Source organism: Linepithema humile, chromosome 5 (assembly GCF_040581485.1).
Source record: "Linepithema humile isolate Giens D197 chromosome 5, Lhum_UNIL_v1.0, whole genome shotgun sequence".
NCBI lineage: Eukaryota > Metazoa > Arthropoda > Insecta > Hymenoptera > Formicidae > Linepithema > Linepithema humile.
In genome coordinates, this window is record NC_090132.1 from 11,410,013 (window position 1) to 11,482,101 (window position 72,089).

The window sequence follows — 72,089 nt, forward strand, 5'->3', positions numbered from 1 at the left end:
TGGTAGTGGTAGGCGCTGCGTAAAGATTCGGGATTCGCCGTGCTGGTCAAGGGAGCTTTGGCTCGGAGAGTTTAGAATAATTATGTACTTCTGAATAGATAGAATAACTTTCATTCGGTATCTTGTTATTACACTTGTCACCTCACTCACTCGGCGACTGTACTACTGCGGTTACGCGTGTACGCGACGTGTCGTGCTTCGTCCGGAACTTTGCTGATAAAAACCCGCGGCGCCTTGTGTGCTGCCTTTATTTATACGGATCAGTATTCAGAACACAATGAGACTTGAACAATACCGGTCCATTGTATTACCAAAATGCTGATCTGTTTAACCTACTTTAGACGCAAATGACACTCGGGCTTCTAAGAACGAGTGCTCGCGTCAGCGCAAGCTGTTAATTGTTTAATAATTAAATAACTTTTGTCACATGATTCTCGAAGTGGCCTCGATTAATGGCCTTCTAAATGTTTATTATTGTTATTGCCTAATTAACCTATACTTATAGCGTTGTGATCTTTCGACACACAACAAAGCGTTGCGCGACAAAACAAGTAATTCCGTAATGGGAGCTTTCCAGAGTGTGCTTTCGAGAAGTAACGGTCGTGCGCCCGTATACCTACAAACGGACAAGGGTAAAGAATTTGTCGGGCGACCGCTACAAAAGCTTTTGGAAAAAAATGACATTCGTTTTCGCGTAGCCCGCAATGCGGATGTCAAAGCCGCCATCGTCGAGCGCTTCAACAAAACGTTGAAAGAACGAATGTGGCGTTATTTTACGCATAAAAATACACGACGCTACATCAATGTTTTGCAGAATATCGTAAACGCCTATAATCACACTTGTCATTTGAGCACCAGAATGCAATCGTATGTCGTTACGAGAGAAAATGTACGTATTGCGCGTGAAAATATAACGCGTCAATGGCGGAGGAGCAACGACGACGAAGCAAACGAGAAACGTCGAAAGACTAAATATCACGTCGGTAATCTTGTTCGTATCAGTAGAGCAAAAGTCGTCTTCGAGAAAGGATACGAGGCACGGTGGAGCGAGGAGATATTTCGAATTCACCGCATACTCGATTGGCGAAAACCACGTGTGTACGAACTGAGTGATTTAACGGGAGAAATCATAGACGGCATTTTTTACGAACAAGAATTGGCTCGGGTTGAGAAAAACTTGCAGGAGGAGTTTATCGTCGATCGTGTAATAAGAAGTCGGCGTCGCGGTAATAATAAACAGATGCTAGTTAGCTGGTGTGTTTATCCCAGTAAATTTGATTCTTGGATTTCTGCTTCGAGTTTAACCCCACTTGTTCGAAATGAGGGCGGATCAATTTTTATTGATTCTTCCCAGCAATAGTAGTATGCATTATTTTCCGGACAATGCAACCACTTCCTTCACTACAGAATTATCTCATCCTATACACTTACACGGCGAATGAGAAGTCGCACTTAACGAGATTCAATTTCCCACTACTTTTTTACACGGTGAAAACCACGGTAAAAATGTCATTAGATTCGTCGATATCAAAAATGGTCACGAGACGAGAAAAGACGGAGCGACGTTAACGTCGACGCAAGGCATAATTCCGAATAGTATTTACAAAAATATCGAGAAACTTATCTCCGCTATTATTCGGCGTGCAAAAATGCGGATTTGCATATTAATTTGAAGCTAGAAGACGCTAGTGGTGGTAAAATTTTGTTCGAGATTACATGCGTTAAAAATAAATACAATTTGATTCATTATATAAACGTTTCCGATAATCTTCTACGAATACTCGATTGCGGTGGGACCATAACGACTAGCAAAATCGCATTCTATACCACGCTCACTGCAACTAATCCTAATTCCAAAGATATTTTTACAGCGCCTTTTATTAAACTCGAGTTTAAAAGGGAACAAGGTGGGCGCGTTGGAAATTTCTATATTGTCAAACCGCATGGATTGCTGCGCGGTATTCCCGATAAACTTTTTGTTTATTGTGATATTTGTGAACCTTATTATGAACCTTATTATTTGTATAACCGGCGATGTGCAAACTCCACTTCTTCAAATAGTACCGGTCGAGCTGCAACATTACGGTCATTATTACGCGTACGGAGCGAATCAAGTGAAACATTTCTCCGTCCCGCATTATATACCATTACGACAAACGTATTTCCGCAGGATTGAAATAGATATAAAAGATCAATTCGGAAAAAGAATACCATTCCAATCGGGAACGCTGATGATGACGTTACACTTTAGAAGTTTCCAGTAAGAAAAAATCTGTCGAAAAAGGTAAAAGCCGCACGCTATGACTAGACCGGAGGACCACGAATATTACAATGTACAAAACGGAGGTCGGAGTGAAGGAATCACACGAGTTTTCGTCGGAGCACCTTATCAACAAGGACACGGAATCGGTAGTATTCTCGAAGGGTTATTCAAGAGGGTGCTTTCTTATCTGAGTAAAGGTGTACGAGCGGTTGGTAAAGAAGCTTTACGCACCGGTATTAACGTGATAGAGGATGTCGAAAAGAATACACCGTTCAAGGAGGCGGTCAAATTTCGTCTCAAGGAATCGAGTGGAAATCTCAAAAGAAAAGCCAAAGAAAAAATAACTAGCTTGATGAAAGGAACAGGTTATAAAGTATCCGCGAAAACAGCTGCACTTCAGTTTCCTTTCTTCAGTCACGAAAGACGCATCGCGGTTCCTAAGCGTCGTCGTCCTCATTGTTAGACGAACAAGAAGAAATCGTCGAAAAATAGCAACGTGCGAAGGAAAATCACGAAAAAAAAAGACAACGAAGAAAAAGAAAATTTGCACAATGGGTAGAAAGACCAACAACAAAAAGTCATCCGGCACCACGAGGCGTCGTTGAGTCAAGAAACGCAGTGTAGCCGACATATTCTCTTAATCAGTGCGTGAATTAGGAATTTACGGAGCATGTCCTTTCTTCATACACATTCAAACGAGTGTTTAAAGAGTGAACTCGATCTCTTTTCTTTACCACTCACACAAACCAGCATCGAGAGTTCTCAATGGATTTATTACAAACCCGTAACGTCGCTCGCGGACGACGCACCTATAGAATTCGTCATACCCGGTCATGGGGAAGATTATCTAGATCTCACGCACATCATGCTCAGTCTTCGCGTACGCGTAGAATCTTCCCCCCTAGCAGGAGGAGGTACCGCCGCTGGCACCCCCGAGTTCAAAAACTCCCTGTAAATCATTTACTGCGTTTCATGTTCAACCAAATCGACATATATTTCAATCAAAAACTCGTGTCGCCCCCAAACAACGCTTACGCGTATCGGGCTTACATCGAGGCGTTATTAAATTATTCTTCACCCGCAAAAAACTCCCATCTGACCTGCTGTCTGTGGGGCACGGATACCCCAGGTTTAATGGACGCACTCCTAGACTCGCAAATCCTAAATCAGGCTCTTGTGAGACGCTCGCGTTACATTCAAGACGAACAGGCGGTAGATCTCATAGATCATCTTCACTGCGACGTTTTCAATCAGGATAAATTCTTAATCAACGGAGTGGAAGTTAGAATGAGGCTTGTTCGCTCGAAAGATTTGTTTTGCCTTATGGAATCTAATTCGCTGTCAAAAATACGCTTAGACGCTAGTCTGCTCGTTAGAAGAGCAACGATAAGCCCTGGTGTGTTACTCTCGCATGCGAGAATGTTGAGTAAAACCACCGCCAAATATCCTCTCACAAAAGTCGAGGTTAAAACATTTACGATTCACGCTGGACTCGTAGGGGAATCGATAGATTATGTAATACTCGGACAACTGCCAAAACGTGTAACAGTCGGTTTTGTCGATAACAGAGCGTTTAATGGTGATAGAAAAAAACTGAATCCGTTTAATTTCAAAAACTATGGTTATAAATTTCTTTTCTCTGTATGCCAATGGTATGCAAATTCCCAATAGACCGTTACAACCGAACTTCTCGAAAGACGAAGGGCTTTACATCGAAACCTACCACACGCTCTTCTCGGGAATCGGCATTCACTTCTTGAACGAGGGAAATTCTATAAGTAGAAAGGATTATGCCGAGGGCTACATTCTTTTCGCTTTTGATCTTACTCCCGACTTGTCCGCTCATTGCGCCGGACATTGGAATCTCGTGAAACATGGTAGTTTGCGATTAGAAGTGAAATTTAAAAAGGCATTTACTGCGACCGTTAATTGTATCGTTTACGCAGAGTTCGATTTACTCGATAAATCGAGACGAGAAAACAACTGGCTTTAGCAAAATTATCACGGAATCGAGTGGTTCGATGGTGAAACCGATCTTAAATGTTTCGTAATACAACTACAAGAAATAACACGTCGAGCGCGCTACATCTATAGCAGGGGGCAAGGAAAGGCACGCTATCTGCGGCGTCTACTTTCCAGAAACGTATATAATCCAGAAAAAATTTCTCCGGCATTTAAAAAGTTACCAGAAAGCAAAGAGAGCGGACATCGGTGTTCTTACCACGGCTTTCGATTTTGCTCTACAGATCATTTCTTTACGCGTTACGCAACGCTTGCAAATTGAAACGTTGGATAGTCGCTCAAAACTCTAGCAGCGAGTGTAGCATCGTTTCGAGCTGCGATGATCTTTCTCATGAGAATTGAAGCAAAAGCGAAAAAACCGACAGCGGTGTTTTTATGAAAAAAAATAAAAGTCTTGATATAATTTACAATATCGAAGCGTAGCGTAACGCTACGGAAGAAGAAGAGACGGAAGAAGAGAAGAATCAATCACGTTATTACATTGCAAAAGATATTCCGTGCGTAAAGAAAGAATATCCGATAGCAACGCTCAACAAACCATCTCCGTTAACGCACAATCATTCGAGAACGCCTACTCTACGTGAAAGGAGGTAAACCCCTGCGACTCTACTATACAAATAATTTCTCGCACGCGAGTACCGTCTTGTTACGCGACAAATGAATTCGCTGGAAATCTTACACGCGTTGCATCGTCTCAATGTCAGATATGCGGCAGTCTATCCTGCCGACAGACTACCGAGGGTGTGGACGAGGTCGACAGCCATTGTCGCTAATACAGACGAGCATAACCGCCCCGAAAGACACTGGGTCCCTTTTACATCGACGAGCATGGTACCGGCACATATTTCAATAGTTACAGAATCCCGCCACACTCGAATCAACGATTTTATCTGCGACTTCGATGAAATTCCACCACGTATCGATGGAACACCGAGCAGCTACAAGGATTTTTTTCGCAAACATGCGGTCAATATTGTTGCGTGTTTCTTTACTATTTGTCTCTTGGTTTCAACCTTGAGCAATTTTTTCGTCTTTTTACCGATGATTATAACCAAAACGAGGATTTCCGTTTCCGGTGCGTAAGGTGCGACACGTGTCATTTTAGTGTGAAGTAAAGATAAGAAAAAAGAGAGTTTTGGTGAGGGGGAGGGAAGCGGAGAGCGAGTGAGAGTGAGAGAGGAGGCTAAGTGAGTGAGAGAGAGTGAAGGGAAATGAAGGGCGTAGTGAGAAAGGGAAGAAAAAGGTCAAAGTAGAAGCAGGACGGTACGGGCAGAGAGTAAAGAATAGATAGAGTGGAATAAGTAAGCGGAGAGGGAAGGAAGGATGGCTAGTGGCGCGACGGAGCGGGATAGGAAAGAAATAGGATCGGGAAACAGAGTGAGTCAATTGGGAGGAAGAAGAGAGAGAGGTGGCAGTATAGGAAGTAAAGAGGAGTTAAGGAGAAAAAGGGAGAAGAGATATTCGTAAGGAGTAAAAAAACTCCGAGATCACCGGGGAAAGAGAAAGGGGGAGAGACGGGAGAAAAAGAAGGGAGGAAAAGAAAGAAGGAAAGATATGCAAAAAAGAAGATATAGAGGGAATAATAAAAGAAGTGATGAGGATGAGCATGAAGGAATGGTTGGGAGAAATAGGAAAAATAGGTGGAGATGAAGGAGGGGTTGGAGAGAATAGGCAAAGAAATGAGAGTGAGGGAAGAGAAGTGGGGAAGGGAAAGAGAGGAATTAAGGGGGAGTATTAAAGGGTTAGAAGGAAGAATAAAGCAATTGGAGGAAGGAGAAAGGGGAGAAGAGACAAGAGGGAAAGTAAAAGAGGAGGGAGAAAGAAAAAAGGAGATGGAAGGAAGGATAAGAGAACTGGAGAGAAGGATAGAGAGGAAAGAGAGGGAGGAAAGGAGAAAGAATTTAGTAATAAGGGAGGTAGAGGTGAAAGAAGGGAAGAGGAGAGAGGCAGTGGAAGAGATTATAAAGGATATAGGAGTGGAAGTAAGAATAAATAAGGTATGGAAAATAAGAGAGGAGAGAGAGAGAGGTGGGGAAATTGTAGGAATAAGAGTAGAGGAAAGGGAAAAGAGGGATGAAATATGGAAAAAGAAGGTGTTGAGAGGAAAGAAGGAAAGAATTTTAGAAGACTGGACATGGGTGCAGAGAAAGATGAAATGGAAATTAACAGAAATAGCAAGAAGGGAGGAGAGTAAAGGAAAGAGAGTAAGGATAGAGTATGGAAAAATAAGGATAGGAGAGCAATGGTGGATATGGGACGAGCAGGAGGGAAAATTAAGGGACGAAAATGGAGGTAGACGGAGGGAGGAACAGGGGGAAGACGCAGAGGAGAAGAAAAAGGAAAGGGGCTAAAAAGGGGCTAGAAAGGAGAGAGAGGAGAAGAAAGGGGTGAGGGAGAGCACATGGAGAATAGGGTTCTGGAATGTGGCAGGATTAAGAAATAAAGATGTGGATTTTTGGAAAAATTTAAGGGAGTGGGAAGTAATAATACTCATAGAAACATGGATGGAGGAAAAGGGATGGGAGGAAATAAAAAGAAGACTACCAAGAGGATACATCTGGGGAGCGCAATGGGCAGAGAAGGAAAACAGAAAGGGAAGGGCAATGGGTGGGATAATAATGGGGATAGGGAAGCATTTAATGGAAAAAGGTGAAAGAATAGTGACGGAGAAAGAAGGTATGATAATAGGAAGAGTAAGGGAAGGGAAAAAGAGTTGGAAAATAATAGGGATATATATAAAGAAAAGTATAGAAATTTCGTTGCAAGAATTAGAGAGTTGTGTAGAAGAGGGAGAATTACAGATAGATACAATTATAGGGGGGGACTTTAATGCAAGGACAGGTGAGGAATGGAAGAGGGTGATGAGAGAGAGAAAGGAAAGGAGGAGGGGTGGTATAGGGAAAGAGCTTCGAAGGATAAGAGGATAAACAGAGAGGAAAGGAAACTGATAGAATTTATTGAGGAAAGAAGGTGGGGAATTTTAAACGGGTGCACGAAGGGGGACGAAGAAGGGAAACTAACATTTACAGGGGGAAGAGGTGGCTCGGTGATAGATTATGTTATAGGGACTGAAGAGGTGAGAGAGAGATTAAGAGAAAGATTAAGAGTAGGAAAAAGAGTGGATTCGGACCACCAACCGGTGGAAATATGGATAAGAAGGGAAGGAATGAGGAAGAGTGGAGAAGAAGTAAAGTAGAAAAGAATTTAAAAAAAAATTGGGGAGGATAAGCTTTGGAGGAAGAGGGGTAAAAGAGGAAGGAAATGAAATGGAAAAAAGGATAAAAGAAGCGTTAAAAGAAGTGGAAAAGGAGGGGAAGAAAGAAGACAGGACTAGAAGAGGTTGGTGGGATAGAGAGTGCGAGGAAAAAAAGAGGGTGGTGAGGAAAGAATTAGGGAAATAGAAGAAAAAAGAGAGGGGAGGGGAGGAATATAGAAAAGAAAAAAAGGAATATAGGGAGCTATGCAAAAGAAAGAAAAAAAAGAAGGAGAAAAATGGGAAAAAAGAGCGAGAGAGGTGAAAAAGGAGAGTGAGGTGTGAGATTTAATAAATAGAGAGAGGAAGAAAAATAGGAGAATAGAAGAAGGGATAGAAATGAAGGAATGGAATGAATACTTTATGAGGATATTAGGAAGGGTAGAAGGAAAAGTGGTGATGGAAGAGAGAAGAAAGGGAGAGGAAGAAGAGGAAGAAGAATGAAAAGAGAAAATAGGAAGGGAGGAGTTAAAGGCGGCAATAGGGAAGTTGAAGGTAGGAAAGGCAGCGGGGGCGGATGAGATACCGGGAGAGGTATGGAAATTTGGAGGAGAAGAACTGGAAGAATGGATTTGGAAATTGTGTAGGGAAATATGGAAAGGGAGAGGATGGCCAGAAGGATGGAAGGAAGGTATAGTAATACCGATTAAGAAGAAAGGAGAGGGAAAGAGGGTGAAAGAATATAGAGGAGTGACTTTAATGGATACGTTGTACAAGGTGTATATGATGGTGTTGACAGAAAGGATAAGGAAAGAGGTAGAGGGAAAAGAAATAATACCACAAAACCAAACGGGGTTCAGGAAGGGGCTAGGAAATGGATAACATATATGTGTTGAACTGCCTAGCAAATAGAAATATAGGAAAAAGAAAGGATTTAGTGGCAGTATTCGTAGATTTGAGAGCGGCATTTGATTCGGTGAACAGAAAGGTACTATTAGATACAATGAGGGAAAAGGGAATAAGAAAGGGATTGATAAAAAGGACAGAGGAAGTGATGATAGAGACAAGAAGTAGGGTGAAAGCTGGAGGAGAGATAGGAGAAAAATTTTGGACGGGAAGGGGGTTAAGACAGGGATGTCCACTGAGCCCGATTTTATTTAATATATTGTTGGCAGACTTAGAGGAGGAATTGGGGAGGGTAAAATGGGGAGGGGTAGTACTGGGAGGAAGAAAGATATATAGCTTAGCGTACGCAGATGACATCGTGTTAATTGCGGATAAAGAAGAGGAGATGAGAAGCATGCTAGAACGGATGGAGGAATATTTGGAGAAGAAGAGTTTAGAGTTGAATGTGCAGAAAACAAAGGTGATGAGATTTAGGAAGGGAGGGGGGAGAGAAAAGAAAAGAGTGTAGAGATGGAAAGGGAAAGTGATGGAGGAGGTAAAAGAATTTAGGTATTTGGGGTACACATTTCAGAAAAATGGAGGACAAAAAGCACAGATTAGGGATAATGTAAAAAAGGCGGCAGCGGTAATGGGACAGGTATGGGGGATAGGAAAGAGGAGATTTGGAAGGGACTGGGGGAAAAGATTATGGCTATTTGACAAATTGGTTTGGACGGTGCTAAGCTATGGGGTGGAAATTTGGGGATGGAAGGAAAGAGGGAGAATAGAAAGTATGGAGGAGAGATACTTAAGGTGGGTATTAGGAGTGGAGACAAGAACACCGGGGTATATGGTAAGGGAGGAGATGCAGAGGATGAAACTGATAGTAAGGGCAAGTAGTAGAGCGAAGAACTATCGATGGTACTATCGATAGTTATCGATAGTCATCACTATCGAAAACAAGCAATAATTTTTTTTACTATCGATAGTTTTGATCAGGATAACCAACTAGCCAGTTTGTAAAACAATTTACTCTTATTGCACGTGTCACGTAAAAACTGCAGATGTACGGTATGTATATTACTAAAATTTGTATATGTCATTAAAATTTTAAATATCGAATATGTTGAATAAAATCTTATTATAATATTATATAATAGATATATTAAAAATAGACAATGAAATGTATTAAGAATTATATGATACTTTCAATTTTAGGTTATATTAAAGTTAAGAATTAGTAAAATCCTGAAACACGACGATGTCTTTGCAAAATTGCTTACCAAGAAAAAAAAAATAAAACAAATGGTATGATTATGGTAAATATAATTGACAGAAATAAGAAGAAATTTAATGCTATTGTTTTTTTTTATTTATATTTTAGAAGATTCGGAAAAAGATAAAACACCTTATAATAGTGGATCAGATGAAACAACAGCTAGTGTTAGTTCTAGTACTGATTTACCTCCACGAAAGCTTAAAAGAAAAAAAATATTTACAGTATGGAAATATTTTTCAAAATCAAGCGATTCAAGATATGCTAAGTGTATAACTTGCGGTAAAGAGTACAAAACTAGTGGTAACACTAGTAATTTAGCGGATCATATTAAAAGATTCCATCCTATATTTAATAACGTAGATTGTGATGATGCCTCTTTACCCAATACTAGTTCTAGTAGTAATACAAATTCACGACAAACAAGCTCTCGTTCAATTAGTCCTTTTTTCAAAAAATCTTTGCAATATAATAGCTCATCTCAAAGAAAAAAGGAATTAGACGAAGCTTTGGCTATAATGATAGCTACTGATTTTCAGCCATTTAATATTGTTAATAATGTTGGTTTTAGAAAATTTATTCACCTTCTCGATCCGAAATATGCCTTACCAATAAATTTACCATAAAGGAAAACATAATGAAGAATCTTTATTTTCAAGCAAAAAATAAATTTAAAAAAATATTACATGACGTAAATTATGTTGCAATTACAACGGATTGTTGGACTTCTCAAGCAACAGAATTCTATTTGACAGCAACTTGTCAATTCATAAATAACAATTTTGAATTAAAAACTGCGTTGTTATCAACAAAACAATTATTAAAAAATCATACAGCTCAAAATTTAGCAGATATATTGCAGGATATTTTTAATGAATGGAACATTGGTAACAAAGTAGCTTGTATCGTGACGGATAACGCACAAAATATGGTGAAAATGTGCGAAATTTTGAAAAAGAAATATCTACCGTGTTATGCACACACACTGAATTTAGCAGTGCAGGAAAATTTAAACTTAGATTGCATTGAAGACATTTAAAAAAAATGTAAAAATAGTGCGATTTTTTAAATATAGTACAAATGCAACAGGAATATTTAATGAAGAGCAGAAAAATAAATTACATAATAATACAACTTATCCATTAAAATTGGTGCAAGAAGTTACTACTCGTTGGAATAGTTTGTTGAACATGATCAGAAGAATAATAAAAACCAAAGATCCCCTTAATCGCGCACTTTTGAAAGTAAAAAAAGCACCTGCTCCGTTATCTGCAGAAGAGATAGTTATTTTGAGCGAAATTGAAAGTAGCTATACTATGGGGGTTCTAACCCATGGGGCAATGAGGGGGGTGCGGGTGAAGAGGGGAAGAGGGGTATCGGATAACAGTGGAGGGGGTAATAACGTCATCGTTTTTGGAGGAGAGGGGGTAAATGTGGAGTGGTAGGGGTATCAGATTACAATAATTTCCGGAAGATAAGGATTGTTAATACAAATCGCGAGATAAGGATTCCCGGAAAAGATAAGGATTGTTTATTGGAAAGAGAACTGTTTACATCCTATGGTTTTTTTCTACACATCAAAGTAGAGCGCCATGTTGTTGGAATCGCAATGTTTATAGTATGTAGGTTCGTGCAGGTTTACGGATTGCGTCATCGCTGTATTTTAGAACAAAAGCCCATAGCAACAGGCAGCCACGTCAACATTTTTCGGCGCCATGTTGTTAGATTTCAATTTTGTATGCAACAAAATAATTCCCGGAAGAGATAAGATGAGGATTGTTAATGCAAATCGATAGTTTTAATCAGTGTCGTGTGCAACAAGCGGGTATATAAAGCATGTGAAAAAGAATAGGGAACCATCAGTCGTTCGAAATCATTGTGAAAATCACTAGTTCGCTGTGACGTTTACTAGCAACGATGTTTTGCACCATGTCAACCGTGAATAATCAGATCAACGAACAGCAGAGTGCGAAGAAGCTGCAATTACCTAACGTGTAAGTTGACTCTCTTACTATTTGCACTTTTAAACTCACCGCCATTGTTACACTTTGAACTCACGCAAGCTTTTATCCACAGAAATAAAAGTAATTCACCAAGTAATTCACCAAGAAGCATGATCACGCCTCCCAGAATTTTAGCTAGAAGATACCCGTTGACAAAAACCGGCTATAAATATCTGGATATCGGAATCAATATTTCTACGCCGAGCCACATAGAAATCGCTCTCGGTGACAACCATGGCAGAGAGATACATTTTACATACAACATGTGGAAGATCCTCCTGGATCAACGACATGCCATCCACCATTTCTTTAACAATGATGAAGACAAAGCACATGCATCATCTCAAACCATCGAACATGTCACGCTACGGTTTGGAAAGATAAATAATCTAAAAGTGCTGCGTCTGGAAACATCAACGGTGTGTTTAGCAATGTCACACAACACCATATATAACATGATCGCTCTCGAGTATTGTGTGGATCGTATCGTTCAATCGTTGAACAACGTCACTAGTATGGTCGACATCAAGTTCACACACTTTCGAAAAATCGCGAGCGGTGCGAAGGATCCCATCGCGGTGATACGTGAGAGCGAATCGTTCGATAAGAATGATATAATCGATTGTGAGCTGTTAGCTCAGGTCTTTGGATCGCAATAATTCTAGCATATCACATACTTTATTGTTAAAATATTTTCACCATCATAATGTATTTATTAGATGCATCTGTTTAATAAATATTATTTCAATTAAATTATTTTTTATTATCTCGACTATATACCTTTCTCACCCTATCCGCTATACCGACTTATCCTACAACGCGCGCATCAAAGTAGAGTGTCTGTTTAAATCGCGTCATCGCTGTATTTTAGAACAAAGAGGTAGCATTTGAGCGCCGTTTCTTAGAGGGTGTGATAAGGATTGTTAATACAAATTGTAGGCATCGCCATGTTGCTAGATGCGTAATCACGTTTGGAGGAGAGGGGGTAAATGTGGAGTGGTAGGGGTATCAGATTACAATAATTTCCGGAAGATAAGAATTGTTAATACAAACATGAGCCATTGTTATGCTTATAGTTAGTGTCGTGTGCAACAAACGGGTATATAAAGCGAGTGAGAAAAATATGAATCTTCAAAATCATTCGCAATGGAGAAGGAGCGCGATCTTACCGTACGAGCAGCGAATATCAAAACGACGGGAGAGTTCCTTCCATGGGACTACGAGTGCAACGAGTACCTCGATTCTCTCAAGGAACAATGTCGCAAGAGACAACGCACCGGAGTAGTCAACTCTCTGGTGGCGCAAATTGCGCGTCTGGAGGGTGTGAGGGACGCCCTGCACGAGCGTTTCGTACCCATCGGTGCTGGATACGGTGGATACGAGAAGAAGGGCTACACGTGGAAGGAGATCGAGACGGCGTTTAGGAACCGTGTGCTGACGGGTGTGGTTGTCAATCGCGAATACATCGATCCTCGTGAATTTTTTGAAAATGTAAAAAATACGGTTATCGAGCGGATCCAGGGCGTCATGGCGGAACACAACAGCGTCAAGATTAACACCGCGTTCAACGGGGAATTCGTCGCGGGCGACAAGACTGCCGTGAAGACCATCGCCACCAAAAATTGCGAGTTGTTTCCCACATCCGATCTCAACGAGTGGTACACGCGGCACGTGGAGGATGATATTCTGGCGGCTTTGGAGGAGTTTCAGGAACGCGATAGCGGATGGGCGTTGTCGCGTATCCTGAATCTCACCGTCAATGTGAACAAGTTCAATCCTCTGCACGCGGGATGCCACATCGAGTTACCGTGGCAAATTATGCTAAAAAGGGCTGTGGTCAACGTGCAATCGACGGACAATGCATGTTTCGCGTGGGCGGTGGTAGCAGCTTTACATCCGGCGGAAAAGTACCCGGAAAGAGTATCGCAGTACCCGCACTATTCAACGGTGTTGAATCTGTGCGGCATCGAGTTCCCCGTGACGCTGTCACAAATATCAAAGTTCGAGAAACTAAACGCCATCTCCGTCAACGTCTTCACCACCGAAGACTCAAAAATCGTCCCTCTGCGGCTCGCCGATGACAAAAAGGAGAAGCACGTCAACCTGCTATACGTGCGTAAAAACAACGATGCACACTTTGCGTGCATAAAGAACCTGCCGCGGTTGGTGAGCTCACAACTGAGCATGCACAAATGTAAAAAGTACATTTGCGATCGGTAAGTAAAAACACATTTATAGAATAATTCGAAACTTTATTCACAGTATTAATCATACAAATTATTACAGGTGTCTACACTACTTTTATACACGGGAGAAATTATCGGCGCACAGCGTCGACTGCGGGAAAATGAACGACTGCGCCGTCGTTCTCCCCAGCGAGGACGACGAGTGGCTGACGTTCCGGAATTACAATCGGAAGGAGCGGCTCCCGTTCGTAGTGTACGCCGATCTCGAATGTACGCTCGAGAAAAAGGTGGATCAGGACGGTACTACTTACGCCTACCAACATCACAGAGCCTATAGCGTAGGATTTTATGTAAGTTGCACGTACGATAATTCTTTATCTAGTTTTAAGTCGTATCGCGGTGAGGATTGCGTGACGTGGTTCGTCAACGAACTTCACGATTTGGCGCGCCGTGTGAAAGCGATCCTCACCACCGTCGTCCCCATGGCGGATCTTACGCGGGAAGAATCGGAAAAATTCCGTAGCACCGCGACGTGCCACGTGTGCGAGAAACCGTTTACGCCGGACGACACGCGGGTGCGCGATCATTGTCATCTGACCGGGCGTTACCGCGGTGCCGCGCACTCGTCGTGCAATCTAAATTACAAAGACTCCAACGTTATCCCGGTGATATTTCACAATTTATCCGGTTACGACGCGCATTTCATTATTAAAGACGTTGCCAATGCCTTTGAAGGCAACGTCGAATTGTTACCGCTGACGAAAGAGCGATACATTTCTTTTACAAAAAATGTTAAAGATACCATGGATCAAAAATCAAAATTGTGTATAAAATTACGGTTTATTGATTCGTTTAAATTTCTCAGTACAAGTCTCGACAAATTGGCATTATATTTAACTGTGGATGAATTAAAGATTACACGATCGGAATTCAATCATTTATCCGCGGAACATTTCAATTTGCTTACTCGGAAAGGTGTGTTTCCCTACGAGTACGTCGACAGCGTCGACAAGCTCCGGGACACAAGCCTGCCATCGCGCGAATCGTTTTACAGCTCGCTCACCGGAGAAACGGTATCCGAGAGTGATTACGCGCACGCGACAAACGTCTGGCAAACTTTTTCGATCGAAGATCTAGGTCAATACAGCGATTTGTATCTAAAAACAGACGTTCTTTTGTTGGCGGATATTTTCGAAAATTTTCGAAACATGTCTATAAAGAGTTACGGTTTAGATCCCGCTCATTATTACACTCTACCGGGATACACGTGGGACGCTATGTTGAAGTACACGTGTGTAAAATTCGAGTTGCTCACGGACATCGATATGGTACTGTTTGTCGAGCGCGGTATACGCGGTGGTCTCAGCCAATGCTCCAACCGATACGCCGCCGCCAACAACAAATACATGCCATCCTACGACCCATCGGAACCGTCGTCGTACCTAATGTACTATGATGTAAACAACTTGTACGGCTGGGCGATGTGTCAACCGTTGCCCTACGCCAAATTTCGATGGGTCGATGATGTCGAAAACTTTAACGTAATGTCCGTTGCATCCGATTCGGCTACCGGTTATGTGCTGGAAGTCGATCTCGAGTACCCGGTGAATCTTCACGACGCGCACTCCGATCTGCCGTTCTGCCCGACGCGCGATAAGCCGCCCGGCAAGCGGGAGATCAAATTACTCGCCACGCTGTGCAATAAGCAGCGTTATGTCATCCACTACCGTAATCTGCAGCAATGCGTGCGACACGGTCTGCGAATTGCAAAGATTCACCGCGTACTGCAATTCGCGCAATCTCCGTGGCTCCGCGGATACATAGAACTAAATACACAGTTTCGGACACGGGCGACAAACGATTTCGAGAAAAATTTATACAAATTGATGAACAACGCCGTTTTCGGCAAAACCATGGAGAATGTGCGAAATCACACGGATGTACGACTCGTTACACAGTGGGAGGGACGGTACGGAGCGGAGGCTATGATCGCGAAACCGAATTTCCACAGCCGAAGCGTGTTCTCGGAGAATCTGATTGCCGTAGAGTTGCGAAAACTCGAAGTGAAATTCGACAAGCCGATCTACGTGGGTATGTGCATCCTCGACATATCCAAGACCTGCTTGTACGAGTTTCACTACGAGTACATGGCGCCTCTCTACCGCGACAATTGTAAAATTATGTACACCGATACCGACAGTCTGATATACTTTCTGCACTGCGAGGACGCGTATCGGGATATGAAACGTGATATATCCAAATTCGACACGAGCGACTACTCCGAGGACAACGTTTACGGTATGCCGCGCGCCAACAAGAAAGTACCCGGTCTGATGAAAGACGAGAACAACGGCGCGATCATGACGGAATTTGTCGGACTGAGAGCGAAGATGTACGCGTTGAGAGTCACCGGTCAAAAAGACACCAAAAAGGTTAAAGGTGTAAAAAAGAGTGTAGTCGCTAGAACGATAACGTTCGACAATTACACTCGGTGTCTCAACGCCGAAATCGAGCTGACGCGGCGTCAATCGTGCATCCGCTCAAAGTTGCACGAGGTGTACACCGTGTCGGAGTCGAAGCTCGCGCTCAGTCCGTACGACGATAAGCGGCACGTCGTATCCGGTTCCACCGACACTCTACCATGGGGACATCGCGAGATACATTTGTAAATAATGCGTAGTAATTTATATAGTTTAATATTTTATGTATTATTGTTATTAGTTTTTTAAATGTATATATATTGTAACATATTGTAGTAATAAAGAACACCATTGTATATATATGTATAATAGTTTATTATAATACAATGTAAAATATACACAGTTTATTACAATACATCGTCTTTATTTATCCAAGAGTTGTGCGAATTGTCGAATCCCAACCACTTTACAAACACCTCATTGCGTCCTTTCGGCGCAGCACCTTCTCCACGAGATAAACGTCGGGTTGAGCGGTCTTGAGCAATTCGTGCTCGTAAAAGCCTCCCGCGACCTGATCTCCGCGATAATCTTTAATCAGATACGTCACAGGATTGGTACGTTGCACCGTGGCGATCTTAAACACCTCCGTCGACCAATTCGGCGTGTATCCTTTCTCGAATACAGTTTTGAATTTGCTCACGCGCACCGAATCACCCACCCTGAATTTCGCCGGTGCGGCAATTTTTATGTTACTGTACACGGTGTTCAAGAGTCCCTTTGCGATCGCGGGAGTGACATCGATCGGACGCATACCGATCGTACGATGTTTACGACTGTTGTATTCCGAGACCAATCGCGGTAAATCGTCGATCCACTTGTACGATCCCGCGAGCGTAAAAAACTTCCACATTTCGTTCTTCAACGTGCGATTGAATCGTTCCACCACCGAAGCCTTCATGACCGAGTATGTCGAATAATGATTGATGCCGTGTTTCTTGACAAGATTTTGGAAATCTCTGTTGTAAAATTCTTTTCCATGGTCGGTCTGCAAGTTTTTCGGAATTCTCTCCCTAAATATCGCGGAAAATGCTTTGGACGTTTCGATTCCACCTTTGGTCTTTAAGGGCACGGCCCACGCGTACTTGCTCAGCACATCGATAACGGTTAGAATGTAGTTGCAGCCGCGGTTGGATCGCGAGTACGGTCTCATCTCGACAATGTCAGCCTGCCACAAATCGTCGTATCCTTTCACGACGACTGGCCGACGCGTAAAGTTTCTTCTCGCCGGTGCGTGGAGCTCGTCCACGAGCGATCTCCTCTCCAGGCTCACCGCTTCCTTCTTGCTCATTGTGATTCGTTTTGCTTCTTCTTCTTCATCGCATCATCGTAGTATTCGATGAAATTTTTGCAGCTTGTTACGACTGTGTACTAGAAGACTCCGAGGAGGAATTTTCGGTGTTTTTGAAAGAATTTATCCTACCGATATTGATGCAAAAGTTGTGCTCTTCCATCGAGTAGCGCCACACTCTCGTCGAGGAGACCTTTCAGATCGTGAATCTGTCGTTCCAACGCCACGTATCTGGTCTCGATGTAATCGTCGTGGTCTCTCTTCCAGGTCCGCTCGGTATTCTCCGAATCTTCGAGTCTCGAAAGTACTTCTCGCTTAAAATTTTCACAGAGCATACGATTTCGATTCTCACGATCGCTCATAAGCTTGAGGTGATGATCCAGATGCAGCTTGTTGACGGCGTCGGTGTCCGCTTCAGGGTCGGCGAGATGTCTGATCACGCGCGACTTGGCGTTGAAAACCTCACCATCCTTGCAGAGACAATTCTCGCGCACGTAATTCTTCGAGACTCCGCCGCTCTGTCTCGTCACCCTGGCGCTTCCTCCTCCTAGCTGTAGTCCGAATTTGTTGATAGACATTCCTGTAGCATCACACGAGCAATACTGGCGATAGTTGAAAAGCTGTGATCAATTTATAATCAGACCGGCTTCGCGCAGTTCCTCGATAATCGAGAGAAACTCGTTATCGTGCGCGTTGTTTCCCGCCTGACGGGAGGCGTCCAGCAATCGAAGGCGATCCACCAATTCGTTCGGATCATCCCAGTGCACGTAATCGACCGCGTTGTCGGTCACAGTGATGGTCTGTGGTACGTTACACTTGGGTAACGTGCGACCCACACCTCTCTTGTCGAGATGTGCAACACCTCCACCTTTCTTAGATATCAGAGGTGTGATGATATGTTTGTATTTGTATCCTTTGTTTCCCAAAACAGGTAAATGCGCGTTATGACCGCGTCTGTGAGCGTTAGTAGCGAGTAGTATGCTCTTGTACTTTTGTTTGTCAGCCTCCGTACACAGCGTATCGTCGGGAAGTCTTTTGAATATTAATTCAAACAGGCCGGGTGTGCCAGCGTATTTCACACCGTCCACGATCACATTGTCGTCTTTATCAATGTCGAAGGTCTTGTCCCCGAGAAACGTTCCCGCATCGTTGAAGTATACACCGTACACGTTGTCGATCCCTCTCTTCTTGTCACCGCTCAAGAGCTCCCCGATGTACTCTTGACCCAGCGGACCCATTTGGCCGTACAGAGCTTCCCGACCATCGGACGTTTGCATCGTCTGTCTCACGGATGTTACGAAAGACGGGTCCGTGGTTTCGAACACGTTTTCGGTCGGTAAATATGTCGGCGCTTCAAACACCAATTTTTGCGGCTGGAACGGAGTCGAGGCTTGTATCGGTGGCGTCAATGGGGTCTGTATCGGTGTCGTCAACGAGGTACGCTTGATTTTCTTCTTCTTCTCAGAGCTTGTCCGCTTTCGTTTGATGTCCGGTTCGTTTTTAATCTCGAGATCGTCAACCGAATCAACGTCACCCTTGATGTTCTCGACGATTCGTTTCAACGGTTCTACGATCGGTTTCAACCGTTTCTCCAATTGCACCTCTTGCTCCACTCTACCCGTCTTCAACGTCCGATGCTTCTTGCGAATCGACTCGCTCGTACGAGCGATTTCCTTCGCGATCTTCTCCCTCTCGTCGATATCTTTCGTGTCAAGCGTCATCGTCAACGTCTCGAGAACAACTAACCATTCCGCGGTACCGCAAACTCGTTAAAACCACGTCTGTAACGTCCATCGTTAATCGCACTATCCTTGTCTATCACTAAAAATCCGTACTTGTGCTGCCAACATGCGTGACACAATGTACCGAAATCTTCGTACGTCATGTCCGTATTCACATGATCGTTGTAGACGTGCTTAAGGTTTGTTCCATCCTGCTTGAATATTACGAGTAAATTCGCGTTGTCGCGCACGAGATGTTTCGGTATTTTTGCATACGTTTGGCATAGATAAAAACAATCGACCTTCGAATGTCGACCCATAGCAAAGTACTCACGTATCGCATTCTGCTTGTCGCACGCTATATCGTCGAAGACGAATACGGAATTCGGTAACGCCTCGCTGTGCGGTACAATTGTGTTGTTGTCCGAGAATGTAAAGTAGCCGATTTCATCGATCGATCCGAGCAATCTTTCGAGATATCGATACTTTGGTTGATTCAACGATTTCGAGTACACGTACACGTTTTCGAAACGTACACCGTTCGGACTTTCCAGCAGACTAATCATTACATTGGTTTTACCGCAATTCGAGGGACCGCAAATGATACCGCGTATCGTGTTTGGCAGCATTTTACCGTGTCTGCACGCCTTCTCACAAACCCCTTGCGTCTTATCATCCATGTTTTTCACACGGATCGTGTACGGTTGTTGTACAAATTTCATTTTTTCTTTACCAGACTCTTTCTCATCCTTGTTATTACGCGACGAGTGCGCAGCATCGGTTGTTGGAAAGAGCGGTACTGGTTAATGATCGATACGCGCCTCCTATTTATAGGTGAGCGCTGTCGAAACACACCTCAGTTGGAAATATGATTTACACGCGATACGTTAGAATTCGCGCTCTATGAAACGATACAAGGGTGCCGGTTTACTGAACAGTGTGATAAATCGACTACCGTTGGAGCTGCATATACCCGGCTACCAATTTTGCGGGCCGGGGACTCGTCTGCGGAAACGACTCGCGCGAGGGGATCGAGGTATCAATCCGTTGGACGCGGCGTGTCGCGATCACGACATCGCGTACTCGCAAAACCGCGAATCAGCGGACCGCCACGCAGCCGATCGCGTTCTCGCCGATAAAGCGCGGGTGCGGATCACCGCTGCGGACGCGACTCTCGGTAAGAGGGCTGCTGCTACCGCCGTATGGGCTGCTATGAAAGCAAAGACGAAATTGGGGATGGGTATGACAAAGAGAAAGAAGAAGAAGACCAAGAGGAGAACGCTTCCGACGGTGAAACGCGGTGGTATGTTACCGTTGTTACCGCTCTTGGGAGTCATCGGTTCGCTTGCCGGTGGAACGGCGGGTGTTGCAAAGGCGGTGAACGACTCTAAGGCCGCGCGACGACAACTCGAAGAGACGAAACGTCACAATAAAGCAATGGAAGGACGGAGGATTTATCTCGCTCCGTACAAGCGGGGCAAAGGATTGAAGAGAAAAAAAAACGTCGAAAAAACGATAGAGATGCCCACGGGTGCCACCACCAATCTACAGTTGTTACAAATAGCAAAGCGTATGCGAATACCGTATTTCCGAGGTGTCTACATGCGTAACGCTTTACCCGACAAGATACATAAAAATGAGAGCGGTATCGTGAATTTGGACGATGTCGACGGGCCGGGCACGCATTGGGTGGCGTACGCCAAGAGAGGCGATCGCGCCGTATACTTTGACAGCTTTGGCAATTTGCAACCGCCGAAGGAGCTTACACGCTACCTCGGAGACACCGATACAACGATAACGTACAATCGCACGGTCTACCAGACGTACGATCAAACGATCTGCGGACAATTGTGCCTCCTGTTCCTTCAGAAAATAAATATAAAAATCGATCCGCCATCAATCGACATCAGTCGTCGATGGAATCTCGACAATGTCGCTGACGCTCACTCTAAGCGGTGTTACGCCGTGCCCGTGACTCAAAGATCTCGTCGCGGGCCAACGCAGGATTCGGGATCCGTCGTGTAGGGCCAAGGGGGTTGATCCAAGGGAGATAATTATTGAACGATGTTCAATGAGAAATAAAATATCTTTATTCACTTAACACTCGCGTACACTTTATTTAACGACTTCCTCACAGTCGTTACGATCGCGTAAGATACAAACTCGGAGTTCGCGATACCGACGTGCAGCTCGTGCTTAGATCAAACTTAAAACCCGTGGTGACGATCGAGTCACCTTCTTTTATACAGATCAGTATCGAGGTTAGCAACGTCTGCTTTCCGTGAATGCTGATCTACTTCGCTTGTTTGTGAGGCAATCCGCCGATCGTTTCCTCATGCGGTTAACGCCTCAGCGTTTAATTATAATCGATTGTTACTTGTCTAAAGAATAGCATTGGCCAATATCTTTGTTAATTTTAAATACCTTATTCGTCTTTCTAAGAACGTGCGTCGAGTTGAAAGTTTTATTTGCTAATTCTTTAAACAATAGCGTTGCTAAATTAAAATATCTCGTTGTAGTCTTTCGACACACAACATCCTTCCCCCCGTTAGAAAAGAAAACGAAGGTTTTTAAACGGAGTTTTCGCATCTCTTATAAGTTTATATTTTTAATTTTTATTTCTTTTCTTAATTAACATTATAATTACGCCTATTGTTACGCTTATTATAATAATTATGACGGCTACTGAACTTGTGACCATAGGATATATAAACGTTGGTTTATTAAATTGTATCGTCTCACTGTCTTTTAGTTCGTTATAAATATCTTTTGTCTTTTCTCCTAATTCCATAAGTTCACTAGGATTTTGAATAATTTTCTTTAATTTTATCGGCCGTATTATTATTTCATTGTCTTTCTTTGTGGCCGTCTCTTTTATTAATGTTAAATTAAATTGCGGTAAAAAGGCTTGAATGCTTGTATCCCGCATTTTCGAAAAGGCTTTAATGGTCATGTCCGTCGTAATTATTTTACAATTTTTTGTTAATATTATTCTACCCGTGCGACTTATTACTACTTGTACATTTTCACGATTCTCGCATTGTATCGTTATTTCTTGTTCTTTATTCGCGGAGTATAGCCACGCGTTTTCTGTGTTTAGAGCAATCCAAATCGTTTGATTCGATCTTATGAATCTTATGTCGCACGTGTTTTTCTTAGCCAGCTTCGCATATAATTGCACTTCGCACAGTGCTCTCTGATTTATGTTATATACTGGACTATTTGACTTACAAATATACTGTTTTCCGATTGTTTTACATTTATCTACATTTTGTTCGGATAGAGTTACATAGGAAGCTAGTTCTAGATTGACAGCTATTATATGCTGGTTTACTTCGGTAAACGAAAATAGTGTTCCGTGATTAAAGATAGGTAGAGGAATTACCTTTATTAATTTGTATCTAGGATAGGATACCAATGGAAATTTTATTATACAATACACAGTATTATTTGCTACAAACGCAGTTACAGTAACAACTTGCTCCATTAGATGCCAACCGCTATTTTCTAAAACGAAGGGAAAGTGCGTTCCCTGAGGTAATTTTGGCGTAATCGCTCGCAGTTCGTTAAGAATTTGTTCTGTTGGGGTTACTCTAGGATTCAACATTCCGTGTTCTGCGTACGTTATAAAATCATAGGCGTCTTGTACGTCGCGTTGTTATTTCTTCGCTCTTAATAACTAACAATGTGTCATTCCAAATTCGTGCATCTAAGTTATATAATCTTTTATTATTCCCACCGGCAGGCCCGTTTCGGGTTGCGTCGCTGAAGTCAACGTTCCGCTTAACGCGAGGTACCTACGAGCGAAATTCTCTTTATTTTATTATCTTCTGCAGGCGCAGCATTTTTTATTCTACCTGTCGCGAAGCTACCGAAAGAAGGTTATTCATTATGTGTTTGACCATGCCTTCGTGCTCGTACGTAGTCTCGTTAGACGTAGCTTCGGGAACACGGCGTGTTTTGGCCGTGCGTTTCCCACCTATAACTCGCGTGTTCAGGCTGCGTGGTGCACAATTCGAGGGGGATTTGCCCCCTAGCTTTACGAGTAATCCCAAGCCTCCCAGCTCTGTGGAGAAGCCGGTCGCGACGGTAGTTCCTTGTATTGTTCGACGGGAATCTCCTCCGTTGGTGCTACTTGAGGAGGATGACTTTGTGCAGATGTGGGCGGATTGGGGTAGTTTATAAGTGAGTGTTTTTTATTATTATATGTTATTATTATCATGCATTGTTATAATAGTATTGTTTATTCTTCTATGAATAATTTTAATCTGTTAGCATGTACGACCAAGCTTTTTCTGGCTGCTTTTATTGTATAATTTACGTCCGAATTCTTTTTAATTATTAAGTACGGACCTCTCCATAACGCATCTAATTTTTTCGACCTGCCTCGTCGCAAAGCCTCGTCGTATAGCAGCACTTTGTCTCCTGCCCTAAAACTATTTTCTTTAGTCTTCTTATCGTATGTTTGTTTCGCTTTTATTTTTCCTTCCTGTGCATGAGCTTTTGCTACTTGGTGTGCCGCGCGCATTTTTTCTTTTAATTCTGCTATGTAATCATCGTACGTGTACGTGTTCTTTGCTGGCTGCATCAGAGCCGTAGGGAGTGTTGCGCGGTGCCCGTATACCAGCTCGAATGGAGTGTATCCCGTGGCTGTATGTGGCGTAGTATTATACGCGAACATGGCGAATGGTAACCAGGTATCCCAGTCGGTTTGATCTTCGTTTATATAATTGCGTAAATATTCTGCTAATGTTCTGTGTGATCTTTCCAGTGCACCATTGCTCTCTGGGTGATACGCGCTGGTTCTAATTTTTTCAATCTTCAACAACTTGCATGTATCCTATAAATACTTCGCTGAGAAAATTTGTTCCTTGGTCAGTCAGGATTTTTTCAGGGATTCCATATTCTAAAACGATTTTTGTCACGAATTCTCGCGCTATCGTGCTTGCCTCTTGATTATTTATAGGCATTGCCTTACTGAATTTCGTTAGATGATCTTGGAAAGTTAATATGTACTTGTTTCCGCTTTCCGTTTCTGTCATTGGCCCTACTATATCCAATGCGCATTTTTCAAACGGTTTATCCGGTGTATCTGTGAGAATCATGGGTGCTTTATTCCTTATCTTTAATTTATTTTTTTGACAATATTCGCATTTTGCGATGTATTTCTCGACGTCTTTCGTCAATCCTTTCCAATTATGCGTTAATCGTATGCGCTTGATAGTGCGCTGGATTCCTTGATGCCCGCCGATCGGTGCATCGTGATATTCATATAATATTTGTTGTTTCTCTCCCTCTGTATATATCTTTCTTTCTTCCTTCTTATCTTCCTCTTCCTCTTCTTCCTCTTCTTCGCTTTCTCTCTCTCCGTCGACCGTGTGTATGCCGTGCGCGACGTTGCGACTTAACGCGTCAGCATTTGTATTGCTCTTCCCGGCCTTATGTACGATTTCATAGTCGTATTCTTCCAATTTTAATCTCCATCGAATTAATCGTGAGCCTGGGTCGGTTACATTAAATAACCATACTAGTGGTTTATGGTCGGTTATGATCTTGAACTTTGTACCATATATATACGGACGAAAATGTTTGACCGCCCATACTATCGCCAGTAATTCTTTTTCGGTCGTATTATAATTTTGTTCCGCCTTTGAGAGAAGTCGGCTAGCGTACGCTATTGGACGATCTTGTCCTATTTTTCCTTGAGATAATATTGCGCCTATCGCAAAATCAGATGCGTCTGTCGTGACTATAAATTCATTATTAAAATCAGGGTAATTTAATACCGGTGCAGTAATTAACTTGCTTTTTAGATTTTCGAACGCGTTTTCTTGCTCTTGCGTCCATTCAAATTTTACTCCTTTTTTTGTCAATTTAGTGAGAGGTTTCACTATTTTAGAAAAATTTTCTATGAATTTTCGATAATATCCGGCTAATCCAATGAATGACTGTATATCTTTTACTTTTTTCGGTGTTGGAAAATTTTTTACCGCTTGGATCTTTCCAGGGTCAGGTTTAATGCCTCCCTCTGTTATTATGTGGCCTAAGTAAACTACTTCTTTTCGAAGAAATTCACATTTGTCCGGCTGTAATTTTAAATTATTTTCGCGAATTCTGTCGAATACTTCTGTTAAGCGGCGATTATGGTCTTCTAGACTAGTGCCGTAAATGACAATATCGTCTAAATATACTAGACATCGTAAACCTTGAATTCCGGCCAATATTGTATTCATTAATCTTTGAAATGTCGCTGGAGCATTTTTAAGTCCGAACGGCATTCTGTTGAACTCGTAGTGTCCATACGGCGTCGAAAATGCTGTTTTTTCTCTGTCTTTTTCCGCCATTGGAATTTGATGGTAACCAGATGCCAAATCTAACGTTGTAAAATATTTTGAATTTCCCAACTGATCTAATATGTCAGTAATGTTTGGTAACGGGAAGGAATCTCCGATCGTTAAGTCGTTCAGTTTTCTAAAATCTACGACAACTCGTAATTTGGCTTTTCCTGATGCATCTGGTTTTTTAGGCACTACTAAAAGTGGCGCGTTCCACTGACTCGAACTTGGCCTTATTATTTTGTTATTTAGCATTTCTGTCACTTGTCGGCTCACCTCTTCCTTATGTTTCTCCGGCAGCCGATAAGGTCTCGTATTCGCGGGCGCTGCTCCGGCTCGCGTGGCGATCTCATGTTTCATCGCCTGTGTGCTAGACAGTGGTTCTCCGTCGAGATGAAAAATATCGCAATAATTTTCGCTTATTTCCAGTATTGCTTTTTTCTCTTCTTCATTCAAATGGTCTATTCTTAAAAGATTTTTGACCTTGTTTTCACGTGACCTTGGAGTTGTTTCTTCCTTAACAGTTCCAATCGTGTGTACTTCCTCTTTTAGTTCCTCGAATTTTTCAATGTTCACGAAGGGCGTTTGAAAGTCTATTTCCTTGTCCGTGGTATTAATGACACTAACCGGGCAACAGTAGTCCTTTGCTTCCACTATGCAACTACCGATGATCACCCCTGGTTGTGTTTCCATTGTATGCACTATTCCCAGCGCATTTTTGCTTGTTGATGCTTTAATTATTGTCTCGCTTCTGGGAGCTAGTTTTATGTTGTTATGCTGAAATAGTTTGAATGTCGTTCCCTCGACCGTCAATTTCTTTACGGGATAGTCCCATTTCGTGACGTATTTGTTTAAAAAGTCCGCTCCTAGAATACCTTCGTATCCTATTGGAAAGTCGTTTTTTACTACATGCATTTTATGCATTATTGTTTTATCTTTTAATGTTATATGCGCTTTTATCACGCCTAACGTGTCAGCTTTCTGTCCCGTGGCACCGACTAACGTTACCGTTTCGTCATATACGGGTGTTTCTTCTAATAGACTTTTTATTTTAATCAGAGTTAGTGTAGCTCCAGTATCCACAAGCATTGTTGCGTGTTCGTTTTTCGCTTCCACTATTGGTAACGCGATTAAATCTAGATTTGCGTGTATTTTAGCTGTCTTATCTGTATGTGCTAACAACGCTTTTATGGGCCGTGTCTTTTTCTTGTTTGCTGCGTCATCTTCTTCGTCGCTGTCGGCCTTCTTTGCCTTATTCTCTTTAACTGTTCTATGTTGCGCGTTCTCTTTCGCATTCCCTTTTTCGGGTCGACCGTTTAATTGCCAGCACTCCTCCTGAAAGTGTCCGGGCTTTTTGCAATATTTGCAATATTTTTCTAATGCGTTTACTCTGTGTCCGTCAGCCTTCGGTAAACTGAATCGGTTCGCAAAACGACTTGTACGGCACTCACGCCCGATATGCCCCCATTTTCCGCACTTTGCACATTGCGGTGTCTTTTCCCGCGCTTTATTCGTGGTTTTATAATAGGCATTATATTTATTTAACGCTGGGCTTGGTCCTTGTATTTTTTCCTCAGCCGTTGCCACAGCAATAGCCTCTTGTAGCGTTCCGTAGTTCCTTGCGCGTACAATAGTTTTAATGTTATCTTGTAATCCTATCTGGAAATTTTGTAACGCCAAGTTTTGTACGGTGTTTTTAATAGTGTTTTTCTCCATAATCGTGTGAGTTTTTCCCTCTATCATTGATTCATAGAGTTTCATAGCGAGTTGGTCCACTCTCGAACCAAAGTTTTGAGCACTTTCACCTTGTTTTTGCTTCAGGGTATTAAACTCTAATTGTAGGTGCGTAACACTCTTATGTGTAGTATAACCCCTTTCTATTTCCTGTTTCAATTGGGCGAACGATTGGATATTTCTCGTTTGGAAATCAAGTAAGATTTTCCCTTTCAGTTTTGTGCACAGTATAGCCTTGAGTAATTGTAGCTCCTCTGTTGGATCTATGCTTTCCATCGCGTAGGTACTAGCACTTAAAAACTCCTGTATTCTATTTGATGTTGTTCCGTCGATTTCCGGTATTAGGCTTCGGGCTTCTTTCAACTGCATATAGTTGTTAGAATGGGTTGGCCTATTCCTTACGTCAGCGGGGCCTTGGCCGTACGATACGTTTATTTCTGGTGCGTTCATCGTTCCCCGTGACGCGTTATTTAATTCACGGTTACTAGTTGATCCCTGTTGCTGCCCTTGTATACCGTATATTTGTGCGTTAAATCGTTCGTGCAAGTTAAGTATCTGTTCATGTAAATGTTCTTGCAGCACTTGCGTTTGCGTTCGCATCTCGCTTATCGCGTCTGCTAGTACTCCGATCTGTGTCTCTATTAAATTCTCTTGTATGTCGTTTGTGGCATTGGTCACATCCCCGTCTATGTTGATCTGTCGCCGCGGAGGCTCTCCGTCCTCAATTCGTGCGGTTACGTCGTTTGACGGTTGTGCCATTGTTATTTCGTAGTTTAACTCTCGCGGATCAAAGATACTACTATCGTACGTAGTCGATGCAGTCTCAGTGCGCTCCGATATTCTACTCAATGGCCTCGTGGTTGTAGGCCTATCTTGGCGCGAATCCTCGCTTACTCCAAATATTAAGCTGTTATCTAATTCGCGAAAAGGATATTCTCGCGTTGTTTCAACGTTTTCGTCGACGTTCGCGACGCTTTCGTCCCTATCGTTTACTACGAATTCTCGCGGTGTTTCGCGCGGTTCCCTCTCGGGGTTATTCAAAACGTTTATTGCGCGTCGTCCTTGGTCGCTTAACAACCAGGATTGATTCGGTTGTAAACCGGGGTCGTTTTGACTCGGATTACTGCCTAGCCAATATGAAAAACCGTGTCCTTCGCGTCTTTCGGACATTCGCTCTTATTTTACTAATGTGTCTTTATTTCGACTTACATTAATACGCTCGCTCGCATGGTGTTGCGTTGCTCGCTGCCCAGTGCTTCGTGGTGAGGTAGGTCACGTCCCGTTCTCGCTGTGCAGTGGCCCTTGCTCGGATTTCGCTGACTCTGCTTGGTCGTTGTGCTCCGTGGGACTTTCTCAGCTGCTTATTGCTCGAACTGCCTTGACTGGACCGCTTCCTCGTGGAGGTTTTATTTTCTCTTCTCACTTTCACTTTTCGCACTTCTAGTTTCTGCGTTGTTTTCGGCCACGCTGTTCCCTCGGGTTGATCGTCTTGGTCCTGCTGCCGTGCCCAGGCCACCAGGGTGTCCACCAACAGCCGGACTACGGTGAAGAAGACGGATCCCACCGCTGCCACCAAAATTGTTACGCCGTGCCCGTGACTCAAAGATCTCGTCGCGGGCCAACGCAGGATTCGGGATCCGTCGTGTAGGGCCAAGGGGGTTGATCCAAGGGAGATAATTATTGAACGATGTTCAATGAGAAATAAAATATCTTTATTCACTTAACACTCGCGTACACTTTATTTAACGACTTCCTCACAGTCGTTACGATCGCGTAAGATACAAACTCGGAGTTCGCGATACCGACGTGCAGCTCGTGCTTAGATCAAACTTAAAACCCGTGGTGACGATCGAGTCACCTTCTTTTATACAGATCAGTATCGAGGTTAGCAACGTCTGCTTTCCGTGAATGCTGATCTACTTCGCTTGTTTGTGAGGCAATCCGCCGATCGTTTCCTCATGCGGTTAACGCCTCAGCGTTTAATTATAATCGATTGTTACTTGTCTAAAGAATAGCATTGGCCAATATCTTTGTTAATTTTAAATACCTTATTCGTCTTTCTAAGAACGTGCGTCGAGTTGAAAGTTTTATTTGCTAATTCTTTAAACAATAGCGTTGCTAAATTAAAATATCTCGTTGTAGTCTTTCGACACACAACAGCGGTAAAAGCAGCGTTCTCACGGTGGATTATTTTCCACCGATAGACTTAAGCGATGGGGACTACGAGCTCGGCCTAACAACGATGGAGACCTACAACACGATTCCGAACGTGACGGTAGCGAACAATAAATTTTATTTCGACGACAATGACGAAGAAATTACAATTCCCGAAGGATCGTACGAATTGGACGCCATTGCTTCTTATCTGAAACGCGCGATACTGCAAAAACGAGGAAAAAGTGAAGAGCAAGATTATCCATTGTCACTTCGTCCCAACGTTAATACCATGAAGAGTGAAATCATGTGAGCTTTTCGAATAAATTTCGCCAAACCGAATACCATCGGACCGCTGTTTGGATTTTCGACGGGTCGTATACTGGAACCGAGAAAGTTGCACGAATCAGATTCCTCGGTAAACATCGTCAACGTAAACATTATTCGAGTGGAATGCAGCATAACCACGGGTGCGTACGCCAACGACAGGTCGGTGCACACGATACACGAATTTTCACCGAACGTGCCTCCGGGATATAAAGTCTCGGAAACACCGGCGCAAATCATTTACCTTCCGGTCATCGCGAGGAGCGTTACCGATATCACCTTGCGTGTGGTGGATCAAGACGGACGATTGATCGATTTTCGCGGAGAGGAGATTACCATCAGACTGCACTTGCGGCGACGTGGTGCGAGGAAATGCTCGTGTTGAACGAACAGCGAGTGATTGAGAGAACAACGAAAATTGGGAAAACATCGCCATTCAAGAGGCTCAGTACGACGAACGTAAACTTTTTAAAATCGTTGGGATTCGTTGTGAGAAACGTTTAAAGAGATGGATATACTCGACATCGCTGACGAGCCCGTCTTCGACGAGCGTATCGTGAAATATGAGATGCACACGTACAATCCGTACGCTAACACGACGTTGGGACACAGCGACGAGATACGAATACCGATACAGCAACAGGATTTGTACACGTTACCGTGTGAGAGTTTTCTCTACGTTGAAGGAAAACTCGTTACTTCTGCCGATGAGAATAGAGATAACGTGTGTATAATGGGAAATAATTGTGTCGCGTTCATGTTTGATGAAATGCGATACGAGCTCGACGGAGTTGAAATCGATCGTAACAGAAACGTTGGAATAACGAGCACGATCAAAAACTATGTATCGCTGACGACGGAGAAGAGCAAGACGCTGAAATACGCATCGTGGAATCCGGATGGATATTCGTTGCTCGATGGAAACTTTAATTTTTGCGTTCCGCTCAATACTCTTTTAGGATTCTGCGAGGACTACAAACGGATTGTAATCAACGCTCGTCACGAACTTGTATTGATACGATCGCGCAACGATAACAATTCTCTCGTTGGACGAGCCGGTGCGAATCCGACGATCGAGCTACTCAAGATACAGTGGCGAATGCCGCATGTATCTCTGAGCGAAGTCAACAAGCTGTCTCTTCTTCGAACTTTGGAAAGCGGACGATATCTGAGCGTGTGCTTCCGTTCGTGGGATCTGTACGAGTTTCCTCTGCTGCAGAATACAACGAAGCATTCCTGGGCGGTCAAAGCCGCAACGCAATTGGAAAAACCGCGATACGTAATCTTTGCTCTCCAAACCGGTCGAAAAAACGTACTGTCTGAAAACGCTACGCAATTTGACGCTTGTAAACTTACCAATGTGAGACTGCATCTGAATTCAGATTTTTATCCGTACGACGACATGAATTTGGATTTCGACAGAAATCGATACGCTATACTGTACAATATGTATGCGCGTTTCCGCAAAGCTTATTATGGACAGGACGATACGTATTTGGACATCGATGAATTCTCGAAAGCCGGTCCGTTCGTAGTCATAGATTGTTCGCGACAAAACGACTCTGTCAAGAGCGCCACCGTTGACGTGCGAATAGAATTTGATTGTAAGGAAAATATACCGGCCAACACCACCGCCTATTGTCTCATTATACACGATCGAATGGTCGAATATAATCCGCTGAACAACATTGTGCGCAGACTCGTATGATTTTTTTTTATAAATTGGAGATGCGTACGCGGACATGTCAGTTTTCCGACGGTCGACGATGATGTCTGACGTACCAATTTTCGTCGATCTGCAAGGTTACGCGTTCAACAACATTTTTATCGTGAAAGAGGTAGCGGTACTTCGCGATGGCGAAACGTTATCTCATTACGTATTTCGTGAACACGTACCGTGGTATCTGTTGACGAAATCGGAAAAATCGCTGGCGTGTTGGTTACGGATACACCACCACGGCTTCCGATGGGAAGATGGACACGTCTCGTACAGTCAGATGAAAAGTCTTATCAACAATGCCATTGGTACGGAACCGTCTCTGATATACGTGAAAGGACTCGAGAAGAAAAAGTGGTTGTGCGAGATTTTGGAAGATGATGTAGAGATTGAAACAATAGATGCGGATTACGAAGATATCGCACGCCTGACGAACTTGGATGTAATCGGAACCTTGCGCTGCGCGTATCACACGAGACATTGCGCTATGCGGAATGTTTGCAAATTGTACAAGTGGTGGTTTGAGCGTAACAAACGTGTAAAACAACTATGATTTATGCTAATAAAATGATGTGTATCACACTCGTATGACTTTTATTCCACCTTTTACCCATCACATAATCCACCATATAATATGGTCTATTGCTTATCTCGCAGTAAAATAGGACGTTGAATAGGATGGGGAAAGAGTCTGGTAAAAAAAAATGAAAAATTAATTTATTTAATATAAATAATATTTATTAAAAAACTAAAAAAATATATGTACATTTGAGCGAACAGAATTTTTTCAATTGTATAAAAAATGTTTTTCCGACGCCTTTCCACCGCCGCCGCATCGATATCCCTCCGCTTGCCTCGTTTCCTCCGTTCTTTCCTCGCGAGGAATCGACTGGCGAAACCGACGACTTCGAAAGCGCGCCGCAGGAACCTCGCCCGACCAAGTTTTCCTCCGACTCTTCTTCTCCACCACCACCTGTTTGAACTGCAAAAAGTCAAAATTAAAAATTAATGAATTAATTAAAAAAATTTGAGTATGAAAATATAAAATCGAAAAAATTTGTAGTGTTAAATCAACTCACCTCTCGATTTTCTTCTTTTTACTTTACTCCCCCGTTTGATAATTGTAATCGGGAGAGTAAGAAATCACAGGGGGGCTGTATCCTGTGAAAATTTTATTGTTTAAAAAAAATAAAATTCGAGCATAAAAGTAACTGTAAAAATTTTCAATCTTTCTTACCTCTGTCACCCATTCCCCATCCGTCTTGCGCGTAGCCTTCCTCATCCCCTCCTTCATAATACCTCTCCTCTTCCTCAGTCTGTAATTCCTCTTCCTCAGTCTGTAATTCCTCTTCCTCAGTCTGTAATTCTTCTTCCTGCTCTTCCTCCTCCTCGCGAAGTGAGCTCGTCGATTCGTCACTCGCGAGATCGACGAGCTCAGGCGTTAGAACAATTCGAGCGCGAGCTGAAACATTAAATTTTTTGTAAAATTTCCTAATATAAAATCGATGCTGTTATTTTATTTCATATAAATAATGTATGCAGCGACTTACACGAGGGTCCGGCTTCGTCGCTCGCGAGATCGACGAGCTCAGGCGTTAGAACAATTCGAGCGCGAGCTAAAACATTAATTTTTTTTTTGTAAAATTTCCTAATATAAAATCGATGCTGTTATTTCATATAAATAATGTATACAGCGACTTACACGAGGGTCCGGCCTCAGGCGAGGTATCTGCTCGACGTCTTACCCCGAGACGTCGAGTAGCTCGCTCGTCACGGTTTTGACGCGTACCACGCACCACACCCTCCACCACCATGGTTTTTTTAGGTGTTGAATGTTGTAGCGTTCCTAAAAAAAAAAAAAAATGATTTTAATTTTTTAAAACTTTGTTTTAATATTTATAATACAAAAAAAAATAGAAACTTACCATTTTTTACCGCACCATGATAGCAATTCGACAGCCTGATGATATAGCCTCCCACATCCTCTTCCTCGTTGTCGTTGAACGCTCGCCTTGTCTCGATTATTTCGCCAGCAATAATCAAGAGCTGCAGATAAATCGAAAAATGTCCCAAACGGAATAAAACCGCGAGCACCGCACTAGGGCACGCACCCGCAAACTTTGCGAATACCGCATAATTATTATCGTCGTTGTCGGATAACGATGATAAATAATTATCGATGTATAGCCCGTTTAAGTTACACGCCAATCGCAAACACGAATCAATAATTTTCCGCAAACTAGACATTTTTAAAACGAATAATTAGCTCCCGGATGATTTCCTACGTTCCACTCGAGCCTTGAGAAGTTAATACGTCGATGCAATAGTTAATCCCGGCTTATATACCCTTACATCAAAGATGCCGCTAAATCTTATTATAATCTAATTATGTTCACAGATAGCTAACATTTGTATCGATATCCACTATAGTTTACAATAATATGTCGAAGACGAGATAACTCGCTCGACAGCAGCATTTCCTTTTCGAGGAACAGTAATCGTGGATCTAAGGTTTCGCTAGGACGATAGGTGCTAAGCTATTCGTCGCTAACTAACATTCGTATCGATATCCACTATAGTTTACAATAATATGTCGAAGACGAGATAACTCGCTCGACAGTAGCATTTCCTTTTCGAGGAACAGTAATCGTGGATCTAAGGTTTCGCTAGGACGATAGGCCAGCGTATCATATTTCCATTTATTCAACGTCTATCGTACGTCTTTGAACCTCTATCGAACGTCTATCGTATATCTTTTAACGTATTGTTGAACGTCTTACGTACAACTTTTAACATCTTTTGTACATCTTTTCAACATTACTTAAACCACTTTTAACATCTATCAAACGTCTTTTAACGTTTATTACTACAGCGAAATTGACGTTTTTGCGTCGAGCTGTATATAAGGTGTGCGGAAGAGAGAAATTTATCAGTTCAAAGTGTGCACGCGGTGGAGAAAAAAGTATAGAAAAATGGAGCGTGATCAGAATAGAAAAAATTCCGAATACGAGAAGTGTAAGGATTGCGGAGTGTACCACAAGCCGATAGGTGTGGTCGAGCCTCGTCCGAGAACGACTCAAGCGCCTCCCGTCCCTCCTCGTAATCGTGAAAGGCGTTAAAGGCTCGGTTGAAACAATTTTTTTTTTTTTTTTTTTTTTTTTTTTTTTTTGTATAAAAAAAAAAATATGAATAAAATTTGTTAATACTAATCTTATTGCGATTTTTTCTCCTTTCACCTACCATCCTTAAATTACATATTAAGTTTAGATTAGAGTTCCTATTAAATTTATATTTTTACCGCGGATAATTTGTATTAAGAAGAAAACATAAGTATATTATTGGTGTTTAGAATAAATGCATAACTTAAATAATTCACTCTATATTATTCGCCACAATTAAAAGAAAAAAAAATGATAGTCACTGGTCCGCTCGTTTCCTTCTATCGTGTAGTGTAACATGACGCGCGCGCTTATCTCGCAGTAGGATAGGTCAGTGAATAAGATGAGGCACAGGAATAATAATTCAAATTATTTTATTGATAAATAATATTTATTAAAAATAATTAGTTCCGCATACATGGTTCAGTGTTGTATACTCCGTTATCCCGGTTCTGCAAAAACATTGTTCATTCTTTTCTTGCACCGAGGTGTTGCATACTCCGTTCTCCCGGTTCTGCAAAATGTGTACGATCGATGTTTGATGTTGAGGAGTTGTGTGTACTTTGTGCAAATGTATCGATGTCGGCACCTTCTCTGGATGCATTTTTCTAATTTTTTCCAGTATCGCTGATCTATACTGCTTCGGTATCATATAATATATGTAGTCATAATAGTGTGAAGAGATCCTTGATATTAGACTATCCTGAGCGCATAACGAGCACAACTTTTCCATCAATATCGGCAGGATAGATTCTATTAAAAACGTCGAAAATTCCTCCTCGGAATATTCTAGTACACTGTCGTCAATTTCACTCGTCCATTCGATAAATTGTTGTCGAAATATAGTATCCGGAATATATGGTTTAATGAATGCAGGAAATGTTGTATACTTTTCAATTATTTCCTCACTGCTTTTATACTTCCTTCTACATTCCCGACATGTTGTTAACCAATCTGTGAGAGTACTCAGATTTTCCTCTCGTAAGGCGAGACTGTCTTCCATCTCTGTAATAAATAAAAATTATTAAAATAAAAAAATATCCAATTAGTTATTACGCATTCGAAAAATGTGTATTAAAGATATTTTAAAAATGTGTACTTTACCTATTTCAGTTTGCACAGAGTGCAATCTTTCCTGTACGGTGGGGGCCCGTCGATGTGGTCACGCTGCCACGACTGGTTGTAGTGCAACGAGCACCGACGATAACCTTGCACTTCCGGATCCGCTCTTAAATGATCCGGTAGCCTATCCCACACGTGATCCACAAACCGAGCAAAGTTTTTTATAAGAATCACTTTCGGCACGATTTCTAATTGCTCCGCGGACAAGCTCAGAATGTCACGTTCGTCCAATAGCGCGATGAACATTTCGACTGTTATACCACTCGTTCTTCGCGGGCCTTATATACCCGCTTGTTGCACACGACACTGATTAAAACTATCGATTTGTATTAACAATCCTCATCTTATCTCTTCCGGGAATTATTTTGTTGCATACAAAATTGAAATCTAACAACATGGCGCCGAAAAATGTTGACGTGGCTGCCTGTTGCTATGGGCTTTTGTTCTAAAATACAGCGATGACGCAATCCGTAAACCTGCACGAACCTACATACTATAAACATTGCGATTCCAACAACATGGCGCTCTACTTTGATGTGTAGAAAAAAACCATAGGATGTAAACAGTTCTCTTTCCAATAAACAATCCTTATCTTTTCCGGGAATCCTTATCTCGCGATTTGTATTAACAATCCTTATCTTCCGGAAATTATTGTAATCTGATACCCCTACCACTCCACATTTACCCCCTCTCCTCCAAAAACGATGACGTTATTACCCCCTCCACTGTTATCCGATACCCCTCTTCCCCTCTTCACCCGCACCCCCCTCATTGCCCCATGGGTTAGAACCCCCATAGTATAGCTACTATTGAAGAATGCCTAGATAGTTTTAATGAGGCAACATTTAAAATATCAGGAGTATTATATATAACTATTTCTTTAATTATTCTAATCACATGTGGAATTTACAACAATCTTGATAATCTCCTCTTACGCCTAACAACAGTAGAAGGAAAAACATTTTGTTCAGGCCTTATTGAATCCATAAAAAAGAGACTGTTTATTTACGAAACTAGAACAATACCTAGGATATCTACAATTCTAGACCCTAGGTTTAAAAAGAAAGGCTTCAAGTCTGCAGAAAATGCAAATCAGGCAGGAATATTTCTTGAAAAAGAAATGCATACTTTAATGAGAGCAGCAACTCAGGAATAAAATAAACAACCAATTAAAAAATTACCTAAAAAGTCACTTTTTTCATTTATAGAAGAAAGAGCTGGTGAAAAGTCAAAGAGTACATACAAGCAGATGTCATTATATGTCAGCGACAATACTTAGAAAGACATAATTCTCCAGGAGATGCAGATCCACTTTTATTTTGGAAGGTATTTTAAATGCAATTTTAGATATTTTTATTTTATTTTATTTTTCGATAATATATCTATTTTTAAAAATATTTTTAGGTAAATGGAGACCTTTGAATCCTTTGCCTGAACTGTGCAAAAAATATTTTTGCATACCAGCATCTTCTGTAGACTCGGAAAGGATATTCAGCAAAGCTGGACTGATAGTATCGGACAGAAGATCAAGAATAAAAGACAAAAATGTTTACATGCTCATTTTTTTTATTATTATTTCTTATATTGTGTTGTTTCTTTAAAAATATAAGAAAAATTTTGTATTTTTAAGAATTAAGTTTATAGAGATTGTTGTGGGATCTCGTTCAGGAGAGGCTCGGCAGGAGGATAATAGATATTTTTTCTTTTATGACTTTACTTTTCTATTATAACTTCTCTTTTTATTAATGCGAATCCTGTGTTATAGCGTAGTGTACAATATTTTTAATTTGCGCGTTCTTACTCTTAATTTAGTTTCGGCAATGGTCAGCATAAGACGAAAGATACGTCCATTGTTCTTAACTGCTTTCTTTAGACCCTGTTCTCGTGGCTTCGCGGCGGTTGTTTTATAATCTCCAAAACTGCAACTAATTGCAGTTTTGAAGGTCTTTCGATCGGACGACTTCTGTCCAGACGCTGACGAATCTTTTGTGAACTCGTCAGCCTTTCGCATTAGGCGGAATTTGGTTTCTCTCGGATTTTGCTATTCGTTCTCCGGTAGCTCGTACGAGCCGGAAATGCACTGAGTGTCAGCGCTATTCTATATCGTACCTTTATGTAACCCTTTTTTAATATTATTTAGTATTGATATTATCCTAATATTTTAATTACTCTATTTTATATAGACTATTTTATTATTATATTAGTTGTGGCTTCAGGCCCACAACAAGATACTTACTTTAATAAGTTTCATAGAGTTTAAAGTACGTAAAATAGTCAACGCGCGCGCACACACACACACGCGCCCACACGCAGAAGCACATGCACACGCACGGAGGGAGGGAGGAAGGGAGGGAGGAAGGGAGAGAGAGAGAGAGAGAGAGAGAGAGCGAGAGAGAGAGAGAGAGAGAGAGAGAGAGAGAGAGAGAGAGAGAGAGAGAGAGAGAGAGAGAGAGAGAGAGAGAGAGAGAGAGAGAGAGAGAGAGAGAGAGAGAGAGAGAGAGAGAGAGAGAGAGAGAGAGAGAGAGAGAGAGAGAGAGAGAGAGAGAGAGAGAGAGAGAGAGAGAGAGAGAGAGAGAGAGAGAGAGAGAGAGAGAGAGAGAGAGAGAGAGAGAGAGAGAGAGAGAGAGAGAGAGAGAGAGAGAGAGAGAGAGAGAGAGAGAGAGAGAGAGAGAGAGAGAGAGAGAGAGAGAGAGAGAGAGAGAGAGAGAGAGAGAGAGAGAGAGAGAGAGAGAGAGAGAGAGAGAGAGAGAGAGAGAGAGAGAGAGAGAGAGAGAGAGAGAGAGAGAGAGAGAGAGAGAGAGAGAGAGAGAGAGAGAGAGAGAGAGAGAGAGAGAGAGAGAGAGAGAGAGTAAAGGGAGAAAGGAAGCGGTTAGGGAAAATGAGGAAAAATAAAGCAAGGAAAACGGAAGTCCCAATCTGTAGGCAACGTGTGTGTGTGTGCAGTAAAAGTCGAGTAGGGGGGAACGTAGAAAGTTCGCTCCTGCTCGACGTATAAATAGTATAAGTTAAAATAGTTACAAGGAGACATAAGTTTAGTTTGTATGCCTGTAAAAAAGTTGTAAACAAAACTCCGTGAGAAAGTAAATAAAGTGATTGATATAACCAAAACGACAGACTGATAGTATGCTTATATCGCAAAATTTTTCTTTGCAAAAAGAATGAGCAAACAAAACTACGTACTAGTACTTGTTGCAATATTCAACAATGTATTTTAAAAAATTTCAAATAAAACATTTTATTTCATATATTTAACATTTCTTGATGCGTGCTTGGAAATAATATTTTTAAAACGTATTCAGTAAATCGAATAAAATATTTTTATATTTTGACTGTAATGTTCAATTATGTATTTTTAAGAAAAATTCCAAATAAACGATTTTGTATTCCATTTCTTGCGTTCGTTTCCTTCCCCTTTTCGCATGTTTCTGCACGCTCCACTCGCCATCGTCAATTCATACAGCACGCTCAATCTGCGAAAACGGGTGGCTGACGCTCACACGGTTCACGCAATATCGCGCACGCGGCCCCTTATCCATCACGCCAAATATCAGACTAAAAGCCGCATGATCATTCGTCGTTGCGACGTAATTTGTTTTCATGTTCTATACTTGTCAGAGTGTTCGGGGCCCTGTGAATACATCTCTTCCCTTCCGATGTGACGTCGTTTGTTTACATGCTCCATATCTGCCAGAGAGTCCGAGGTACCTCATACAGACGCGGTCCCACCAAAAATACATCCCTTCCCTTTGTAGACTAGAGGTGACTGTGCGACGTCTTTTGTTTTCATGCTTTATACCTGCCAGGCCCCATAGGCATAAATAGGACCATACGACTTACTTCATTAGATCTATAGGTAGCCCAGCAGACTAGGACCAGAACTAGAAATCCAGCGATCCAGGTTCGAACCCAGCTTGGATTTTCTCAATTTGGAAAAATAAAAATTTCCGCCATCTTGTCAACATCCGCCATTTTGTAGACGTCCACCATCTTGGGCTCACTGACCTATCTTTTCCCCCCTCTCTTCCCCTCCCCCTCTGTTTTGACGCCAGATCATAAGTAGGTCAGTGGGTCAAATATGGGGTAGGTGGTGGGGGTTTGTTGTGACGCCCCATACCTGCCATATCAAGAGACACGGTAGTGTCTCGCGCCAAGTTTACGCGCAGCGCATATGACGCGCGCGACATGACGCGAGACCGACCGTGTATCTTTACGCGAGACCGAAAGTTGAGACGAGCCGAGATTATCGGATCTCAATAACGGTTGGGCCGATCGATTTCAAAATAATCTCAATCGATAGCGCGTATGCGATTTATATTATTAAAGTATGCTTGTTTTTGCCGTACGTGCTGTATATTATGAGATATTAATTGCTAAAGTTAAAATGTCGTAAAAATCATGATCGCCTGAAATGTCGCCTCAAAATGTCGCTTCAAAATGTCGCTTGATTGAAATTTTAGACGGTAGGTGCGCTGGTATAGCGATGATGAACATATGTTATGTCATATGTCATAAAAAGTATTATTTTAATCACATTTATTATAGAATCAACGATTCTATATTTTAATATTTTAATGAATTAATAAATAACGCAAGTGTTAATAATAATAAATAACGCAAGTGATATTAAATAATAAAAAGAAACGCAAGTGAAAGTGAAATGTGTATGTGTATATATGTATACTACCAGCTGATATCTATATTATAATAAATAACGCAAGTGATTAATAAATAACGCGTGTTAATAATAATAAATAACGCAAGTGATTAATAAATAACGCGTGTTAATAATAATAAATAACGCAAGTGATATTAAATAATAAAAAAAAAACGCAAGTGAAAGTGAAATGTATGTGTATGTGTATATATATGTATACTACCAGCTGATATCTATATAAATCATTATTTATTACAGGATAATTACAGGATAAGAAGATTATTATAGATATATAATGTAAGTGTGTGTATCTATATAAAATATAAATCAAGAGATAACCTTTCCTGTTAGTGTTTTTATTATTTATTACAGGATAATTACAGAATAATAGATAAAGATGACGTTTTTATAGAGAAAAGAATTTAGAGAGAAAAGAAATAAGTATAAGGTTAATTAAAAAAATGATTTAACTTGTTTTTTTATTTTACAGATACTTAAGTATAGAAGATAGATGAATCATGTGACATTTATACATAAATAAACAGATCTCTATGCAAAATGTATAAAATTTGATGACACGTTGAAGACAGAAGCATGGAGCAGTGTATATATTATATACTTGACGATTATTTGACAGCTGCTTTACTATATTATAATATCCATTTCCTCAAGTTTGCGAGCAATTTCAGGTATTCCAATATTTTATTAAATTTAATGTTACATATCAATTAATGTTACGTATCAATAGACAAAAATATTTATAAGCAAAAGATTATTGTTCTGTCTTTCAGGAATTATTCATGCATTACAGTGGACAAGCACTATTTTAAAAAATCAAATGACATTTAACAATAGTAAACTTTTCAAAAATGTTAAAATATGTATGAAAACCAGAAAAAGATATATCGATATACAGTGATTATGGTATATAAAAAAATAACCAATCTCTTCTCTGATGTTAATTATAAAAATTTTATTATATATATATATATAAAATTATTTCATTATCTTGTTTCAGATGTAGCAAAACACATCTTTGTCTAAGCAGACAGTAAAATGTTTTAAAAACAGTCAATATGAAAATGGTCCAATTTTGAATAATGAAGTTGTCACTAATAATGAACATTTAGATGCAGATCTATGTAGAGAAGTTTGTAATTAAATCGATTGGTGTTCGATTCTGAAAGAATTTTGAATACAAATTAGGGAATGAAAATTATTAGTATGAATTCTTTGAGAATAGTATATTCTTTATTAAAATCTGAATACATGTAACTTCTTATATAATATTTAAAATCTGAATACATGTAACTTCTTATATAATAATGTTAGCATAAACTTTGTTTTTTTCTTATTAACTTACAAACTATATATCTTGTAAGGAATAAAAATCCAGCGTATAATGGATATATGATAATGTTACAATAAAAAACTTTGATTTTTTAACTTATAAACTATTTAATGGATTCATATTTATGTATGAATATATTCAGCGCATATATGATAATGTTACAATAAAAAACTTTGATTTTTTAACTTATAAACTATTTAATGGATTCATATTTATGTATGAATATATTCAGCGCATAAGAGACATATGTAATCGCTTACGATGTTACAATACAATAAAAAAAAACTTTCATTTTTTCTTTTAACTTATAAACTATTCAAAATTTATTTTTGAATATACGCAGCGCATAAAAAATATATGTATATTGCAATAAAAAAAATTTTGGTTTTTACTTTTAAATTAACTTACAAATTAGATTGTTGAATACCCCGCGCATATAATGGTAATGGTTACAATAAAATATATAATGATTACAATAAAATATAATGGTTATAATCAAAAAACTTCAGTTTTTCTCTTTTAACTTACAAACTATTTCATTAATTTATAAATACTAAAAAACTAACATATATTCATATCAAAAACTAAAAATATTAATTGTAATAATTATTTGTAATGGTTATACCGCTTTTTTTGCCGCCTCGACCACCTCTCCAGTTTTGGCCACGGTTCGAAAAATTTCTTTTTAAACGTTGACCCGCTCTTTTCCATCTTTTGGCTGTAACAAAAAGTAATTGTTCAATTTCAAATACATTAATAAATTATAAAAGAAACAAGTTAAAAAATTTATACTATTTCAAAAAAATAAATAAGTTTTTATTATAATGTAATTGGTACTTACGTTGTACAGTAACCTGCTCTTCTTCTTTCTTCTGTGATGATGAAGGCACTGCTGGCACCTCTCGTATTGGCGGCGATGGCAATAGCGATTGCGATGGCAGTGGCAGCTGCGATGGCAGTGGCTGCTGCGATGGCAGTGGCTGCTGCGATGGCAGTGGCTGCTGCGATGGCAGTGGCTGCTGCGATGGCAGTGGCGGTTTCGATGACTGTGGCAGCTGCTTCGATGGGAATGATGGCAGTGACGACTGCTGTGATGATAGCAGTGGCGGCTGCTGTGGTAGCAATGGCGATTGTGATGGCAGTGGCGGCTGCTGCAGTGGCAATGGCGATTTCGATGGCAGTGGCGGCTGCTCTGATGGCAGTGACGGGGGTGGCGGTGGTGGAAATATTTTTGATCTTACAGCTGCTAACTGTTGTCGCAGCTGTATGACCTCTTCTTCTAAAGCAACGTTGAGGAATGTTGCGTCATCACCTTCGAGCAGTTGTGCTTCTTATGACACTAAAAAAATAATTATATGAATAAAGTACAATTTATTGAATAACCTAGAAGTCAAGCATTTTTCTTTTTTATTACTAATGAATGCCGAACTGAATCAATTACTTTTTTAAATTCATTGAATAACCTAGAAGTCATGCATCTTTTCTTTTTTACTAATGAATGCCGAACTGAATATCAATAATTTTTTCAATAATATTACATAACCTAATCGTGTATAAGAAAAAAAAAATTACTAAGTATTCATATTTCCGTTCGACTTTATCAATAAAAATAAATATATTTTTATTACTTACTTTTGATATGTGATAGTAAACTGAATCAAACTGGATCAAAAAACTGGATGGCGATATTAACATTGATATACAAGAGATCATATATCACACGGCAAGGACTCACTCTGGCTACACATCGAAATGCACGCATGTACGTATGCGCGAAACGCCATATAAACGCGATTCTTAAGCCTCTTACACAATGCCAGGCAACAGGTAATAGGAACAGGAAATAACATAGGAGAGAGAGAGAGAGAGAGAGAGAGAGAGAGAGAAAAAAGCTATTTCTCTCTTTTTCTTTCCTACATTATTCTCTATTCCTATTGTCTGTTGTCTGGCATTGTGTAAAAGGCTTTAATTGGCTGCGTATAGGCCCCGTCTGCTAGAGTCTTATGAGCAGTACAAACGGTGTCTCGTGATTGGTTAAGATTTTCATTACGAACGTGATAAATTAATGTCTTTTCTACTATTTCTATATTAGCGTTTTCGCTTATACGGATCGATCGAGAGTTGTTAGCGTTTTTGCTTATACGGATCGATCGAGAGTTGATTAATGACGCCATGCATTGTCTCCGCCAATAAAAAACTTGAATTTATAGTAAAATAATGATTATTTCGACGAATCAAAATTCGTATAATTGAAAATGCTATATGCAATTATTAAGAACCAGGATATTTGTACACTGGCTTCGAATGATTCGTTCTTAGAAGTAGAAAGGGGAAATAGGTGTGTAGCCAATAGCCATGGCTATACACCTATTCCCCCTTGTCCCGCAAAGGGAATCTAGGAACGAATCATTGGAGGCCAGTGTATGACATATGTATCTGCACACAGGACACGACAACGCTTGCCGTATGGCAAGATTCAACGTGGTAACCAATCACAACTTACAGCTTTTCTATAAGAGCAAAAAACTGATTGGCTACTGCGTCGCCTTTCAGCCCCGATCTACAATAGGTGTAGTAAGCTTTAAGCCGTAAGAAGTTGACCAATTACAGTCGAGTATTTTTTTATGCTTTGTCTGTGATTGGTCAATTTCTTACGGCTTAAAGTTTACTACACCTATTGTAAATCGGGGCTTACCGCGCGGCAAGCGTTGCCATGTCCTGTGTGTAGAAGTCATTATGATACATATTACATTTATTTAACAAATAGTAGTACTATCTATGTAGATATGATTTATGTTTCTTCTGTGAGTAGTACTATCTATGTAGATATGATTCATGTTTGTTATCTGTCAGAAAATTGCTTTATATATTATTAAATATAAAAGAAAAAGAAGAAGCTGTATTACGCAGTTGTTGAGGTATGTGTAAAATGATGTTATTAATTAGAGTTAATAAATGTGGTGCAGTTTTTTGTATAAAATGAATTAGAAGTCATGCATCTACATTCTTGGATAAGGTAAAATTCATTATAATTATAAAAATAATCTGTAAATATATTCTCGTGTCACAATTTCATTGTAATAAGTTGAAGTCATTAAAGTAGAAATTCTTTTTTCATGTTATAATATGTAATAGAATGCATAATAAATATGTCAATTATTTTGTTAACTTTTCCAAATTTTCTATTTCAAATTTTCTACTTTTATTTGAGACACAAACAATGTTTAATATTGTGTAATACTTTAATAACTAATTAATACTATTAATTATGTTTTGGAATATATTGTAAAAATTAATGTATGCTGCAATACAAGATTTGGTATAATAATGAAAAATTATGTATGAATAAGAATAATCATGTAGTCATATTCTATAATATCATAATATCATACATATATAATAGAATAAGAAATGAATAATATCTTAATCGTTTTGTTATTATTGTCATGATAGTAGCAGGCTCAATGTCTTAACTCATAAAATTATTATAAATTATTGAAACTAAATATTAAACAAATATTAATTTTTAAAAGCTGCAGAATATTGAATTAATTTTTAGTAATTTTATGAGTTAAGACATTGAGCCTGCTATCATCACATAATATTAACAAAATGACTGAGATATTATTTATTGCTTATTCTATTATATTGTATGATATTAGTAGAATATGATGACTTTACATGATTATTGTTATTCATACATAATTCTTCATTAATATACCAAATTTTGTATTGCAGTAACAAATTTTAATTTTTATAATAAGAAAAGAATGCAGTACATTGGAGATCAAAAAATTTGGAAGAAGAGAAAACAGCAGTACATTTATAGTATATTCCAAAACATAATTAATAGTATTAATTATTTATTAAAGCATTACATAATATTAAACGTTGTTTGTGTCTCAAATAAAAATAGAAAATTTGAAATAGAAAATTTGGAAAAGTTAACAAAATAATTGACATATTTATTATTCATTCTATTATATATTATAATATGAGAAAAGAATATTTTTACTTTTATGACTTCAACTTATTACAATGAAATTTTGACACGAGAATATATTTACAGATTATTAATTTATTAGTTAATAATGATGAATTTTACCTCATCCAAGAACGTATAGATAGATACGATTAAATATTTATTTATATTTATAGAACGTTCAGGAAAAATCTAGGCTTAAAAAATTAAGGTGCTTGGAGATTATCAATACCAGCGATCAAGGTGCTTCGGATTTTCAAGGTGCGGAGGATTTTTTAAGTGTACGTTAGGTAAATTATATGGAATATTACTATAAATGTATTGCTGTTTTTTCTTCCAAATTTTTTGGTCACAAATGCACTGTATTCTTTTCTTATTGTAAAAATTAATAATATATGCTGCAATACAAGATTTGGTATAATAATGAAGAATTATGTATGAATAAGAATAATCATGTAGTCATATTCTATAATATCATAATATCATACAATATAATAGAATAAGAAATGAATAATATCTTAATTGTTTTGTTATTATTGTCATGATGGTAGCAGGCTCAATGTCTTAACTCATAAAATTATTATGAATCAATGAAACTAAATATTAAACAAACATTAATTTTTAAAAGCTGCAGAATATTGAATTAATTTTTAGTAGTTTTATGAGTTAAGACATTGAGCCTGCTACCATTACATAATATTAACAAAATGACTGAGATATTATTTATTGCTTATTCTATTATATTGTATGATATTATATAGTAGAATATGATGACTTTACATGATTGTTCTTATTTATACATAATTCTTCATTATTATACCAAATTTTGTATTGCAGTAACACATTATTAATTTTTACAATAAGAAAAGAATACAGTGCATTGGAGATCAAAAAATTTGGAAGAAGAGAAAACAGCAGTACATTTATAGTATATTCCAAAACATAATTAATAGTATTAATTATTTATTAAAGCATTACACAATATTAAACGTTGTTTGTGTCTCAAATAAAAGTAAAAAGTTTAAAATAGTATATTATAACATGAGAAAAGAATATTTTTACTTTTATGACTTCAACTTATTACAATAAAATTTTGACACGAGAACATATTTACAGATTATTAATTTATTAATTAATAATGATGAATTTTACCTCATCCAACAACGTCTAGATAGATACGATTAAACATTTATTTATAGAACGTTCAAGAAAAATCTAAACTTAAAAAATTAAGGTGCTTGGAGATCATCAATACCAGCGATCAAGGTGCTTCGGATTTTCAAGGTGCGGAGGATTTTTTAAGTGTACGTTAGGTAAGTTATATTTATTTTATTTTAATAATGGCTGCTGTGCGCCGATATAAGGCTGCTGTGCGCCGATACTAGGCTGCTGTGCGCTTGCAAAAAAGGCTGCTGTGCGCCGATACAAGGCTGCTGTGCGCCTGCAAAAAAGGCTGCTGTGCGCCGATACAAGACTATTGTGCACCTGTAAAAAAAGCTGATGTTCAACTGCGAAAAAAACTACTGTGGTTGATACAAGGTTACTGTGTGTGCGCGCTTATAAGAATACAATATATTTATTTTAATATCACAAAAATGTCTACGAAAACAAAAATGACGTTGAAACCAGATCAGAAAAATATTATTGCTCAAGGTGAGTGGTTAAATGATGAACATATGGATCATTTTAACCAACTTTTAAGAAATTGCTCAGATTATAGACCTGAAGGAACATGGAAAATACAACTTCCTCAGTTTATAGAACCTGTATCAGAAAATAAGAAACATATACAGATATTATTCAGTTCAAATAATCATTGGGTATGTGGTTATTATAATAGAAAAAATATATTTATCTATGATTCATTCAATATGAAAAAATTGCACAAAGATCATGAACAATTTTTGAGACGGTTATTTCCATTTTATTCTTTTAATGAACGGCCTGTCAAATTTCCTATTGTGCAAAGTCAACTGAATTGTAGCGATTGCGGTGTTTTTGCAATAGCTTTTGCAATTTCATTGTTATTTCATATTAAACCTGAGAAAGTGAGGTATGATCACAGCTTAATGCGTTCACATTTAATAACAATTTTTGAATCTAATGTGATTGAGCACTTTCCCCAAGATTTAAATTATGGTGTTCCTCAAAAAGTACTTTTATTAACGTTAATAAGAGAAAGAGAAGTTAAAGCAACTCGTTTATATATAAAACGTCAGAATAAGAAAAACGAAAATAAATGCAATCAAGAAGTTACTAAAACAAAAATGTCCAGAGAAATAGGAAAACAGATGACACTGTCATCAGATCAGAAAAATATTATTGCTCAAGGTGAGTGGTTAAATGATGAACATATGGATCATTTTAACCAATTTTTAAGAAATTGCTCAGATTATAGACCTGAAGGAACATGGAAAATACAACTTCCTCAGTTTATAGAACCTGTATCAGAAAATAAGAAACATATACAGATATTATTCAGTTCAAATAATCATTGGGTATGTGGTTATTATAATAGAAAAAATATATTTATCTATGATTCATTCAATATGAAAAAATTGCATAAAGATCATGAACAATTTTTGAGACGGTTATTTCCATTTTATTCTTTTGATAAGCGGCCTGTCAAATTTCCTATTGTGCAAAGCCAATCGAATTGTAGCGATTGCGGTGTTTTTGCAATAGCTTTTGCAATTTCATTGTTATTTCATATTAAACCTGAGAAAGTGAGGTATGATCACAGTTTAATGCGCTCACATTTAATAACAATTTTTGAATCTAATGTGATTGAGCACTTTCCCCAAGATTTAAATTATGGTATTCCTCAAAAAGTGCTTCCATTAACACTGATAAGAAAAAGAGAAGTTAAAGCAACTCGTTTATATATGAAACGTCAAAAAGAGACAGAGCAACAAAAAGCAAATCAATTACAAAAAAGTGGCGAATTTAAAAAAAAATTAAATAAGAAAAATGAAAATGAACATAATAATGAAGAACGATATAAACAAAATGTAGAAAACATTTCTGCTCTAAAACGGCGTCAATATGAAAATAATTTGGAAGAAAATTGCAGTAAAAGGCAGTGTCTATATGAAAATGATCCGAAAAAACGTCAACATGAAAATGATTTGGAAAATAATCATGCTAAAAAGATGCGATATGAAATAAATTCTGTTAGGCAATACACATGTCATGCTATAGTCTCGCAAAACGAGAAGAAAGAAGAAAAAAAAAAAGAAAATAAAAGCATCAAATTTGTAAACAAATGTAATGTAGCAAAAAAAATTATTAAAAAATATAAAAATTTTCGGTGTCAAAGTTCTAAAACTTTAAAATTTCAGAATTCTTTGACAGTAATTAAGAAAAATATTGTTGAAAAATTAAATATTAAAGGTGAAATTGAAAAACAATTAGAAGCTGATAAAATAATACGTTGGTGTATGCATATTAAGAACGGTTATATTCGCAAGATGTATAGCATGTTAGCTACACTTAAAAAGAAATCAGAAGTCTTCTTGACTCTTGTCGATAAGTGTTGCGGATTTGATGAAAAATTAGATGCATTATGTGGAATATATCTAGACATACAGCTTCATCTGAAAATTACTTTATAGAGTCCACATATCATAATGTAATTTTTGAGGAGTCTTTAATAATGAATATGGAAGGACAAGTTGTAAATGTATTACCTTTGACAATAGCACAAGCAAAAAAATCGTGGACGTGTAGTACTACCTGTAAAACTGACAATCCAGTTTTACTTGAACGGTATCAAAAATTTCTTGAAACTGTTAGTACATGTACTGTAAAAAATATACTTACATTGATAGAAAATATTCATACGTGTACAGTAAAAACTTCGAATATGAAATTGGGTCATGCACTGAGTTGTTATAGTAATTTCACTCTTTGTAAAGCAATGTTTATACCTATTCTATTGTTATCGCCTCATTTTCCAAAAGTGAGAAATATGATGAGTTCAGTTTATCGACTTATAAGTTTTTATAAAAAAATGTTGAGTTTAGATAAAGCATTAAATTGTGCTGATTTGGACACGTTAAATAAAATTGTAATTGCTGCACAAGAAAAGGCAGATATACACAAACGTCAGCAAACCGATGCAATTATGAGTGATGATGATATCTTTTCCAAATATGAAAATGCGTTTAAGGCCTTGAAAAAACGTCTAATAGACACACCGCGTTATGCTTGTGTGTCATGCGAAAAACTTTGTTATAAGAAAAATGTTTCTGAAGTTGGAAAGATTACAGCAAAAATAGACAATCCAGTTTGGAAAGATTTAATGGCACACGTGGAGAAACAACAAATTAATCCACAATACATATGTATTTATTGTAAACAAAAATTTTGTAACAATATGACGCCTGCTTATTGCATCTTCAATAAGCTTTTCACTGATAATGTGCCTAAAGTAATATCATCTCTTAACGCATTTGAAAAGATTCTTATACAGAGAGCTAAAGCATTTCAAACTGTTGTTAAAATGGGAACTGTTATCAACAATAAATTACCTGAAAGGCAAATGGTACAAAAAGTTAAAGGTAGAACATTTCATTTACCACTTCCTATGCAAGAGACATTAAACAAATTATGTTCTAATACTGATGCGATAAATATCAATCATGAATTATATATTTTAGTGAGAGGTATTCCCACAAAGTCAAAAATTATCTGGGAAGAAATGGTAAATGTTAAAAAAGTATTTGATGCGTTAATTTGGTTGAAGAATAATAATCCTTTCTATGCTGAAATAATATTACCTGATACTCATGATGATTTATGTTTCAAAACATTAAATAATAATCTGGAATTTCAAATACAAGAGGACGAAGTTGTGGAAGAAGATGAAAATGCTACAAAAGATATATCGGATGAGGAACATGTGTCATCGAGTAATAATTTAGGAACCGAAATGCAAGGAACGAAAAATCTTAAAGATGCTGCATTGAATCAGCACGAGGCAATGCTAACTCAGGTTATCGATGAAACTGATGGTTATTATGAGCAATATACTATATATCCTTTATATGAAAAAAGAGAAAATAAAACTGCAACGGCTTTATATCAAATGCTGAAAGTTCAAGATTTACCTTTGGATAATCGTGAAAAATGTTTGGATATGTTGTGTTTTCCAGATTTATATCCTTTTGGTATAAATGGGCAGCATGAAACTAGGACGGTTAAGCTTCATGACCATGAATTTATTAAATGTCGTTTGATGTCTAAACATCCACAGTTTAGATTAAATCAACAATACTTATTTTTTTTGTTAAACAATGCAAATATGCGTCAATTAAGTCGTGGAATTTTTCATAAAATGCATGTAACTAATCCACAAGACAGTTTTACGGTTACGGAATATTTACGCGCAATGGCCAATGGACAGTTAGAATCTGATTTGAGCACTATTTTTGCGACATTAAAGAATACGCAACAATTCTGGATGAAACCGAGAAATAATTTAGATTGTATGACACGACATTACGGACCTGCAACGTGGTTTTTAACATTAAGTCTGAATGGTTATGGGAAGAATTGGGTGAATATATTCGTGAAGTAAATGGATGGTGTGATTCTTCCGTATGCACTAGTGTACTTGTTGCCAGAGATCCTGTATCAACATCAAGATTTCTCGATAATACGTTTCGTGCGATGCTTGACTTTATTTGTTCCAAAGATCATCCGATCGGAGAAGTTACTCATTATTTTTGGCGACGAGAATATCAAGGTAGAGGCATACAACATTTTCATTTATTAATTTGGATAAAAAATGCTCCGATCCTTGGTGAATCTTCTATTGAAGAAGTTTCCAAATTTATCTTAAAATATATAAGCTGTAAAATGCCAGATCGAAATATTTCACCACTATTGTACAAACGTGTCAATACTCATCAACGACATAAACATAATAATTACTGTCTCCGTTCTAAAAAAGTTGAACGTAAAGTTATTCGGATATGTCGTTTTGGATTTCCTCGTCCTGTTACTGAATCGTTACATATAAGAGATATTACAAGTGCCATAGCAGGCAGAAAGCAATTAAAACATAAAAGTAGGCTTTATGATCTTCCGCGGACTGAAGATGAAAAAGATATTAATGATTACAATCCTGCTCTTTTTACTGCGTGGGAAGGAAATATGGATATACAATTTATTGGCGAAAAGTCGACACTGCTTACCTGGTACATTACTAAATATATGAATAAAGCAGGAAAATGTGAATTATCCGATACTATTATTAACAGTAAAAATAATATGAATAAATCATTGGCGAGCTATCTTTGGAGTATTGCCTTGCGATTTACGAGTAATAGAGAATGTGGAGCTCTTGAAGCAGCTGATACATTACTGAGTATTTTTTTATGTGGAACTGATCCAAATACAACTATTAGATGGTTAGATGTTAATCGAATAAGATGTAGAAAATTAAAAACTCGTCAAGTGCTTGAAGCACTGGAACTTGAAGATCCTTCTTCGACAGATATATTTTGTGAATCTTGGATAGATAATCACTATCCACAGAGACCAAAAGAATTGGAACATATGTCTCTTTATGAATTTGCAAAATGGTTTGATATCACAAAAATCAAACCACGAAATGAATTGGTTGAATTCTATGAATTTAATGATAGGTATCTCAGACGACGACAGCGTGGATATCTTATTAATCATTATAAATTTAATCCTAATACACAACCAGAAAAGTATTTCTTTTCATTATTACTTTTGTTCCAACCATGGAGAGAATTTGAAGAGATTAGAAATGGATGTAATACATACGCTGCATCATTTCACACGGTAAAACTACATCTAACGGAAGCATTACAATATCATGAAAAACTAGAAGAATTGCAAAAAGCATTTGACACTGCTAATGAGTTAGTTCAGCAATATTTAGATGAAGTAAAAAAACAACATGAGTCACAGGATGATCCTGACAATCCAATAGGTGTTCAAAATATAATAGAAGCCGGTGAAGCGATGCAAGATTTTAAGGATCTCTGTGATAAGAATAAAAAAATCGATGTATTAGAAATGATCGAGAAATTAAATATGGATCAAAAAAGAGTATTCGACAGAGTTATTACCACTGTAGAATCAGATGATTCAAGATTGCGATTATACGTTAGTGGAGAAGGTGGTACTGGAAAAAGTTATTTAATTAAAACTATTAGATGTTGGATAAAAGAAAATCTAAAGAAAGATACTGCTGTAGCAGCACCTACCGGTATAGCAGCGTTTAATATTGATGGTTTGACAATTCATAGATTGCTTCAATTACCTGTTGAACATGGTAGTACTCCTGTATATAGACAATTGTCTGATCATGTGTTGAAACTTTTACGAGAGGAGCTTGATGATGTTATTCTTTTTATAATTGATGAAGTATCAATGATATCTAATTTGACTCTAATGTACATACATCTTCGATTGTTTGAAATATTTGGTTCCATTGATTGCCCTGATGGTTGGTTTGGCAAAAAGCATATTCTTCTCTTTGGAGATTTGCTTCAATTACCTCCTGTATATGAAGATTCTGTTTTTGTAGATTTGTCAAAAGAAAAATTTGATAAATATATCGGTTGCCTAGGGAATGTGAATTTGTGGAAAACATTATTTGATTACGATGAATTGAAAATTAATATGCGCCAGCAAGGAGATACGTCTTATCGCGATTTATTGTCAAGAATTCGTATTGGTTTATTAACAAAGTCTGATTGTGAAATGCTAGAAAGTAGAAAAATGTCTTTTAAGGGAGATTCCTTCGCGCGCGCGCGAGTCTAGATTGAATGAATTATGTGATTTTATTAATAATTTGCCATCAGACACCGTTTGTTTACTGCCCACTTGTCATATGTGTGATGTTTTAAATTCTGCAATGTTAAGTCGTATTGCTTCCAAAGAAATATTATTAATTGCTGATGATATAATTGATTGTGTTCCATATCTAAAAAATAAAGTATTAAAAGTGTTGGCACATAATGATGATGATAATTCTAAAACAGCTGGACTTTCGAAAAAAATTGTTATAAAAATTGAGGCAAAAGTGATGATAAGGCGTAATATTGATGCTAGTTTGGGTCTTGTAAATGGTACAATTGCTAAAGTCATTTCAGTTGTACAAGATGTGTCTACTGGTTCTGTAGAAAAAATCAAGATTCTTTTGCCATCAGGTAAAGAATATTTTATTGAGAGAGTGAGTGTTAAATTTGCAATAATGGAAAAAGCATATGTTATTAGAAGACAATTTCCATTGTGTTTGAGTTATGGAATTACTGTTCATAAAAGCCAAGGACTAAGTTTGCAAAATGCTATTATGGATATAGGTAATTCTGTATTTAATCACGGCCAAATTTATGTTGCATTGTCACGATTAACATCTTTAGATGGGTTACATTTAATTAATTTTGACCCTTCATCTATAGTAGCTAGTGAGGAAGCTATTATTGAATATAATCGATTAAAACGAACATATAAACCAGAAACAGAAATAATTTCTGTTTTGAATGAAAAATATCGTAAGGTAAAAGATATTTTATGGGTAGAGCCAAAAGTAATTAGTTCTGTTCAAGAGTCACATGAAATAGTTCGAAAAAATACTGCTGAGTTCATGCATGGTTTTCAAAATACAGATGAGGTTTCATGTTATGCAAATGCAGTGTTGCAATGTCTGTTAAATTTTAATGTTATTAGAAAGCAAATATTTGATCATGATAAATCAAATGTTTTAGGTATATTAATGCATCAATATGAAAACAAATTGCCTAACTTAAATACATACGTAATACGGCAATGTTTAGGAGAATTTTTTTCAAATAGCGTTAAACGGGATGCATGTGATTTTTTTATAGCTCTTTGTACAAAATACGATTATATAAAAAGTTTAGTCGAGCATCAAGTCACTTCCGTTAAACGATGCAAAAATTGTAATAATATAACGACTATTGTTAATAATAATATCCTTCTTTCAATTCCTGTTAATAAGTGGAAGAAAAAAAGTTTAGATCTTAATGAATTATTTAATGCAATGTTTTCTCATTATCAATTACAGAACGAATCATGTGATAATTGCACAGGAAATAACATATTATGTAAAAGTGAATTTACCTCAGTCAGAGATATAATTGTTATTCATTTAGTATCAATTCAAAACGGTATACAATCAACAGATAAGTTTACTTTGCGTGCTGTTCCAACAACTAAAATAAATATTGTTGGACAATTTTATAAAGTAATGAGTGCTATATTCCATCATGGATCATGTATCGAAAAAGGTCACTACACAAGTATATGTAGAGAAGCAATATCTAACACTTGGATTGAAGCTGACGATGCACAAATTAAAAAAAGACAATGGCCTAGAGGCGCTAAAGGAATCAGTATCATTTTCTTACAGAAAATTGATAAGTAATTGTTGATATTATTTGAGTATTGGTCGTATCTTGTTGGATTAAAGCTGATTTATATTAGAAAAACGTAATGGCATAGAATTCATATAACATTTATATAATTTTGTATTTATTTTTGTAACATAATCAACAAAGAAGACCGTTGTATCTTGCATACTAAAAATACGACGGGGGTGGTGGTGGGTTATTTTTAGCAAAATCTAATTAATATTTAATTATTATATATTAAATAATAAACTTTTTAAAAAAGCTGTAATATTATTTAAAAAAATAAGTGATATCCAAGAAAAATTACCTTTTTAAAAAAAAGGTAAAAAAAAAAGGCGCCAAGTTCACGCCCTATAAAAAAAAACCTATTAAAAAAAATGTATATATTAAAATCCTATCAAAAAAAAACCTATTAAAAAAAATGTCGTATATATTAAGAATCTTTCAAAAAAAAAAAAAAAATTTTATCAAAGAAATGTATATATTAAAAAACCTTGAAAAAAACTGTTGTATTTATTTTAAAAACTACAAAATATGCATTCTACAAAAAAATGTGATATCAGAAAATGACGCCAAGTAGGACTAAAGAACTAGGGAAAAAGTTGTTCACTATTTCTATGAAAACTCTTGCACATAAAGCTATCAAATTTCAAAATATTACAAAATCTTAAAAAAAATACTATATATTATATATATTGGCTTAGTTTACACCTATTGTTTAGTACACGTACCAAGTATATTAAATCTGTTTTTTTGATTGGTGTACATTTTACCCTAAATAGTTTAAACCAATCGGAGAAGCAGATTTATTCTGATTAATGTTACATAGTTTAAACCCGGATTTACAATGCCCATTCTACAATAAGCCGTAAGTCATAAAGTCGTAAGAAATTGACCAATCACAGTCGATGAATTTTTCTGTGATTTATCTGTCATTGGTCAATTTCTTACAATGGCTTATTGTAGAATGGGCACAATAGGTGTAGTAAGCTTTAAGCTGTAAAAAATTGATCCCTCACAAAGCATAGAATAATCGACTGTGATTGGTCAATTTCTTACGACTTAAAACTTACATTTATTATAAATCCGGGCTAACCCAATCAAAGAAGCAGATTTAGTTCTTGTTAACGTTAGATAGTTTCAACCAATCGGAGAAGCAGATTTGGTACTTGGTACGTATACTAAACGATCAGTGTAAACTAATAAAAATAAATACGTTACTACGTAAAAAATAAAAAATAAAAATATTTCATTAAAAAATAAAAAAATATATTTAAAAAATTAAAATTTAAAAATAAAAAATAAAAATATTTAATTAAAAAATAAAAAAATTATTTAAAAAATTAAAATTTAAAAATATTTTTTTTTAAAATGCAAAAAAAACTTGGCGATGCTACACTGAAGTATGATACACATGATGTTAATTACATTACATTTTATTAATATTTATTATTATCAAATTTATTACATTATATTAATTATTACATTATTATCTATTTTTATTGTTTTATATTTTAAGGTGTAGCATCGCCAAGTTTTTTTTGCATTTAAAAAAAAAATATTTTTAAATTTTAATTTTTTAAATAATTTTTTTATTTTTCAATTAAATATTTTTATTTTTTATTTTTAAATTTTAATTTTTTCAATATATTTTTTTATTTTTTAATTAAATATTTTTATTTTTTATTTTTTACGTAGTAACGTATTTATTTTTATTAGTTTACACTGATCGTTTAGTATACGTACCAAGTACCAAATCTGCTTCTCCGATTGGTTGAAACTATCTAACGTTAACAAGAACTAAATCTGCTTCTTTGATTGGGTTAGCCCGGATTTATAATAAATGTAAGTTTTAAGTCGTAAGAAATTGACCAATCACAGTCGATTATTCTATGCTTTGTGAGGGATCAATTTTTTACAGCTTAAAGCTTACTACACCTATTGTGCCCATTCTACAATAAGCCATTGTAAGAAATTGACCAATGACAGATAAATCACAGAAAAATTCATCGACTGTGATTGGTCAATTTCTTACGACTTTATGACTTACGGCTTATTGTAGAATGGGCATTGTAAATCCGGGTTTAAACTATGTAACATTAATCAGAATAAATCTGCTTCTCCGATTGGTTTAAACTATTTAGGGTAAAATGTACACCAATCAAAAAAACAGATTTAATATACTTGGTACGTGTACTAAACAATAGGTGTAAACTAAGCCAATATATATAATATATAGTATTTTTTTTAAGATTTTGTAATATTTTGAAATTTGATAGCTTTATGTGCAAGAGTTTTCATAGAAATAGTGAACAACTTTTTCCCTAGTTCTTTAGTCCTACTTGGCGTCATTTTCTGATATCACATTTTTTTGTAGAATGCATATTTTGTAGTTTTTAAAATAAATACAACAGTTTTTTTCAAGGTTTTTTAATATATACATTTCTTTGATAAAATTTTTTTTTTTTTTGAAAGATTCTTAATATATACATTTTTTTTAATAGGTTTTTTTTTGATAGGATTTTAATATATACATTTTTTTTAATAGGTTTTTTTTTATAGGGCGTGAACTTGGCGCCTTTTTTTTACCTTTTTTTTAAAAAGTACTAGCGTACCGGATCAATCGGTATATCCAAGTCTGCAAGCAAGGTCAGTCCATTGCAGACATTCAAGGTCTACAAAGAGATGCGGTCCTGTTGTAAAATTTGTAATTAAATTTTCATCGGCACATCTTTTACATTTTTTATTTATGTCTTCAATTCTTTGATCAATCGCTATTTGTAAACCGCGCATACTATTTTCATATATCGGTTTAGGGTTCATTTCCAATACCTTGATACTTTTGTGATCCATCCATTTACATGTTGAGCATTCTTGAGACACATTATACGAGAATGAATTTTCCATTAAATATTTGTCTATTAACTGACTTACGTTATACGCACAATTCATCGTTCCATCTGTTGGTCGAAAAATTTTATTTAATATTATAGCTCTTTTCTTGTATACTTTTTGTAATGTGCTAAATGTAGATATCATTTGAATAAAATCTGTTATACAGCGTGTGTCAAAAGTTCCGGGACGGCTGGATAATTTGAAAATACGCATCACAGAGGAAAATGACCTCGACAAAAGTTGTAGGATTTTTCTCGGACAATCCGATGGTGATCTTAGATTTGGCCTTGCCCGTGACCTTCAAGGTCATTTCAAGGTCAAATCAAATTTTTTAAATAGAAACCCCTATTTTTGATTCCAAAATCTAATAGCTGGTGTCAAGAGCTTTTCAAAACACTATAATGAAATTATTTTTCATTAAGTACTTTTTGAGTTATGAGGCTTGAAAGTTACAGCATTTTGACATAAAATACAAAATATCTTGTAAAACATTCAATTTTCGGAAATTTTACCTTAATACTTTTATGCACAAAATAATGAGACGAATCAATTGGTATAAAGAAAACACATAGTTGCTTTCAAGAAAAAATATGTAATTTGCAACATGCAACTGCATACTTTTTTTTAAAACTAATGTTTCTTTATACCAATTGATTCGTCTCATTATTTTGTGCATAAAAGTATTAAGGTAAGATTTCCGGAAATTGAATGTTTTACAAGATATTTTGTACTGTTGTTATTTTGTTCTTGACTCTCCTTTGAATTTTTTTGGCATTCCTTGTGCCTCTCGAGATTCTCTAGTTTTCGCAACTTTTATTTGTCGTTGTTTTTCAAGATTCTCGACAATAGGCGGAACAATCTTATCAATGCTTTTATACAATTGCGTAAGAACTTGTTGCGTATTGTATTGCACAACTGCTCCTGCAATTTTAGCATTATAAGAGCCTCGTTTGCCAAAATTAATGCGTTTTCCACCAATTTCTTTGCAGATTATCGAGTTGAACGATTCTGCAGGATTATTGTTAAAATTCAGCAACAAGCTGTAAATTAACAGCTTAAATATGAGATCGCTTTTTTTATTCTTTTATACAGGCCGTATGATTTCAGATGTGGTACATAATTTGTTGTTGTTTTACCATTTTCTGTGCATATACGACCACGTAATTCACATCGCTTATGTTCGCCAAAAATATGGCTAGGAATGTTTAATATATCTTGTTGTAATTCTATAGCCTTATGATGTTGAGGTGTTTGTTGCTCTTTTTTTCGTAGCTTCGCTGCTTCTTCTACCTCTTTTCGAATATTCAAAATGTTATTTTTTATAACATTTCGCAACGCTACAAATCCATGTTGTTTTTGCGCTTTTGGCTGAGTCGTCTCTACCACAGCTTTCAGCTTTTTACACAAATTGCGAAGCAAATAATTGCTGCATTCTATTTTTTTTTACAGTTACTATATGTTCACAATATGATTTATTATCACGAATGGTCTGATATACGCTACTGTCACCATCGGCCATAACCGTTTTGTAAATCAAACCATGCATTTCGAGGCTACATTTAAAACCTGCGATGGCATTGCTCTCCATTCTTGTGGAACTTGCATTGCGATCAAAATTTTTATAGCATTTGTGAATTCTTGGTTTGACATCTTTTCGCTCTGCCATATCACATATTGCACAAAATTTATTGCGAACACCAACAAAGAGAACTTTTTTGGTATAGTAACCAATTATGGCTCCAATACCGGAAAAACAGTTATAAGCATTGCCGTACGTTCTCTTCATCCAACTACCATCTGCTACTACAGTTATGTACGGAATACCGTTTATAATATCGTTTCTCTCGAGAGCGAGTTGTTTTTCAATTTTATTAGCCATTTTCATATTTTTCATGGCTGTTTTTTGAAAATCATCGACTATATTGTCTCTGAATGTGATGTACGTTGATTCGGACATGCAAGGAACATTTATGGCTGCACACAGCTCATTCAGCTGGGCATAACCAATTCCTGTTGTAATAGTTGCTGCTGCAACAGCTGTGTTAATGTCCAATATTTCCGGTTTTGTGAATTCTGACTAGATGCTGTCTTTATAATGACACATTTGGCATTGGAAAAACAACTGCGTCATTAATCCACGGCAACGAGAATTTATGAGTTTCCAATCTTTAAATTGGCACTCTATTTCTTGCGCATGATTATTAAATGTTCTGTGGATTTCACTCCACATAAAAGCAATATCGACAATGCGACGGCCTTCAAGCAAGTTTTCTTGCACACCATAAGGGTCTAGAAGGGCTTCATTATCAATAACAAGAGTATCGTTATCGTCGCAATTGTCAACATACGTACCTTTATTTGATGTTGGCTCCATGCACAGCATTACTTGGGTACTACTTTCCGAATCCATTGTATTGGGTAATAATCCCACTGATTTATAAAAATCAATGGATTTGGTGCTAGTATCCTTTGTAAGCTTTGTGTTAATGGAGTTACTTATCTTTTGGGCCCCTATCTCCTTCCACAACTGTCTCCTACAAAGAAAAATAAATAGATTATTTTGCAAAATCTTACAACACAAAAATAATATATGCCACATTTATTATATTTTTTTAAATAATCATTTTAATAATATCATTAAAATATCATAAAATAATCATTGAATATGTTACGTCCTAACCTGGAGGGAAAAAGGCGGGTCAGGTATACGGACGGACGCAACAATAAAAGTATAAATTTGTGGTGTTTGCTCGCTGGTCGGTATGAGAGGAGGCGACCGCGCGAGCCGAACGATTTCTCTTGGCTGAGAACAGATCAACGATCGTAATGATGGATATTACGCTGTTAGAGGCCTCAACCAATCGTTCGTGGTTCCCTTTTCTAGTCAAAAGAATTAACTCCTTTTACCAAGGGCGGAACCTCGTGCAAATTTTCAAAAGGTGAGAGGGGGAGGGGTAGAAGAGGAAGGTAAGAGGTCTTACAACTAATTTAATTATGAAGGTTTTGACTTACTACTTGGATGTCCTGGAAATATATCTGGATCTTCTTGGGTCGTTCAGTGGTCCGTATTCACGTCGATGTATAATGAATATTGCTCGGAGGTTGGTTTAATATGTTGGAGAAGCAATTGCCGCGCGCGGTACTTCACTCCTCCGCGACAAGTTTTGGATTTCGGGATAAGAAAGGAATTTTGTGTTAGTCCAGAAATTTCAGGCGTAAAGCGTGCGGTGGGCCGCACCATGATACGCGGGGATACAGAAATCGATACCACGTGCGGTGGTCCGCACCGAAAATATCGATACTGAGTGCTGATCTGAAGAAACAATTAGGAATAAGGCGGGGGTAGGTTGAATGTGTGAGAAATGGTTTTAGTCAAAATATTGTTTAACAAACACGTTTACTATAATTATTGATATACAAGCACTTTGAGATAAGAGATTAGAGAAACCGATTGTATCATCGGTTTTTCTAATATTTTAAGGTATGAACTAAGATTCGATTGAGCTGGATTCAGAGATGTTGAGAGAACTATATTAACTGCTTAACTGCTGCCTTCACGGGTGGGTGTCTTCCCTTTTATACTCGAAATTTTGGGTTTTGGAAGGGAGACATTCCTTCCGAGGGGTTGTTAATAAAAATAAGATAAAAAAGGTTGTTTGAAGATTAATAGATGGATTGCTCGAATGACATGTATATCGTTCCGTCGGCTTTTCTGTCGGCGAAAATTCAAAGTCTAATATCGCGGTCGCGTGTCTTATCTCGATAAATTTTTGATTGAAGGCCTAAAAGATTATTATAGTACATTCGGGATCTTAAATCATTAAAATAATATTCTCGGAACGTTTCTTTGAATTTTCCCGACTGGTCGTGAGAAACTTGTGCAAAGAAAAGGTCCGTACACGACGTAACAAATACATTTAGTACATCTTTTTTAATAACTTTTTTGAAAAGTAAAACCCACTCTGAAAAATAAGTGCAGTCCTTTGTTTATAACCTTACATATTATCTTACATAGCTATAACTAAAAATTATTTTATATAATACAATATACCATAGCACAATACGTGTTTTGACATAGCTATAATTAATAAACCAAAGCGCTCATGCAAACCGCATTTGGTGCAAAATATGCAACCAGCACACGAATTGATCGTCTCTGGTATAATTTTTGTATAACCAAAGCGCTCATGCAAACCGCATTTGGTGCAAAATATTTAAAGCAACCAGCACACGAATTGATCGTCTCTGGCACTAACTACCGTACATAATATATACACTACCGTTCAAAAATTTTGCCCACCCAATTTTTTTGCTTTTTTATAGAAATTAAAATTTTTTTTTTGAGAAACTTTTTTTAAAGTTTTTCTGAACAGTTTCTCTTATGAGTTCTTTTCTTAAAGAAATGAAAGTGAAAAAATTATTTAGCTCCAAAATAATAAGTGAAAATAAATAATTTTTCGTAAAAATGTAAGAGACAAATACTTTTGAGCGGTAGTGTATATATAATCAATCAATAAACAAAGGACTGTATTCTTACTTTTCAGAAATAGTAATTATTTGACGATTATGTTTGTACGTAATAAATTAAGTGATTAACAAAGAGAGATGATTAAATAGAAAGAAACACACGCGGATTACATATTTATTACAAACATACGTGCACGTAATGAATAGATATAACTAAATATACAGAGAAAGATAAAGAGAAAAAAAAACAGTGAGAAAGAAAAAGGAATGAGCGGTAATTTTTTTTTTTTTTTTTTTTTTTATGAGGCAGGGGAAATTCTTTATGGATACCCACGGGTCCCGGGGGGGGGAATCCCGTGGATTATGTGGGAGTCTCCTGAGAAGATGTCTCAGGCATACCCACTAAAACCCCTGCCGATAGCCTTCCTGGACCATGTAGAGGGAGGGTGAGGCATCACCAGCGGTATTCATCTCACCCTCCCTCAGGTCTGACTGAGAAATCGGTCTCCTCGCGGGGAGGGATGGGGACTTGCGTCCCTACTCCCTCCTATGAGTACCTTCTATTACGGGAAAGGCCGGGCTACCGCGACCTTTCCTCGCCCTCCCGTGTTTGGTGGGGGGCTGAGGTCAGCCGGGAGCCCCCGCTTCCGACTGACCCCCCGCCGGAGGAGAGATAGAATTCCGATAAACCTACGGTATCTCCCCTCCGGCCATTTAAGTTGGAGGGACCCTGTCTGGATCCCTCCTAGGGGGAATACTCCCCGGGGGTTGATGGTGACGCACTTATAGTGCGTGCCACCGCCCGAAGAGGCCCTCTGTTTAACTGTCCCCTTGGGGGCGGGGGGGTTGTGTTGGCAGCGGTAGAGGAGGGGAATCATCTCTTCCCCCCACCGCCCCCCCCCCCCTTTTCCTTCTCTCCGCCTCCTCCTTCTGCGACATTACGCTGCTACAGAAGGAGGAGACGGCCCTCCATTTATCCTCTCCCTCCAGCATAGCTCTCACTAATGCTGGAAGGGAGAGGTCCTCGCCAACCACTGCGGTCAGAACCCGGCGTTTCCCCTCCCATGCTTCACACTCCACGAGAGTGTGTCGCGCCGAGTCCAGACCGGCCGCGCAGTGGTGACACCTGGTCGTATACTCCCTACCGATCCTGCACAGGTAGTCACCGAAGCAACCGTGCCCGGTGAGCACCTGTGTCAGGTGGAACCCGATTCCGCGTCCCCTCTTGTCCGCCTATTTGGGAAGACAGGGTTGGATGGCCTGGGTGGTCCATCTGCCCGCCTTGGAGCTAATTAGGGAGGCCTGCCACGCCTCCATGGCTCCCTGGCGGGCGTCCCTCCTGAGCCTAGCCACGACTCGTGGTAATAGGCGGGCGCTCCCGGGCCGGTCTGGGTCCCTCGTACGCCAATAGAATTCAGCGCACGAGTTCGCCAGGAACTCGGCCGGGAGGAGGCCCGCCAGAGCCGTGGCCGCCGCGAACGACGCCGTGCAGTAGGCCCGGATCAGCCTGATGGCCAGCCGGCGCTGTTGACGATGTAACATCGCTTGTATGCGCCGACTGGCCGCGACCCTGTCAGCCCACACCGGTGCCCCGTAGAGGAGTACCGATTGGACGACGTTCGCGTAGAATCTTCTGACTCTGTTTCTAGGACCACCCAAGTTCGGAAGAAGGCGACCTAACGCAGTCGCCATCCTATCCGCTTTGGGGGTTATCCCAGCGAAATGCTGCTCAAACCCCCAAAGTCCATCCAGAGTGAGGCCCAGATACCTCATCTGGGTCCCCATCCGGACGCGGACCTCCCCCACCCAAATCTGGGTGGGGGGAGAACGCCCCGAGGCCCTGTCATAAAAGAACAGGGCTTCCGTCTTCTGCGGAGCGACCTCGAGTCCCATCGTTCGTATGGAGTATACGACCGCTCGGGTGGCGGCATTCGCCGCGTCCCGGGCCTCTCTGCAGCTCTTCCCCCGGGCCACCACCAGGGTGTCGTCTGCATAACACAGCAAACGACAGCCCGGAGGAAGCGCCGTGCGGAGCACTCTGTCGTATGTGAGGTTCCATAATAGGGGTCCTAACACCGACCCCTGAGGAACCCCGCAACAGACTTTTCTTTGGCTTACCCGCTCCAGTTGATCTCTGTACTGGAGCGTTTTGTCACGAAAGTAGTCCCAAAGGACCTCTCTTATGTATGGGGGAAGGCCATGGAACTCCATGGCCTCCCCCACACATTTCCAGGGGAGGGAGTTGAAGGCGTTGACGATGTCCAGCGACACCGCCAACGCCACATCCCCCTCCCTTACAATCTGGTCCGAGAGGGCCCGCAGATGCATAATCGCATCTGTTGTGGATCGGGCCTCTCGGAACCCAAATTGATCCTCCGATAAATTGGGACCATCCCGCGACAGGTGCTGGACGATTCGGCCGGCAATGATTCTTTCGAACATGGCCTTTCGAACAGCTTGCCGACCTTGTCCAGCAGGCAAATCGGCCTGTAAGCCGAAGGTTGCTCCGCCGGTTTCCCCTCCTTGCGAAGTAGCACAAGGTTTGCTTTCTTCCACAAGGAGGGGAAGGTGCCCGTCCTGAGGCACGCGTTATATAATCTCCTCAGGCGGGCACCCACCACGCCAAAGGCCAAGGTCCATACACGGCCGGGAACCCCGTCCGGGCCGGGGGCTTTACCAGCAGCCCCCAGCCTTTTGGCCGCCTCGGATAGCTCCCTCTCTGATATCCCCAGGTCCTCGGTCCAGTCGGTGGGGTCCCCCTTAGGGGGGATGTGAGTGTCTTTTACAGGAAAGAGACTCCCCACCACCTGGTCGAGGAACCCGGGGTCCAGCGTCTCCGAGATTGGGAGCGTCGCCGGTCTCAATCTGTTGAGTACCAGACGGTACGGACGCCCCCAAGGGTCCCGATCGAGCTCAGCGAGCAGCTCCTCCCAGACCTTGGCCTTGGCCCTGCCGATGGCTGTCCGCAGGGAGCACCTCGCGGCCAGGTACTTCTCGCGCACCTTGGCAGTACTTTTGTCCTCTCCACCTGCCCGTCGTCGGGCCCTGAGGAGATCGCGTCTAGCGGCGTTTGCGCTCCTTCGCAGTTCTGCGATCTCCTCGTTCCACCAATACGTAGCCCGACGGGGGGCGGGCTTCGACCGGGGCATGGCCATGTCGCACATGCGCACATGTCCCCGATCTCCTCGACTTCGGCCCCGGTGTCGACGAGGTCGGGAGGATCCGACCACGCCTCCACCAAGGCCGCCGCCACCAATCTGTCTTGGTTTATTTGGGCTAGTGCCCACCTTCTAGGGGGTTTTTCGCCCCTCAGACGATGGCGGCGGGTCAGCACCTCCTGGGGGGTGGCGTTCAGGACCATCTCTATATAGAGATAGTCCGAGAGGGACTCTCGGTTTGCCACCTCCCAGGTCCTCACCAAGTCCGCTGCCCGGAGAGAAGCCCACGTCAAGTCGACAATGGACTCCCCCCGGGGGCGGATGCAGGTGCTATTCGACCCCCTGTTCTGCAACAGGAGGCCAAGACCCGCCGCCCAAGTCAACACGGCCTCACCCCTGATGTTGGTGAACCGGGAATCCCATTCCTGAGCCCAGGCGTTGAAGTCCCCGGCCACCAACACGGGATGGGGGAGGCACCGGCGAATGCCCGCCCCTATTGCCTGCAAGTGTTCTCTAAACTCGGGGTGAGGCCGCTTTGGTGGGGCGTATACCCCCACCACGTATAAGGCACCCCATCGCGCTATGACGAACCCCTCCCCCCGTTCCACTAGGGTAAGGCGGGGGGAGCGCGGGGAGTGCTTCCTCACAATGGCGACGGAGCCGCTCGAGGCCGAGACCCAGTTAGGATCGGATTCCGGCACCCGATACGGCTCCGCCACCACTCCTAGTCCCGCATCACTCTCGCACAGATCCTCCATGAACAGGTCTTGGGCCCGGCGAGCGTGATTTAGGTTGGCCTGGAGGAGTTTTGTGGACATTATTGATTCTTAGGAACCTGTCCCTCCTCCAGGCCACTCGTGCCTGCTGTTTCGGCGGCAGCTGGCGGTGGATCTATGTCCATGGCCTCCGTAGGGGGATTTGATTCCCCCTTTTTGGACGGCTTCGCCGCTGCCGCCTGTATGCCCTCCTTGGTTTTGGGAGGGGGGATGGGTGCCTGTGTGGCAGCTCCCCCTTCTTCTTATTGCCCCCCTTGGGGGGCTTACACGCCGGCCCCCCCATGCGGTGAGAGGCCGGTCGACCCGCATCATGGCACACGGCGCATTTAGCCTGCGCCGTGCACCCCCGGGCCTCGTGTCTCATTTCACCGAAGCGGTAGCATATACCGCTGCGGTCAACATTTGTATTGGGGCATGTTGCCCTTACATGGCCCCTCTCCATACATTTATAACATTGGAGGGGGCGCGCCTCCAAGAGTTCTACCCGGGCTCGGAAGAACCCGTCTATTATTATGTGCCCCTCCTGGGCGACCTTATTGGCCGTCCTGAGGGGGCACTTCGCCCAGGCCGTGTACAGGCCTCTGGGGATGGGGGAGGATTTTATGTCCCCCACTTTGACCTCGGTGGGGGAGCATTCTCCCCTCTCCGCCACGGCTCGAGCAACGCTCTCTGCCGTGGTCGACGGAGCTAGATCCCGGATACGGATCTCGCCCATTTTCTGGGGTCGATTGATCCGTATCTCGGGTCTATCGGCGAACATGTTGCGCATTTTTTGCGCCAACATGTCCGCGCGCTTCTGTCCTTCGGGGCCCGGTATTTGAATAATAAGGGCCCCCGTTTGGCCCGCTTTGGGTGTCGTCGGGGGGATTCCCATCTCCTTGAGGGAGATCTCCCCGGTGACCCTTTTCATCACCGCGGCGTATTCCCCCACTGGACATATGAGGGAAACAGCCGCGGTGTTGGGCACCTTCCTCTTTTTCTTTTCCCTCCTCCCCTTTTCCTCCCCGGTGCCCTGTTTGGGCGGAGAGGGAGGAGATTTGGGGGCGGCTTTGGGAACCACTTTTGTGGTTCCCTGGGCGCTTTTCACCCCTGCACTGGAAGGAGGAGGAGTTACCTTCTTCTTCATCGATCTCCTCTTCACCACTTCTGTAAACAGAAGTGGTGTGTCCTGTTGCTGCTTCTGCTGTTGCTGCTGCACTGTGGCAGTTGTATCTGCAGCAATTTTCCCTCCGTGGGGGATCGATTGTCTTGGCTTGTCGGCCAGGACTTTCTTTTCCCCTTTAGGGGGAAGGGAAGGGCCGGCAGTAGGCTGTCGCACAGCGACGGACTGCATCGGCACCTTCTCTTTCCCCTTCTTTCCACTCCCCCTCCCGGAATCCCCGATGAGAGGAGCCACCCTCTTAACGGAGGGTGGACCCCCATCACCAGGAGACCCGGAGGTAGGGGGATTAGGCAAGGAGGGAGGAAGCAGGCTATCCCTAAGCTCCCTCATCATGATGGGAAGCAATTCTCCAAGCTGTTTCCTCACTGCCTGTTCGACAATTTCGGCCAGGCCGCCGGGTACGAGGATATTGCTGGTCACCACCGGCAAGGGGCGATCCTCCAGGATCTTTACGGCTCCCTTAGGTCTCCTTGCCTGGGGGTCTCCTTGCCGGGAAGTTGACCAGATCTTCCCTCGTAATCGTCATCATGGGGGAAGGTTCGGGGAGTGGAGTCTCTACCGACCCCCCATGACGATTTCCTCCATCTCCTCGTTCTTCCCTGCGGCCCTGGCCTTAGACCGGGTAGTAAGGGGTGAGGGAAGTGGGGAGGTTCTATCCCTCTCCTCCCTCTCCCTGCAGAGGTCAGCCACCTCCTGCTCCAAGCGGCGGTTCGCCGCGAGGATCTTCTTCGACATTGTCATTGGCGGAGGAAGGGGCTCTCCCCGCGATGGAATCGTAAAACCCCTTCTCCGCCCTTTCCGCCAGGGTCGCCGCTCCTGCTTCCAAAGAGGAGGCCGCCGCACAAAGCAGCCCAGCCAGGTTCCCCTTAAGGCCCTTTGAGACCCTGGCGACCTCTAGGATAGACTTGGTGTCATTCCTGAGGTCGTCCAGAATCTGCTGGACCGGTGCTGCCTCATATCGCACAACCTTGCTTTTTACTTTTTCCACAAATTTATGATATCGCTCGGTTGTGCGATCCGTCTCGTGGTGAGGATTTATTATCCTCTCGGCGACCCTTTGGTGGAGCTCCTCTATTCGCTCCACGGCCTTCTCCCTCCTTTTTCGGGCGGTGTGCTGCCCGATGTTTGCGGGATCTGTCGCGGGGCGTCCCCGTGGATCCTCCTTTTGAGCCTGTGCTCTGAGGATCTCAAGATCCTCCTCATCTGAGGATAAGAGGCCACTCCTTCTCATCCTCTTTTCCCTCTTTCTCCTCCGTTCTTTGGAGGAGGGAGAGTCAGGGAGGTTGGTGGTATCCTCCCTGACCTTCCGTGGCCTCTTGGCCCCAATCGATAAGGCGCTGTTTTTTGTGACAGACGATAGTCTGTCACCCTCATCGTCTGAGCCCAGGTCTATGGAGGTAACCCCAGAGAGGGTGTCAGAGAGGAAATAAAAAGACATACTTTATGTCTTTTCATTTCCTCTTTCCCTTTGGATTGGAAAGGAGAATAGAAGAGATGAAGAGAGACGGAGAGAATGAGAGGGAAGGGGAAAGGAAAAAAGGGAAAGGAGAAAGAGGGAAAATAGAAATAAAAATGAGAGAAGAATGATAGAAAGGAGGATGGAAAAAAAAGAGAGAGAAGAGAGGAGAAAGAATCTGGTAATAAAAGGAATAAAGGTAAAGGAAGAGAAAAGGAAAGAAGCGGTAGAAGGATTAATGAAGGATATAGAAGCGAAGATAAAGATATTAGAGATATGGAGGATAGCGCAGGATAGAGAAAAAGGAAAAGAAATAGTGGGGATAAGGCTGGAGAATAAGGAGAAAAGGAAGGAGATATGGGAGAGAAAGAAAATGCTTAAGGGTAGAAAGGAAAGAATAGTAGAGGACTGGACATGGAAGGAAAGGAGGATGAGATGGAAATTGGAGGAGATAGCCAGGGAAGAGGAAAGGAAAGGGAAAAGTGTATGGATAGAATATGGAAGAGTAAAAATAAATGGGCAATGGTGGAAGTGGGATGAGGAGGAGGAGGTGCTAAGAGACGGGAAAGGTTACACAAAAGTAGGGGGACAGGGGGAAGGGAGATTGGGGAGGGAGGGAAGCATAGGATAGAAGAAAGAAGGGAAAGGGACAAAAAGGTGAGGCGAGAGGACGGGAGGGAGAGGGAGTGGAGAATAGCCTTCTGGAATGTGGCAGGGGTGGGAAATAAAGATAAAGAATTTTGGGAGGGACTAAAGAAATGAGATGTAATAGTACTGATAGAAACATGGATGAATAAAAAAGGGTGGGAAAGGGTGAAAGAAAAGTTACCAAGAGGGTACGAATGGGGAGTACAAATGGCGGAGAAAAAGAATAAAAAAAGAAGAGCGATGGGGATATAATGGGGATAAGAAAAGAGATGTTAGAAAAAGGGAAGAAAATAGTAACGGAAAGAGAAGGGCTAATAGTAGGAAAAATAAAAAAAGGAAAACAAAAATGGAAGGTGGTAGGGGTATACGTTAATGGGAATATGGAGGAGATGTTACAGAGCATGGAACAGTGGGTAGGAGAGAAGAAGGTGGAAGTGAGTACAATAATTGGGGGGACTTTAATGCGCGAACAGGGGCGGAGGGAGAAGGTATAGAAATAGAGGAAGAGGGAGAGGAAGGAAGAAAAAAGGGGGAAGAAAGGAGAAGGAAATCGAAGGATGGGAAAATGAATAGGGAGGGGAGGGTGATGGTGGAGTTCTTGGAGGAAAGAGAATGGAGAATACTGAACGGATGCACAGAGGGTGAGGAGGAGGGGGAGTACACGTTCACAGGGGGAAAAGGGAATACGGTAATAGACTACGTAATAGCAGATGAGGATACGAGGGGAAAGATAAAAAAACTAAGGATAGGAGACAATATAGAGTCAGACCATCAGCCAGTGGAGGTATGGGTTAAGGAAGAAGGACAAAGAAAAAAGGGAAGAGGAGCGGGAGTAGGGGAAAGGGAAGAATATGGAGAGGAGTATGGAATGAGGAGGGGTGTAACAAGTTCAAACAAAGGATGGAAGGGTTAAAATCAGGGGAACAAGAAATGAGGGTAGAATGGGAAGGGATGGAGAGGAAGATGAAAGAGACGATAAAGGAAGTGGAGCGGGACTTGGGGAAAAAGGAAGGGAAGAGAAGGGAATGGTGGGACAGAGAATGTGAGGAGAAGAAGAAAGAGGTAAGAAGAGAGCTAAGAGGATGGAGAAGAAAAGGGGGAAAAGGGAAAGAGTGTAAAGAGAAAAAAAAATATAAGGAAACGTGTGAAAGGAAAAAGAAAGAGGAAAATGAAAGATGGGAAAAAAGAGCAAGGGAAGTAAAAAGGGAGAATAACGTATGAGAATTAATAAATAAAAAAAGGAAAAGAAGGGTTAGGATAAATAATGGGATAAGAATGGAGGAATGGAAAGAGTACTTTATGAGGCTACTGGGGGGGACGGAAGGAAAAGTAGTAAAGGGGGAGAAAGGTGGAAAAGAAAGGAAGGGGAGGAGGAGGAAGAGATCAGCAAAAAAGAAATAAAGGAGGCGATAAAGAGGCTAAGGAATGAGAAAGCGATGGGGGTGGACGGGATACCAGAAGAAGCATGGAAATATGGAGGGGAAGAAGTGGAAGAGTGGGTCTGGAGTTGGTGTAACAGGGTATGGAGAGGGGAGAGATGGCCGGAGAGATGGAAGGAGGGAGTAGTGGTGCCAATCAAGAAAAAAGGAGAGAGAGAGAAAGTGGAAGATTACAAAGGGATGACATTAAGAGGATGCTGAAGTCATATTGTTACCGACCAAACTTCTAATTTTCTGGAAAGTATGGCATTTTTTATTGCTTTGATTATATTACAAATCCTTTGGTGTAAGTAAAGTACACATGCTAATCTTTCGGTGGTCAGTGAAATTTAAACCAAAATATAAAAAAAATTTTTGAAAATTTACCAACAATGTCACCTCAAAGAATTATATCTTTTATATCAAAATTATACTGCTTCAATCTGCAAAACAAGCGTGTGTGCCGAAGAAGAGCGTATGAAACAATAATGGAAAACCAAAAAAATAGAGCTTAGAGACTTATTTTCAAAATGCTATACTTTTCCAGATTTATGCAAAGCATGCGTGCAATATAGAAGAATAAGGTAAAAAAGAGCTGTAGATTAGTTCCGGGATTTTGGGATAGAGGCGCTATACAGTTCTCAGTGCTATCTGTCATATACAGAATCTTTTAGGTTAGTTATGTGTGTGTTAGTTGTGCGTGTGTGTGTGTGTGTGGTTGTGTTATGTGCTACGAAACCCGGCTGAAAAAAATGGGTTGAAGGCACTCTGAAGGATAAAAAAGTGTATGTATTATACATAAATTTTGCAACATTTCTGCAAACATTTATATTATTTAG

The 72,089-nt window shown here is 39.9% G+C and overlaps 5 protein-coding genes and 2 long non-coding RNA genes across 8 annotated transcripts; 4 read left to right on the forward strand and 3 right to left on the reverse strand.

Annotated features, from left to right (window-relative positions):
• The first annotated feature begins 12,631 nt into the window (after positions 1–12,631).
• LOC137000153 (uncharacterized) lies at positions 12,632–14,703 on the forward strand. Its single transcript, XM_067356074.1, has one exon. The coding sequence runs from the start codon at positions 12,789–12,791 to the stop codon at positions 13,860–13,862; it is 1,074 nt and encodes a 357-aa protein (XP_067212175.1). The 5' UTR covers positions 12,632–12,788; the 3' UTR covers positions 13,863–14,703.
• LOC137000036 (uncharacterized) lies at positions 13,990–15,652 on the forward strand. Its single transcript, XM_067355578.1, has 3 exons — positions 13,990–14,666; positions 14,883–15,524; positions 15,568–15,652. The coding sequence occupies exons 1-3, from the start codon at positions 13,990–13,992 to the stop codon at positions 15,650–15,652; spliced, it is 1,404 nt and encodes a 467-aa protein (XP_067211679.1).
• Positions 15,561–16,723, forward strand: LOC137000074 (uncharacterized). Its single transcript, XM_067355704.1, has one exon. It carries the CDS (start codon positions 15,715–15,717, stop codon positions 16,495–16,497), a length of 783 nt encoding a protein of 260 aa, XP_067211805.1. The 5' UTR covers positions 15,561–15,714; the 3' UTR covers positions 16,498–16,723.
• A 15,728-nt stretch (positions 16,724–32,451) lies between these two features.
• On the reverse strand, positions 32,452–34,765 carry LOC136999873 (uncharacterized). 2 transcript variants are annotated; one of them, XR_010890142.1, is made up of 3 exons: positions 32,822–34,765; positions 32,664–32,745; positions 32,452–32,566 (listed from the first exon to the last, which is right to left on the reverse strand). It is a non-coding gene; the product is annotated as an uncharacterized lncRNA (long non-coding RNA). The 2 variants fall into 2 exon arrangements; XR_010890141.1 differs by having other exon boundaries at positions 32,664–34,765.
• A 306-nt stretch (positions 34,766–35,071) lies between these two features.
• On the reverse strand, positions 35,072–36,632 carry LOC136999874 (uncharacterized). Its single transcript, XR_010890143.1, has 2 exons — positions 35,847–36,632; positions 35,072–35,747 (listed from the first exon to the last, which is right to left on the reverse strand). It is a non-coding gene; the product is annotated as an uncharacterized lncRNA (long non-coding RNA).
• Positions 36,633–51,814: 15,182 nt separating this feature from the next.
• Positions 51,815–53,798, forward strand: LOC136999986 (ATP-dependent DNA helicase PIF1-like). The gene has a single exon (XM_067355375.1). It carries the CDS (start codon positions 52,011–52,013, stop codon positions 53,655–53,657), a length of 1,647 nt encoding a protein of 548 aa, XP_067211476.1. The 5' UTR covers positions 51,815–52,010; the 3' UTR covers positions 53,658–53,798.
• Positions 53,799–64,926: 11,128 nt separating this feature from the next.
• Positions 64,927–68,313, reverse strand: LOC137000037 (uncharacterized). The gene is made up of 4 exons (XM_067355579.1): positions 68,292–68,313; positions 67,051–68,240; positions 65,795–66,587; positions 64,927–65,660 (listed from the first exon to the last, which is right to left on the reverse strand). Exons 1-4 carry the CDS (start codon positions 68,311–68,313, stop codon positions 64,927–64,929), a joined length of 2,739 nt encoding a protein of 912 aa, XP_067211680.1.
• Between the last annotated feature and the right edge of the window lie 3,776 nt (positions 68,314–72,089).

What these genes read in the sequence shown, in the direction of transcription:
- LOC137000153 (XM_067356074.1), top strand. Translation starts at nt 12,789, where the DNA reads ATGGAGAAGGAGCGCGATCTTACCGTACGAGCAGCGAATATCAAAACG.
- LOC137000036 (XM_067355578.1), top strand. Translation starts at nt 13,990, where the DNA reads ATGAACGACTGCGCCGTCGTTCTCCCCAGCGAGGACGACGAGTGGCTG. An exon ending in AAATTGTGTATAAAATTACG is followed by an intron (nt 14,667 to 14,882) that starts GTTTATTGATTC and finishes ATCGTTTTACAG; the next exon opens with CTCGCTCACCGGAGAAACGG. An exon ending in ATCAAATTACTCGCCACGCT is followed by an intron (nt 15,525 to 15,567) that starts GTGCAATAAGCA and finishes CGTAATCTGCAG; the next exon opens with CAATGCGTGCGACACGGTCT.
- LOC137000074 (XM_067355704.1), top strand. Translation starts at nt 15,715, where the DNA reads ATGAACAACGCCGTTTTCGGCAAAACCATGGAGAATGTGCGAAATCAC.
- LOC136999986 (XM_067355375.1), top strand. Translation starts at nt 52,011, where the DNA reads ATGGATATACAATTTATTGGCGAAAAGTCGACACTGCTTACCTGGTAC.
- LOC137000037 (XM_067355579.1), bottom strand. Translation starts at nt 68,313, where the DNA reads ATGGAGGAAATCGTCATGGGGG. An exon ending in GGAGGAAATCGTCATGGGGG is followed by an intron (nt 68,241 to 68,291) that starts GTCGGTAGAGAC and finishes GACGATTACGAG; the next exon opens with GGAAGATCTGGTCAACTTCC. An exon ending in GATCGGGGACATGTGCGCAT is followed by an intron (nt 65,661 to 65,794) that starts GTGCGACATGGC and finishes GACGACGGGCAG; the next exon opens with GTGGAGAGGACAAAAGTACT.